At 38.0% G+C, this 72,089-nt stretch overlaps 1 protein-coding gene across 1 annotated transcript; it reads left to right on the forward strand.

The window, feature by feature from the left end:
- The first annotated feature begins 10,256 nt into the window (after nt 1-10,256).
- DUSP10 (dual specificity phosphatase 10) lies at nt 10,257-46,211 on the forward strand. Its single transcript, XM_032215649.1, has 4 exons — nt 10,257-10,543; nt 13,160-14,000; nt 38,644-39,015; nt 43,520-46,211. Exons 2-4 carry the CDS (start codon nt 13,202-13,204, stop codon nt 43,783-43,785), a joined length of 1,437 nt encoding a protein of 478 aa, XP_032071540.1. The 5' UTR covers nt 10,257-10,543; nt 13,160-13,201; the 3' UTR covers nt 43,786-46,211.
- The last annotated feature ends 25,878 nt before the right edge of the window (nt 46,212-72,089 follow it).

Consider the following 72,089-nt stretch of genomic DNA (forward strand, 5'->3'; position numbering starts at 1 on the left):
CATAGAGCCCTCTCCAATCTACCCCAGAGGGTAGGTTACACTCTCTTCCCAAGTAGTTGTTTTCTCTATAAATATGGAACAAAAGGAAACTGCAAAAATCTTATTCCCCTATTTGTCAGGAGATGATGTTTTTGCTATATTGTCTAGCCTTTCTCTAATGGTAATACTATTTTCATATAATAAAATAGGAAATTTCTTTTTAAAAATCAATAATGTTCCAAGTGCTATGATTCATAGAAGATTGTCTCATTTTAGAATAAGACAAAAAGGATATAACTACAAATAAATAGCAGTTAAGGTCAGATTGCACAGTTGTGTAATTATGTCTCAGAGAGGACAGATCCATCTTAAAGTTTATGTACTGTATATCTAAGTGTCTAGCAGGAAGTCATCAGATCAGGGTACTGCCACATGGGGTCCTCATTTCACTCAAGTATCAGTTACACTTGTGTGATCTCAGACTGTCCATGGTTGTTGAGCTGACTTGATTTTAACTCAGCTACAGTACATTGAAGACATCACCGATCTTTTGGGAGTGCTATTTTGAAATCCTGTGACTTTATAGAGTTCAGAGGGTGCTCTGATTCTTCATTTGGAAAACTGCTGTTTCTCTCTATGTTCTTGGCTCCTATATTTTATTCTAGGCTTCTGTGATCTTAGCAGATCTTTCAAAGAAAGAGGTGGCTTAACTGGTTTATTGCTCTCAATTATAGCTACAGCATACATTTTATTCTTTAATGCATTTAATCAGACAAATGCATAGAATCCAAAGTAAGAAACTGAATATAGAAACAGAGTAGCTGCAAGCAATTTATTACATTTGGAGTTGGACTGAGAGAGTTTCTGACAGTTTAGCCAAGGACATTGAATCAATGCTGTCCCCCCCTCTCCCTCCCCCCTCACCCCAGCATTCTCATATTAGTAGCATGTCGATTATGTTATTTTCCCCCCTACATAGAACATATTACAAGGAACACTTCCAGGTCTCTGATTTCGCAAACAAGATACTAACACTAAGCCCACAATGTAAAGAAGATGACTGTGTAGCACCTAGTATTTAAAGCAAAAAGTTCCTTCTGCCAATGGAGCATCTGTCTGCAACACCTTACAGCAGCCACCACTCTTCCCACAACTGTGCACCTGTCTGATGTTGGAAAAATAATGGTTTGGTTGGAGTACTCACAGCCAGATGCCATCCTAGCAGAACCTTTGAAGTATAGAGGATTGTGCAGAGAATCAAAAAGTCAGCATGGAAATTGCAAGTCCACAATCAAACTCATATTGCATTTTATTGCACTGTACATGGCATGCACGTGAAAAAAAGAGGAGGCTTTGGTCACATGAAAATGGCTACCATCTTGATTTTGTTTTTGATTCCCAGTGGACAGAATTGTAAAGATGCCATCTCATTTGAACGATCTAAACTTCCCTATGTATGAGCCTCATAGAAGCAAATCTATATTTTTTTAAAAAAAATAATGTTTCCAGTGGATCCATTTCTAAGTACTGTTTTTTGGCATTGCTTATACAAAAGAATATTTACCCTTTTAGGTAAATGAACTGATTGTGCTAACCAAAGGTCGCTTAAATTAATCATTTAAGCATCTGGCAGCTTTGTTTAGTAAAGTAATCTTTGGGCTAAGGCTTAAGTACTCTCCTAATCTATCTTCTGACTCTGAATTTCTAACCCTTCTCAGTATTTCCCTTTGCTTCCATTTCCCCATTGCCTCCTATATGTTTACTAAAGGAATTCCTTGCTAAAACTGCAAGGATTAGATAATTACTGTGGATTAAAAACATGAGCTTCGGCAAGCAAAATCACGAGCAAATTTAATCCTCAGTAGATCAAAAACTTCAAAAATAATTTAAAGAAGAAATAAAAGAACAAATTTTGTCATGTCAGGAAAGAAGTCAAAATAACCGTCTTAGAATAAACCTTTCTGATAAGTCTCATAAACAGTTTCCATTTAATTTCACCTTCTATTACTTTCTTCTTTTTGCATGTATGAATCACAGTATTGTGCATATTCAGTTTTAAGAAGGGAGATGGCCAAAGAGGAAGTCATTTTAGGAATACTGACATTCCTTTTTCTATGTAAAATAGAGTATCTTGAAATGGAACAGCTGTTAATAACAGCAAACTGATGCAACCTGATTTGGAGGGGGGGGAGAGTGAGGATGAGAAAAAAATCTTAAGACTTTGTTGCTTTATGTGACATGAATGACTGATGCAGTGAACATCCAGACAATTTGTACAATCTTTATGGTTTATACAATTCATAGCAGATGGGTTTGCCTAACTTCCCTGTGTGAACAATCTTAAGATATATTTAAGTCTGCAACAGTATTTTAAGGCCAAGGTTCTGGTGAAAAACATTATTATTGGCCAGTCAGGGTAATTCATATCACTATCGTGATTAGTATCAGAAGGTATATGCTACGGGCAATGGTGGGTTTCAATTTATTTTACTGCTGGTTCACTTGTGCGTGCATGCTCAATCACACACTCACGTGACACTTCTACACATGCACAGAATGTCGGGGTGGGTGGGCGGAGCCTTCCGCAGCCTCCACTATCGGTTTGTCTGATCTGGGTTGAACGGACAGAAACCCACCTCTGGCTAAGGAAAGATAAGCAGCAAAACATGCTTGTACTTTGTGAAGCTGTGTAAGATTGTAAGCTTTTGGGGAAAACAGACTAGTCACCTGGAAATAGAAACAATTTTTAAATCTCCTTCTGGCCACATTAAATAAGAGAAGGGGCACATACAAGTCAAAGCCTTAAGCTTATAATGCAAAATCAGAATTTGGTGTTGTGACTGAGCCAGGGCAATGTGCAAACAAGGCTACTTTGTACTGGAAATATTTATCCCTTAGTTTGCCAGTACTGCAACATGGTAATCTTCATATAAAACACTGTGGTTGTTTCACATCAACTTCCTTATAGTTGATATAAGTTAACTAAACTGATTTTGAACAACACACTAAAGTTAAAGGGTAAGTAAGCACAACACAGTAGAATAAAATGGGCTTAGCTAGTTCAGGGTCTGGTACAATAACAACTCTTGGATTCTGTATGTTTAACTTGCAACCACTGGAGAGAAAAATACAATATGCCACTTGACCCAAGAGCCAAGGTGGCGCAGTGGTTAAATGCAGCACTGCAGGCTACTGCTAGATCAGCAGGTCAGCGGTTCAAATCTCACCGGCTCAGGGTTGACTCAGCCTTCCATCCTTCCGAGGTGGGTAAAATGAGGACCCAGATTGTTGGGGGCAATATGCTGACTCTCTGTAAACCGCTTAGAGAGGCCTGAAAGGCCTATGAAGCGGTATATAAGTCTACTGCTATTGCTATTGCTATTGCTATTGACCCTCTTTTCCTAAAAATGATTCTTCCAGATGCTATTGGGCTTCCCATTATTTAGGGTGAAAATCAAGTGGAAGGGTAGACCTTCTGGTGCCCTTCATATATTTGGATTAATTCTCACATGCTCCAGGTAGGATGTCAAAGGACACCAAGTTGCCATGTTTAGATGTAGCATCTGTCTGTCTATCTGTCTGTGTGTCTGTGTGTTTGTCTAGGAAATCCTATACAGACTTCTCTAGAGTGCAGTGATCACACAGTAGTAAAAACAATAAAACTCATCCTCGACTGCAATGATTGGCTGCTTTTATCAGCCTTCTACATATATTGCAGTCCCTAAAGAAGTCTCCAATGGATTTAGAAACAATCCATTTATATATACTTAGTCTTAGATTCAAATTCCAGATCCACAAAATACTAGTTGGTTCAATGAGATGTAGCCATTATCACTTACTTGCAGCATATTTTTTTTAAAAAAGCATCAAAACAATATTTGATTGTCCCATCCATTCTTTTCATTCAGTCATGGTTTCCTGAAATTCAAAATATTATGAACATACACAAACATCTTTTCCCCTGGTTTTGGGTGCCAATTTTGAATTGCTCTCCAAATCTAGCTTTCTCAGAAGGGGTTTCTTTTGTACGTTTTGTGTTATATTTGTTCTTTATAAACTGACTTGAAATGTTGAGCTGTACAACAACATTTGTTTATTTAAAATGACTAAGCATGTAAACTATTTATATTCTTATTTCTGTAAGGGAATCCCCAACACTTGCAAAGTTCTACACCTGTTTTCTTCTGGGTTTTTTTCCTTGCAAATATAAATCATGGGCTCTTCCTTCTATTCTGTTATTAGTGGCATGTTTTATTTCAACATTGTAGGGTCCAGTCTAAGAGATTGATATTGGATTAGCTGAAGACAAAATTTAGGCTCTATTCTACTAATATGAGTGCCCAGCTACAGTTTGAAAAACCTACATGTCTGGGCATCTGTGAGCTGATGGTTTCTCTTGTGCTCAGACAACTATTTGTTCAATCTCCCCTTCCTGGCAGTAACCAATCTCTACTTTTTTTCATTATCTTTTTGTTGTCAGACTCAGAATATTCAATAAGGATCTGTTGCATGACTCATGTTGAGCATCGCTCGTGGACAATATGGATTTAAGACTGAACTTCAGATTAATTCTGGAAGAGATGTATTGAAAGGCTTGGGATCTTAAGTGCATCATCTTGTGTATGACTCATTAAAGCAGCCCCCTGTGTTTCCAAAGTCCGATGGATTCAACATAAGCCTCTCTGCAGCAGCCACACAATTTTAGAAAATGATGAGATTGTTTTAGTGAGTCAAACAGATGCTGTGTTCCCAATCCCATGTTTTCTGTTCTAGCGTGATTGGGGAAGCTGCCTTTGAGCTTGAGGAGCAACGAGAGATATGTCACTCACAATATAAGACTGCTATAGGAAGAACTATTTATCCTATTTATCAAGCTCTACCTGTTGTAAGCATTCCTTCCTTCCTGTATCAAATATCTTCTTTCCAAGTATTTATTTATTTGTAAAATTTATGTGTTCATCATTTTGCTGGAACTATTCATGAAAAGTGCTAGGCAGGATTGTTATTGAGTGCTCCCCAGCATCATCAAGAAAAATAACAGATTGGTGCATGGCATCGGGAATGTATTGTATGAATTAAACTGTCAGGACATATTAGGATGTTTTTCTGCCTCTAGCAGGGACTCATGGGTCTTGTCCCTGCCTATAATTGGCTGAAGTAAATCCATAGCTACCATAGATTAACATGGCTGTCTTCCTACAATGTCTCCAATGAGAGGCACCAGGTTCATCTGGAAGCAGTAGAAAACCATAAAACCTACCAAAGAATTGTTACTGTTACAAATAGGCTTCATTTTTATAATCAAATGAAGAAAACAGAGTCAGTTTGTTCTGGTGGTTAAATCACTAGGCTAAATACTATTGCCACCTAATGAGAAGGAAGGACTCACTGGAGAAGAGCCTAATGCTGGGGCAAAAGAAGAAGTAGAAGGACAGAGAATGAGGTGGCTGGATGGAGCCACCAAAGCAGTAGGCGTGAGCTTAAATGGACTCCAGAGGATGGTAGAGGACAGGAGGGCCTGGAGGAACATTGTCCATGGGTCAATGTTCAATGATGGGTCAGACACGACTTCGTAACTAACAACAAAAAACCTGAAGAGTATGAGTTTTAGTCTTGCCTTACACAGAAAGCTAGCTGGATGACCATGGGCAAGTCTCTCTCTCTCTCTTCCAGCTGTACTCAGCTCACAGGGTTGTTGTTGTGAGGAAAATGAGAAAAGGAAGGAATATTGGGCATGTTCACCATCTTGAGTAATTTATAAAAAAAACAATAAAAGCAGGATAAAAGCAGTCTGACATAATTCTTAAAGAAATGCAGGTGAAGAACCCTATGCAAAATCCATCTCTGTCTTTTCTTTTTTCTCTTCACATTGCACCACTTTGCAGGTCATCATTTCACACCCTGAATTATTGCAATCAAAGGGTCAGAGACTCATCAAAGCATATTTGCTGCAAAGAAAGGCTAATGTGCCGAGGAAGTTTGATTAGGAAAAAAAATTAAAGACAATTAAAAATGGAAAGCAAAGAGATATATAAAAGAATTCCTGCTGTAGAGAAAATAGACTGGTGATAAAAATGTCTTCTTTCATTGTACTTGAGTTCAGGGTCATCCAATTAAATTGGGAGAAGATTAAAGATCAACTAAAGAAAACATTCCTCTGAACAGCATAGAATTAATTCATGGTTGGCAGACATCAATTATGGTCATAGCTTAAAGACCACATTTAAAAGGGAAATTAGGCAAATAAGTGGAATAAAATTGTCAGTGATTTTCTCCAAGGTCGGTCAGTATCATAAGCATCAACCTCACTTTAACTCCTGAAAGTCTTTGCTACGGAGTACAGAGACTTATAAAACTGGCCACTAACTTCTAAGATTGAATGTAATATAATGAATTTGGAGAGAGAAAAATTATTGAAGCAGAACACGAGGAGATGAACTATTTATTATAAAGTAATCTGTATTAAATGTAAATTTAATAAAGTCAAAGTTAGTTTTTGCCTATTGGGCTACACCTATTTCTTGCTCTTTCTCAATTGTATTATTTGAAATATAGTTCCTGTGTATTTTCATCTGTAGTCCTCACCTAAAAAAGTTATTCATCCCTGACCTATATGCAAATATCAGGTTAGACACTTTGGGTAAATGATTGAAAATTGCTAGGAAGAAGCAGTAGGCAAGAGTATTGCATCAAGATCTACTTTTGAACTTTTAACAAACACATAAGTGGTCAGAATAGAAATAATGATGCTAAAGTAGTCTTAAACCACAACAGTTCATTTAGTGACTGTTCAAAATTACAGCAGCTTTGAAAAAAGTGACTTAAGACCATTTTTCATACTTATAACTGTTGTAGCATCCTCATAGTCAAATTTGGACACTTAGCAACTGACTCATACTTATGACAGTTTCAGTGTCCTGGGGTCATGGTATCCCCTTTTGTGACTTTCTGACCAGCAAAGTCAATGGGGAAGCCAGATTCTCTTAACAACGGTGTTACTCATTTAACAACTGCCGTGATTCATTTAACCACAGTTGCACGAAAGGTCGTAAAATAGGGCAAAACTTCACTTAACAAATGTTTTACTTAGCAACAAAAATTTTGGGCTCAATTGTGGTCATAAGTCAAGGACTACTTGTAATCATAAACATTAATTTGAAAAATGTGACTTGAATATAAAACCTATTAATGTGTTATCTTTCAAATATTGTCAATTTAAAATTTCATCCGGAATGTTTGCCCTATTAAAAAGGGAAGATGGACATTACAGTACACAAAAATTGGAAGGTCATCTGTCCACCATTTGAATAATAACATTTGTTTCTAAAGCAAATCATTTGGGGGAAATGATCTCAGATAGTAAAGAAAGAATTACTTTCCCCTCATAATTGTTTGACAAATGCATGTAGCTCTTTTCGGAAGCACTATAAATCCAGCCTCTTCCAAAAATTATTTTTATTTTTGGTTGTATAAAAGATGAATTAAAGCAACTGAGGAAGAAATTAAAATTATTCTTCCAAAGGATATTAAATAAAACAGACATAATTACAACATGAAAAAATAAAAAAGTTCCTGGACTGGATAGTTATTCCACTGCGTATTAAAAGATATATATTATTCTTTTCCCGGTATTATGGAGGTCCTTTTTGTATAAAATTTCCCATCCTCCATCAATGAAGCTTATATAATGGTAATTGACAGTAAAGATAAAGATCCTGCAACTGCTGACCAATATGTAAAGTATTGATACAAAAATATTGACAGTAATTCTGGAACATAGATTACAGATGATATTTAATTATCCATCCTACACAATCTGGTTCTAGAAAAGGTAATCAAATGGCTGCTTTTTTTAAAAATGCACCTTTTTGAGCATAACATACAAAATGAGAACTCCATTGAAAAATTTAAATGTTAACAGATCCAATTTTATGTCATGAAGAATAACAGCCTGATTCTTGTAGTGGTTATTTGAAATTGTACATCACTATTGGTCTTACAGAGAAGATTTCCAATATTAAGTTATGTTGTTATTTTCCCCATATCTGATAATTGAATATCTAATTACCATATATGCATTCTTTCCTTTTTTAAAATAAGTACATGAAATCCAGTCCTGTAATATAACATATTTTGGTATTCTAGCTGGAATGCTGTTGAATGTTTGAAATCATGGTACGTAATATACAATATTTGCTTTTATTGTGGTGTGTGTGTGTATACAATGTTTTATTTATGTTTATTAATTTATAATTTGTTTTTATATAAAATATATGTAAATTTATATTCAGCAATATAAGTACACACTATAATATTTGAAAGTGGTAATTATTTTATATTTACAGTATATTCAAATATAATCACAATGTATCAAAATAAGAAAATAAAATATATAGCAATCATAAAAAGCCCTCTACGCACTATAAAATCCATAAACTGCTAACCACATCTATAACCAAAATAAAATCTAACCATAACAACAGTTTAAACAGCAGTCTAACACCCTCCCTAGTACCCATAAAACAGGATTATTCTTACAGTCTCTAAAATGCCCGGAGGATGGTAGCCAAATGAACCTCAGAGAATAAATTTGGTCCAGTGTTGGCGCCATTACTGAGAAAGTTTGCTTCTGAGGCCCATTTAAATATTCCACCTTGAGATGATCACACATAATGACTAGACCCCAGATAGAAGAGATGAACCTGCAAGTAAAATGGGAATCAAGGTCACCCAGGGTTACATGCAACAAATATTCATACAATGTTATGGGTTTCATCAGTCAGGATGTATAGCTGACAGACCAGAGATGGTGGAACCTTCGCTCCCTCAAAGTGAGATTGTCTCCATCCCTATTTATTTTTCAGAAGTCCCTCCAGACATGGTTATATCATCTAATGGGATGGGGGTGGGGGCTTAGGGGAATGGTGGCGTCTTGAGGTAGCTCCCTTGCTGATCTAATCTCTTGTGTGTTTTGTGCTTTTGTAAAATTTGACTGTTTTTCGACATGTTTATTATGTTTATAATTTTTTACTATATGACATTCTGGGTCACTTCTTGTGAGATGGGAGACCATATATTTGACAGATAGACAAATAGATAAGAAAAATATATTATCAGATTTGAAATATAAGATGAGGTGCAAATATAGCTGGGGGTGCTACGTCAGACTTGACCCATTATCCTGAATTAACTTTTCATAATGATTAGTATTCCTCTGATACCTGATCTGGTAGTTCGGGACCATGCTTTTGGGGAATAACACTAGTTGTCCCAAGACAGCTGGAAGAAGTGAGGCTAGACTTGGCTGCCTTGCACTTTTTAAATGACACTCACAAGGTGGTCATCTACAGCAGGATAGCTTTGAATGGTTCCTCAGTTCAGGGCTGGTTAATAGAGCTCAAATATGATGGGAGTATTAAAATCTACTAGTCTCATCTCTTCGCTGTCTCAAAATTAAACAAATCATAGCCATCACTGAAAAACTAAGAGCACCAGTTTAATTTTAGTTGTCAGCATAGGCCTGGTGAAATCTGAGATTGCCCATTTCTCAAAACTGTTAGGTGCATTGTTATTTTGGGTTCTTTATTTAGATCTTATTAACTACCGTGTATTTATTTGCCTTTGATTGGCTCCTTTTCTTCTGTTGCACTGCCTTAAAACCTCACTGCATCCTCCTCTGTGGCAATCGCTAAGCATAAATAAAAGATTCGGAGGGGCCCCTGGTCTTCCTCTGGCTTCTTCTCCTTCAAGCAATGGTGAATAAAGATAAAAGCTTAACAAAATGATTGTTGTTTCTGCAGGGCTGTTCCAAATGAAATAGTCATTTAGCGAAGGGCTCCGGTGCGGTTATGCCCGCGTTGGATAAGAACAGTTGAGTGGTTGAGAGATTCATTCACCGATTCATTCATTCATTGAAAGAGTGGGAGAGAGGTAGATCTTAAAGGGAGAGTAGTGGACACGAGGAAGTAGTGGTGGACCTCCTGTAAGCGTAAAACAACCGTAAAGGAAAAGGAGGAGAGGGGCGAATCAGCCAGCCAAGCCACTTGAAGGAAAAGTAGTTTAAATGGCGCGATTGACAATTCTGCGCAGGAAAGGGTTAACCACATCCTCCTGGTAAAGTTTACATGTAAATAGGGAGCAGCTGCTACTGCTCCTCTCCGGCTGAGGCTGGCCCACTGGAGCTTTTGATTGGCCTTCGATGACATCACTCGCTGCGCAGGTTATAACACAGAAAGCCCGAAGCGACTGCGACCAAACCACCCCTTAAGAGATGAGAGGGCAGTCACCGACTCCGCCCACTTACTCATTCGCTCCCAATCATTGGCATCTCCGCGAGAGGCGGAAAACAAGCCTCCGGGAGAGAACGCCTATTGGGTGAAGGCCCCGTCTATCTCTTCTACCGCCTCGGCCCCTTTTCGAACCTTACATTTACTCGGTAGCAAAAGAGAAAGTAAGTATGTTGCAGCTGGAGATCAATGAAGCTAAGTGAATGGGGGCTTGATGCGTATAAATCGATCGCCACAGCCGCGCGTCAGGTGCTGGAGAATAGCCATTCATTTATGAAGTAAGTAGATGACTTTCTTTCCTTAGGAGAGAGGAGCCGTGTCTGCGTGTTTATGTACATAACTGAGAAGCTTCGAAAAGTGTTTTTTTCCTCCCTTTTAAAGACAGAAGACGGGGATAGGGATAGAGAGAGGGAGAGAGAGGGGGGAGAGAGGGAGAGAGGGAGAAAGAGAGAGAGTTTGGGTCGATAAAAGTGAGAGCGCTGCCTCTCTTCCTACCCCCCCCCGCCTATCCCCTGTCGTCGTTTGTGCGTTTCTCTCTCTAGCGGATGTTCACCGAATGAGTCGGACGAAAGCGAGCTGTTCTCGTTTGGGATTGCTGCAGTATCGTGGGGAGGGGGGAGAGATCGGGATGCATAAGAGGCATCCAGCTTCACAGCATCTCTGGCATATATCCCCGGAGGGGACGTCTTCTCTTTCCTGGGACCTGTGGAACTATGGATGAGCCCGAGGAGTAGTAGTAGTAGTAGAAGTAGTTGTTGTTGTTATTGTTGGCTGCGATTTTCTTCAATCGCAACCCTGACTTCGCGGTTTGGCTGGAACTACAAACTGCCTCTGCTGCAGAGACGCAGATCTTCCCGAATAGCTTTGCAACGGGAGAAAGAATTATCTTTGGCCTCCCAAAGAGATGTTCTTTTCAGATGTTTTTAAAAACCCTCTCACATTCCACACCTGACTCGGTTATAAAAGTTATAAAAGCTCCTGGGTTTTTAAATTTTATTTTATAAAGTCCTGTTTGTCTTTCTGTGTGTCCCTTCTCTCTCCCTCCCCCCTTCCCGTGCCTTTGCTGCCTCATTTCTTGAAGTGCCTGAGGTGCACATTTGCGCGCACCGAGATTTGTGCTTCAATAAAGGAGGAGGGAGAGAAAAAGAGGGTTAAAAAGCTGCTTCTGTATATTTCAGATTTCTTGCCTCTGCGTAGCGTTCTTGGGCTGCTTCTTTCCGCCCAGATGACAGATTATTTTGTCCTTTTTTGCGGCAGCGATTTAAATTCATCCTGCAAATACTCCCTCCCCTCTGTAGAGAGAAGAACATTACTTACCCTGACTGCTGTCTTAGGATGGGGGCCGTGCTAAGGGAAGGACAGTCGTGCTGCTGGTGGAGAGGATGCTATGATTTTAGAAGACCAATACGGAAGAATTATTCCCCCCCCCTTTTTAAAAGACCTTCTTAAATAGGGTTTAAAATCATTTTTGAGGTACAGTCCTTTGGAGCAGATGAGGACAATTGTCCTTACTTTTTGTTTGATCCTGGGCAAGCTTACTCTACACTTCAGTTCTATTGACTTAAGTGGGAATTGGTGACCCATAAGTATGCTTAGGTTTTCAAGTTCCGGAGACTCCGAAGGTGATGCAGTAACCTTTAAAAAATCGGTGACATTTTTGACCCCTTTCAATTAGACTGAGCCAGGTGCCAATGTAATTGGTCACTCCAGCAGTGCTCTAAAGCTAATATAAGATGAACTTTCAAAGTAATGGGAAGGCTTAGTTTTTTTTTTTTCTATTAAGAGAAATATTTTCATGTGTTCAGCAGTAATCAGAAGAGTTTGGGTACCTTGAGGCTTGGATGTTCCAGAGCTGTCATTAAATGATTGCATTAGCATCTGAATAAAGAACAGTTCCAAAATAGCAGTTCCACTCATAAGAGATACATGACACCTTCCCATTTTTTTTAAAAAAAATCCTCTTTCATTTCAATGATTGTTTTCATTGCTAGACAATGTATTTATGCATCCTCTGTTCTTCCTTGGCAATTTTGGAAATGTCTCCTTAAAGAAAAGTTGCAACATTTTCTTCCATGCTCAGATTTATTTTTCCTGCTTTCTGCAGATGTGATCTTCATATTGATAGTTTTTGACTCTTTCATTAATAGATTATGTAGAAGAAAGCCTTTGTGTAACCTTTCTCTCCTTTTAGAGCAGAGACAGCAACGTTTTCTTGTAGGAATTGTCTGCTACATGCTCCACAGATACTGTGGTAGATTGTCTACTAAAGTAAGACATGTTTGGTTAATTTATTTGCCAAACCTCTATTTTTTTGCTCTTTAACATGGTTACATAGATTATCCAATTAAAATAACATGATAAACAAAAAAACTTTGATTTTTCATTTTTTTCTAATGAATATGAGAGCAAGAAGCTATCATGCTGGGTTAGTTTCAAGAAAAAAATGTATCCAGTAACTCCATTGGTGTCTGGTACTTACTATTTACTCTCAGACAAATGCATTCATATTACCCTCAATGTTTAACTGTGAGATAAAGGGGATATTCTGTAGCAAATGCCACCCTTGTGCCCAAATGACCCTAGTATGAAGTCCTAATTTGCAAGGAATTACACTCTGTCACTTCCGCAGTTCCATAGAGGTTGGGCTGAAGGATTTTCTGATTCATTTACACTCCTGCTTCTAAATTAGCTAAACAGTAACACATCTTCAGTTTTCTAATTTTTCTTTGCTAATTGATTGCTACTGCTAATGGGTTTTTTCTTTGTGCTTTTACCAATTCCAAACAGGTTTTGGAATGATCATTGTTAAGGGAGACTCCCATACAAGTCTAAGAATGAAAGCTTGCCCATCAACAGATAACTTACCTTTTCTCCTTTTCTTTTGTTTTTAACAGAGAGAGCTTGAGTTCCTTTGACTTCCCATTCTCAGCCTCCTCATGCCTCCATCTCCACTAGACGACAGGGTTGTAGTGGCACTCTCCAGGCCTGTAAGACCTCAGGATCTCAATCTTTGCTTAGATTCTAGCTACCTTGAATCTGCTTCCTCTGCCAGTGAAAACCCTGTGAGTCTCCTCAGCACCGCTGTTGTGTCCATCAAGGCTGCTAATCTGACGTATATGCCCTCATCCAACGGCTCTGCCCGCTCCTTGAGTTGTGGATGCAGCAGTGCCAGTTGCTGCACTGTGGCAACGTACGACAAGGACAATCAGGCCCAAACCCAAGCCAGCACCAGCAGCATCTCTGCCAGCATAGGAACCTTGACGACTTGCTCAGCAAACCAAATGGTCAACAACAATGAGAACTCTGGCCCTTTGAGTCCATCCAGTGTTGTGGGGAGCCCAGTCTCAGGTCCAACAAAGCAACTGGCAAGCATCAAAATCATCCATCCCAATGACCTGGCAAAAAAGATGACCAAATGCAACAAAAGCCACCAAGGCCCAGTCATCATTGATTGCCGGCCTTTCATGGAGTATAACAAAAGCCACATCCAAGGGGCTGTTCATATCAACTGCTCCGATAAGATTAGTAGGAGAAGGCTTCAGCAGGGCAAGATCACTGTCTTGGACTTGATCTCTTGCAGAGAAGGCAAGGACTCCTTTAAAAGAATCTTTTCCAAAGAAATAGTTGTTTATGATGAAAATACTAATGAGCCAAGCAGAGTAATGCCTTCACAGCCATTGCACATAGTGCTGGAGTCTCTCAAGAGGGAAGGCAAGGAACCACTGGTTCTCAAAGGTATGTATAGCTGCTAATCTGCTTTTCTCTCCTCTGGATTCAATTCAGGATCTGAGCCAAGTTAAATATGACTGGGTTAGCCATTCCTACACACACGTACTGTTCCTTACTTTCTTTTAAATAAGAGTTATGTTTAAAAAGATCAACCAATCCAGAAATCTTCTAGAGTTTCTGTGTTTCATGGGAAGGGAAAATACAAACCATATAAAACTTATTTAATAGTAGTTTTCTGTGGTAGTGTTAATAGAAAGGACCATGAGCAGGATTCCATCTAAAGATCTCAAAGTACAGCTGTTTTGTTATTTCTGGATCTCCCTGTTGCTGGGAAGAGGAACTTTTGCACATGGCAGGAACAAAGGAGGAAGTTCAGGCCACTCATACTTCCCTTTGGGGCAATTTTTCCTCCTGGCTTCTGAAGGACTCATAGCATGGTTACTGGTCTAAAATAGTTTATTTTTTAACACTCTAATGTACTTTATTAAACCAGGGATTTAATGGCCTGGCATTCAAAATATATATAAATACATATAAATCCCTTACAGTTTAGTGATGTATATGCATTCCTCAAAATGATTTGAAATAAATACTTCAGACTGGAAATAAGTGCAGTTCATATCTTCTATTTATTAAAGTAGCCCAACTTTTTTCAGACCATGAACAACAACAAAAATACTGCTACTTTAAGAGTTGCATTAATTAGTTGGTTTTTTTAAACATACTGGCTCTTTTTTCTCAGATTTAGGCAGAAGCCTGAAAAAAAGAGAGCTAATAATAGCAGAGAGATGTTGCATTTATTTGAGGTCTGTGTGCACTGTACTATGTGTGTTTTTGTATACATACATACACAGGATGATTGGTTATTGACTCAGTTATGTAATAGAAAATATCTGCTGATTAGTTACTTCCATACTTATTAACTAAAAGCATAATTTTAAAAAAGTTGTATTGCTTGTTATATAACATATCTTACAGTAGCATAATACAATGCTAAGACCTCCAATATAAAATATTGGAGAATTGTACTTTATCATCATTATATCCTTTTTGTCATAAGCAATCAGAGTAGTTTCTAGACAAAAATAAAACTACAAAATATAAATCCGTCCCAAACAATATTATTAAAATTGTGTGATATTATATCTGATTGTTTCAATAATTTATTCACAATATTTATAACTTGCAACATGATAGATAAGTGTTCTTAAGAAAGTCTTTGCAAAATTTATACATCATTCATATTTTGAAATCTGATTTGAAGAAGCTTGACTTGGGAGTAATAAGGATTTCAAAAGTCTGTCTCTCGGGCTTCCACTCTTAAGTAATTACATAGGCAGAGTTGCACATAGAATCTTCAAAGCACATAGAAAGAAATGGTAGGAAATTGTGAATTACCTCTTATAGGCTGATTTGGACTAGCTAGGTCTAAGGCAGCTGCGCAACTTTGAAGTCAAACTGCAGTTTATTAGCATATTGTCATGGTTTATTGTAAATGTATTCACTTGAAAAAATACTTTTAATGAGGCAAGTTCTTCGACAGGTTGCCTTCAGACTACATCAGTTATAGTGAAGTCATTCTAAAATTAATGGGATTTACAATCTCCAAACAAATGACTATCAGAATTGTGAAATTCAGCATTTTTAATGAAATGCAGTAAACCTTCAAATAACTTAAGCAGCTTTGAAGCAGGATATTAAAGTAGAAGTTGTCCTTTGCATTATGATGAATCTTCCAAAGGCTAAAAGAAAGAAAACAAACTATGTTGTATATAAAATATAAAAAAGAAAGTAATTGTTAGCTGAAGTTTCCTAATTCACTAATGAGGAATGGCATGCTCTAAGTATGCAAAGTTTCTAATTAAACTCCATAGTAAATTGTCTTTTTGACTGAAAGACAATTTTTTTTTTTAATCAGAAAGTATGTTTTTAATATGTTGTGCCATAACACTGGGGAATTGAGATTGCAAATTCTACAGGAATTTGCTTTCCTTGAGAAACTGTATTGATAGAGGGTAATTTGAATTATCCTCCTGGAAGTTTAGAGAAAGGTTCCCGTAGTTCTCAAGATTTTTAATGCTGTCTGCCAGTGATGGGATTCAATTTTTTTTACTATTGGTTCTGTGAGCATGGCTTGATGGGCATGGTATGACTTGGTAGGCATGGCTTGGTAGGCGTAGCAAGGGAAGGATACTGTAAAATCTCCATTTCCACCCCACTCCAGGGGAAGATTACTGCAAAATCCCCATTCCTCCCAATCAGCTGGGCTCGGGAGGCAGTCAATAGATGGGGGCGGGGCCAGTCAGAGATAGTATTTACCGGTTCTCCGAACTACTCAAAATTTCCACTACCGGTTCTCCAGAACTGGTCAGAACCTCCTGAATACCACCTCTGAACTGAACCTACCATAACTAGATTCAGTTTCTCTGCCTCTGACCTCAAGATTTTCAATGCTGTCTGCCAGGGTTCTGATAAGGCAGATATCTTCTAACAAATATTGTTTTGGGGAACTTATCTAGCAAAACAGTTGTATTCCAATGGGAGGCAACTCTTTTAGTTACCACAAGTAAAATCCAATCCTGCTATTAGATCTTGCGGATTTCTCATGAGTTTACTACCGGTATATGGAAAACTACACAGCAGCATAATTCATGCAAAATATTGATTATTTCACCATTTTAATTGTGTGATTCTGCCAATAAAGGCTGCATAATGGTCATATGCATTTCATTTTCCTATTACTAAGGAAATGAATAGTTTTCCTTTTATTTTTTGCCCCTACAGAACTGGTTCCACGAGGAGGCCTTTAGGAAAGCACCTTGACTAAGCCCTGTGCACCTTGGCCAGTGGAAGATTATGCTCGTGCCTTTGTAAATAGAGCATCCCTTTGTAAACACGCATACAATTGTGGTATATTTGGGAACCATGGCTGTGATTTTACAAACAATTATATTCTAAGATTTCCACTGGTGTCAATGAACATCACTTTGTAGATGAAATGGAAAGAAAACACCTAAATATACTATGTAGTACTGTGTTTTGATGCCAAAGACTACTCTATTTCTGTGTGCTTAGGACCTTTACAATAATATTTGTGGCTAGGTTGTTTTTTTCAGTTTAGGAAGTGAACTCAAATTATTTTTAGGCAAAAAAATTAAACATCCCCCATCATTCCTGCTAATTTTCTGTTATAAACCTGCAGAGATTTACAAGCAGATCTCACTCTGTTTCCTTGTGTACAGAAATTATTTGCTAGCCTGACTTCTGAAGTGGGAGGTATTCACTAAAAGGCTTTATGGAAAATCCAGTTTAAAAATGGCTTTTACTGTGATTCATAGATTCAAACTGGGATGGACTCCCTTGTCTCCATTGGAAGGAAGGTAGCTAGTCTTTGACACGTCTTCAAACATTAATTCATCTTAAAATGGCTACGGCAAGGATTTTATATTCTCTTAAATTGGTATTTTTTTAATACAAGCTTTAAGAGAATTGATTGGGAAAAGGTTATGTGGTGTTGCAGAATAGTCAAGATGGCCACAATCCCTAGATAGTAGCCATCTCTGTATGAGCACAGGACTTCAAAGTCCTTCTACTACCTCTAGATGCTCCTGGAATGGTGAGAAAGGAAAAAGACTAACACTTTGCTGCTGTGTATCTGAGGACAGCATGGCCAAAAGTCACTTCCCCTAAACCTGGTGCCTTCCAGAGATCCCATAGTTCTCAAACATACTAACTAAGAATTTTGGAGACTGGAGTCAAAAGCAGTCAGAAAACATTAGGATGGGGAAGTCTTATCTGTAGATACAGATTGTAATCAAGAGAAAGGCACTTGGTCTTATTCAAGAATTAATTTGGGGATCTGCATAAGGGACCAAAGATTAAGGAATGTTAACATTGGTTCTTGCATTTACATATTTTTAAAACCATTTCCACTTTGAAAAAAAGGAATATAGAAAAAAAGGAACATGAAAACAGTGATTACTCCCTAAAAAGCAAATGGAGCTTATGGATTCATAATTGTGTTAGTCATAATTATTAAAACCTCATTAAATATAGTAAACTTTGAATTATTTTTATATGGAACATAAAAACCTTACTGCTGATATGCTCTTTTAATTGACAAATAATTATGACATTTTGGTAATTGGTAAAAACCTATGATTCAAACTCCGCTCTTGGTGCTTTCATGGGTCTGTATTTGCAATTTTATTGGCAATGGTAAACAAATCATTTATTGTTGCCTTCTGAGAAGTTATTCAACTTTTCAGTCGATCCCACAGTTCTGGTATTCCCAGGTGGTAGCCTATCCAGGTTACAATCCCAATCTTTCTTAGCTTCTATTTATTCCATTTCAGGGCATGGTTTCTTATTCTTGAATAATTTTGAAATCCATGAATAGTAAAAGGAAATTATAATACTTTTAAACAGACAATGTTCCATATATTCAGTCCCGATTTTTAGAAGACTGAAGTTGAGTTTACTGTGATTTCTTGGTGTGTGCATGTTTTTTGTATGAAGTCTGACAGAGAATCAGGAGTCTAAATCTTTAGAAGTAAGGACACATTGAAAAGCTAAAACACTGAAGCTTCCCAACCCCTGATTTGAGGTAAAAAGCATTGTCACATCATATCCTAGTAAAACACTGCTACGTTTGTATTCTGAAGCTGGGAATCTAAAATTAGCAAAAACATAAATCTAAAGATGCTTTAGAAAAGAGAGATTATCCCCCCCCCCCCATACACACACTCCTTTTCCAATTGCTGGTTGAATCCTTTTTGAAATTTAATGATGACAGGAAAAATACAAGCAGGAAAAAGAATGTTCCTAATTTCTCTGTATGCTGATGTCCTTTTAAAAAAAAATCTCAATTTGAAAAAATAGCAAGAGAAAGCCTTGTTTGGAAGTGGGATTTGGACCACAGATGCATATTATCACAAGGCTGTGCTTCGGCCTCTGTGCTTGCAGTGTGGTTGGAGAGGTGTTTGTTATTCAATTTCACTTGTCAGATGGAATTTTTTCCATCATGCTTCAGTAGCTCTTAATGCCCTGCGTGTGATGCCATTTTTGTTTTTAGATATTGAACTAAAACTGAAGTTGGGCTATGGAGCTGTTCTGCTTTTTATGTTGAGTGAGACTCTTTCTTGACTGCAATCCAGTCATAATTTATGGCTGGCCCATCTGATCTTCCTGGTTTATGTTTGTAAACATTGGTTGCTAACTGCCCTGTCCAAGTTTGTCTCCGCTCCCTCCCTCCTTGCCTAGGACCATGTTCTCCATGTTTGGTGCTGCCTGTCATGCAGACTGCGCTGTTGCCATTTCAGTGGTTCAGTGTCACACAGAGGAGAAACTGATCAGAGAGACTCTACTGGCCTCCCCCCTGCCTTCCCCCACCTCTCCTGATTAAGTTACAGGCTTAATTTACAGCTCTGCCTGGTGACCTCGATCAAGTATATTTTCACTCTTCTAGACGTCTGGTGCATTTTGTGGATTTTTTCTGTGTGTGTTTCAGTATAAATAAATGCTTGAGCCATATAGAAAGCCAGAATGTTATTAATAATATTAAAAATTTACCTACTGGAATGTACAGATAAAAACTTATTTAATTATATGAGCAGCGGTCCTATCCTATCTTTACTATATGAATTTTAGATGTTTATATTCTGTTTCTCCTATTTCTCTGAGCACAGTGTTTCTGTAGTATATAAACCTATGCTACTAGGGTGACATAAACTGATTGTCCCCAACCTGAGGATCTCCAGATGTGTTGGATCTTCCAAAATTGTGGGTTTTATGACCATTTTTTTCACCAGTTGCAGCTTGGTAATTGTAGTATTGTTCTATTATTATGCAACTCTGCTGAATAACTCCTAGTTCCTTCATAAAGCAGAAGTAATCTATCTTGATTACTAACTTACCTGTAGCATTGACAAATGACCTAGAGAGATGATTGGAATACAGACTAATGTTTTCCATATGCTATGTTGGCTATGGATTATGAATTGGGGGTTCAACACATTGGATTGATAGTGTCTAACTAATAATTACAGATGTTCTTATATTGTACTAAATTGATCTCTTTAAGTTGATATGTGCAAATGAACCAATGGTATGATGTAGTAGTTTGAACCTTTGACTAGGAACTTAATTTCCAGATCCAGCCTTGAAAGCTCAATGGGTTAGTTACTGACTCTGTTTCCCTGTGTTTGTTTGGATCAGCAAAGGACAGTGTGTTCTGGGAATATAAAAAGGGAAGAATTAATCCACACCTACATTTAACCCTTTAAAAACTTAGTCATGGACACTTAAATTAACTCAATTCAGTGTTATATTGAAGAATACCTACACATCAAGCTATGTAAGCCATTTTGTGCTCTAGTTGATTTGCAGAAGAATTGGTTTCAAGCCTTGGCAAAGAAGAATGCGTGTCCCAAAACAAAGACTTCAATACACAAGCCAAGGACTCAGTGTTGAAGCCTTTGTATGGGACATGACGCTTAGGACTTCCTATAAAAGGTAATAACAGATTGTTTCTTCCCCAGATGGTACTTTATCTTTTATAGGAAGTCCTAAGTGTGCCACTGACAATAGATATGTCCTTATTAGTGGACAGATGGATTGGATAGTATTGTGGCCACTATTAGTCTAGTCTACTTTATGGAATGTTATTCTAATAAATTTAGAGAAAATAATACTTAAAGGTTTGGCCCTGGGGGGCAGATGTAATCCAAACCCAATGAATAAATATAATAGTCGTTCCAATCATTGGTACTGATAATTCCAAAGTGTTATCTACATACTACATCATATCCATTAACAGTTAATAAAGAAATGTTTAACTTCAGTACATATCTCTCTATTTGAGATTTGACTGACTGGTAAGTAACACAAGCATATATAGCAACAGAAGAAATATGATAATTGAGAGTATCCCAACTAACTAGCTGTAATTTTAGTTTGATTTCATGTAGTTGTTATTTTGTTTGGTAGTGTGGTGTAGTTTTAGAGCTCCTCCTCTTTCATTTTTAGGAACCAATGGTACATCATGGGACTTTTTGAACCCAGAGAAAAAAGTTTGTTTAGTGGTTTTCTTAGTTAGAATATCATGTTTTCTTCCTACAGTTCTGTATAGAGAACTGCTTATGTGTGCTATTTGTAACATGACAGCATATTTATTCTAGCAGAACTTGCTTTCTCAACAATTTTCTGAGTTTTGTCAACTCTGAAGTGACTATTTCTGATCTTACCAAACATCGGTTGTTGACTGAGATGAAGAACACACAAGCTTTCAAGATCATACTAGTTTAAAAACCAAGTGCTATTTCACTGAAACTCAGTCATAATAGAATAATGCTGTGTTGAAACCTCTTTTGCAATTTCTTCACAATTTTCTTGCTTTGCAACAGATGGTTCTGTTTTTCTACTAATCTAGACTGTTTAAGATTTTCTTTCAGTTTTCTCTGGTTGATACATCTGAGTTGAATGTTGGTGTTCCCATCACCCCACAATCTTCCTGGCTTCCCAGTCATTCCAACTTGAAGAAACCCCTTGAAAATTTTCTCTTTGATTTTGTTGTAATGTGGTGATTCAGGCACCAGTAGATTAATAGATCATTGATTAACAATTGAATGCAGCAGCTACTGTGTAATTAAGAATGTGCAAGAAGAATACTGTACTCTACCACTAAGAATTTCTCTTCTTGGAAAGAAACATTCCAGAATGAATTCTCTTTCATCCTATTGAATGAGTACTGGTAGGAAAAGACTATGGAATCATGTTTCTGCATGACATATGAACATATTTGCTAGTTTTTTAAGTATGGCAAGTGATTGGAATGGGCTGTGTACTTCCATCTCTCGCCAGTGCAAGTCTTGCCAAAATTTTTGTTAGTGATGATTGAATGCTAGATCTTTATCATGGGTGATGCTAACTGGGCCTCCACTAGTAATTGGAATTTGAGAGAGTTTGATCAGTATTGTTAAGAATTTGTAATTTTGCCAATGTAATGCCAAAATATGCTGAAACAATATAGGAGTATTTGAACCGGAAGAGGGAAGTATAAAATTAAAAGCAATTATGTGGTGAACGCCACAAGAGACAAATGATTCTAGCAGGAGAATTAGGCAGCCTGCATCAATACTTTTGGTATGGCAAGGGACAGTAACATTTTAAAAAAGCACAAAGTTTTTTAGCCCATTTCTGAAAAACACAAGGGTTTCAGCGAGAAAGTTGGTGAGTAATTAGATGAAGTGTTGATTTAAGGCAAAGGAATTAACTACAATGAGAATGACTGGAAAGCCAGAGTGAATACAGGAACAGCTTACTTCTGTTTCCTATGCAGTATAACCAACTAATTGGAAAACCTTGTTGGTAATAGCCAGGTTTAGTAACTAAATCTTAAAACATATCTCAGGTAAATGTTCTCTTATCTTACAGTCTTATGGGACTGGAATGACCACAATTCTTAATTAATCACAAGGATTTTTTTAAAAATTATACTCCCAGCACTTCCGAAAGATATACTGTTTTGGTAAAAGCATGCTCTGAATTGTATTGTAACCCTCAGGAAAGATCATCTAATGTGAGACATACCCTACCCCTTTTTGAATAGGATAATACAGGTTGAACATTTACCCTCATGTGGAGTGTTATCAGTTATCTGTTGGTAGTTACTTTTTACTTAAGGGATCAGGGTACCTTTATTTTTATGCAAGCATTTAAGGAATGTTTATTGCCAGAACTCAGATGGTAATTTATTGTGTGATGGTGACATACCCTACCAGGATTTTCTATCCTGCATTCATCTTATTGAAATTAATGTTTAATTATTTTTTCATTTTATATGGCTGCAGTTTAGAAAGTGTTATTAAAACATGCATTCATGCTATTTTCTTTCTAAGCTCTTACTGTTACTTGATAGCTTGACATGTATTCTGATTAGTGATACAAAGGGCAGTAGCTTGTTGAGAGGGAAATACTGTGGGTTTTTCTTTCTTGGGTAAACATAATTTGTTTTGTCTGTAGTGGCAGAGTTATTATTTAGCATTATCATGTGCCTCATTGGTTCACTATCTAAACAGAATTCTTGCTTTTATTTTGTGCTTATTATGGGAAAATAGAGGATTTAGGGCAGGTTTGATCAGCTAGCCTGATGCTCCTGTTGTGGTAGGTGATATATTTTCGTCTTAAGAATGCTGATTTGAAAGTTCTTGTTTTTTTATCTATCCAAACAGAAATTGAATATGTTTGCACAGCTGACTGTTGGATGAAATTAAAAGATAATGTATTGATTCTTAAATTATATCATTGTGTTCCTTGAATTGACTCCATTTGATTTCAGAACAGCTGTAGCTTTGTTCAGATATTTCTACTTCTACATTTTCCATTGCATTGGGGGTCGGACATCATCCACCCATCATGGAAAATTAATTTGAGAAATTGCATCTCGGTTCTAACATCACTGTACATTGTAATTTTTTGAACAGGCATAAACATTGCTAAAAAGCCCAAAGGGAGTGAAGTTGTCAACTTTAGCAAAGGAGCCGTATTTACATTTCATTAAAAGTTCAATATGTTAGAAGTTCCAGATTGCTAAATACATCCAAGGGGCTTCTTGTTCTGCCCCTTTTCCAAATTTCTGAATGTTGCCCTTTGTGTTGTCTTAATGCTTGCATAATCCCCCACATGACAAGCACCAGCTGCTGATTTTTTTCCTGAACCACGGCTGCAATGAAGGGCAAACAGTGTTGAATTAGATACCAATACAGTGCTGGCTGGAAGAAGAAACAAATCAGCGATAAAAGCTCCAAATGGCTGTATTAATATTTCACACAAGTCACTTTCTATGTATGTTCCTGCTGACTAAATCTGGGCAAAATGATAGAGTGCCTTTAGCTGGAGCTAAAATAAAATGTGTGCATAAATTAATGAATTGCCTTGTGAGTGAATTCTCTGTCACTCTTTATAAAAGCAGTTGAAACTTTTCTGTATTATAAAACCATATGATATTTATTGGATTGCAATTATTTTCTCCCTTTCTCCAAGAATTAGAAAAGAACATTCTTATTGAATGTTAAAAGCTGGGAAGGAAAACAGTATGAAATTTGCATCAGTTAAACTCTTGGATGCTCCAGTTATAGAAAGAAACTCATCCATGATGTTGAAAGTCTCTGAAAGAAGGATTCAAATGATGCAAATATTCCAATGCTTCCTGCTATGTCTTTCCTAGCCCAAATGAAGGAGCATCATTTTGGGAAATTAGGTGGGAAGGGGGCCTTCAGAAATTAGTGGGTGGGGAACAGTGGTGGGATTCAATTTTTTTTTAAGACTGGTTCTGTGGGCATGGCTTGGTGGGTGTGGTATGGCTTGGTGGGCATGGCAGGGGAAGGATACAGTAAAGTCTCCATTCCCTCCCCACTTCAGGGGAATGTTATTGCAAAATCCCCATTTCCACCCAATCAGCTGGGACTTGGGAGGCAGAGAATAGATGGGGGCAGGGGCAGTCAGAGGTGGTATTTACTGGTTCTCCAAATCATTCAAAATTTCTGCTACCGGTTCTTCAGAACTGGTCAGAACCTGCTGAATACTACCTCTGGTGGAAAAGAGTAAAGTCAGAGGGCTGCTGATTCTAGGTAGAATTTACTTGCCTCATTACAGTAGCTCACAAAGTGAGCTTACGTATATAGTTTGATACTCATATATTTGATTTTACCTAATGCTCAACTCAGTGGTAGCATCTAGCTGGGTTTGGCTGATCTCCAAAAGCTAAGCAAGGTAACATCAATGGGAGACCACTATAGCATGCGCTGGATGCAGAGCAGTTGGGGAAAAAAAGAAACAGAAAATGGTATTGGCAAATAATGTCTCTGTGGTTGCCAAAAAACCAGGAACTGAGCTTGAGTCAAAGGAGAGTTGATTTGTAAGAGTAAGATCTAAGCAGATTGGAGAGAATAATAGACTGAGATCCAGCTGAAGTTAAAACAGGAAAGAATCTGGGACTGCTGGAGTATTGCTTTCATACCTTGCTGGCTACTAAATTGTTGGTCACTGAAGAAATAAGATTCCAGACTATATAGATTGGAGAATCAATCTGGGATTTGTCAATGTGTTGGTTCTCAAGTCCCTTTAGATGTAAATAGGTTTTAGGGTACTTTTGTTATTATTGGTTCAAGTACATCTATGCTATGCAAAGCTTCCTGGGGAAAAATGGGTTTGAGAAGAACTTTGAAGACTATAAGTCAGGGATCTCCAACCTGGTCTGTGGACCAGCACTGGGCCGCATGCCAGAATCCGGGCCATCTGAAGCCCCATCCAATGGATGCAGGCAGCACGTGAAACCACACTACCTCCGGTCTGCAGAAAAACCTCTCTCCACAGAATTGGTCTCTGGTGCCCAAAAGGTTGGAGGCCCTTCCTGCAAGGAGTTTCAGTATGTAAAGGAACTTGGAGGCATTGACAGGTTATAATATAACCGTTGATTGTGTGGATAATGAATTCCTGGAGTCTGTCAAATTGGGTAAGGGTAAAGATAGTTTAAAGAGTTAAGCAAAGTTCAATTTAATATTACATAACTTGAAAAAATGGGAGGAAGTCCCAAGCTGCTCTTTGGAAAAAAAGTCACATTTTAAAAAATTGCATATATTTTTTCCACCTGATCATAATTACATTCCATTTGGCTGGATTTTGGTCCTGAGTGATTGAATGGATTGAGGCAACTGTTGTTTGAATTAGAATATTTTTTTTCTTTCAAAAAATAAACAGCACAAGAGATGCCTCTAGTTTTACAATTTCATATTATTTCTGTTTGCAGTATTTCCACAGGTATGATCTATCCAAATATTTTTTTCCCTCCTGAACAGCTACTCTCTCACTCTCTCCATATTCCCACTGCTAATACTTTGAAAACTCAAGGGCATGCCCTGTTAGATTAATTGCTTAAGTATGAGCATAAAATTTGCAAGTGCTGACTTCAAATACAGTGTCCTTTGTATGTGGTCAGAAGGTAATCCAATCCTAAAATTGTTGTGGCTAATGTGAACCATCCAATATAACTGCCAGCTCATATATAGCCAACTGATATAAAAAAAAGTTGAAAACAGAAAGCAGGTGAATAATGTCTGGTATGGAGATCTGTAAAATCTTTTATACAAGAAGATTGAAAGCTTTCTCTGCAAAATACTTCATCTGAATTCTATGAAGGGATTTTGCATTTTCTTCAAATAGTTTTAAAAACACTACTTTAGATAAAAGTTTCTCAAATTACATTAGGTGGTTGGCCATGTTTAGTAAGGCTGGATTATCAAACAGTCTAAGAAAATTCTGATTTAAGATCTGTGATTATATGGTGCTGCCTTCAAGGTCACATTTCAAATTCTGAGTAATATCAAGATTGCAATCATAAAATTACTTTGCAGTGTCATAAAGATTAATAGCTCAGAACTTTCTTCATTCTAATAGTATTTTGTTTAATTTGGTGCTAGAATTTTTAGCTAATACAGATGACTGTCTTCATTACAATTGAGTATTTTTACTTCTTTTTCCCCATCACCTAGAATGATGCATTTGCTTATTGATATTTAAAAAGAGATGGTTTTAATTGCTGTTTCTTATACAATGTTACAAACTCCCATCCATAGTTCTTCAGGCACATTATCTACCAGATCTAATATGCTAAATATATTCAGCATTGCCACTTTTTATTCATAAGTAATGTGATTCATACCTCTAAGATCTGGCTCCACATTCATAGCATTCTGCAATTTTTACCAGTTAGTAAAAAATAAAAGGAAATGCATTATGAGGTGGATTTAAAGAAAAGATCCTTCATTCAACACCATCATAATTTCAAATGGTTGCTGAAAGAACAGTTGTAAGTTGAGGACTATTTATATATACAACTTAGTATTACTATGTGGTATACATTCCTGTATGTATGTATATGTGTATATATATCTTTCTTACATTTAGATAGATAGATAGATAGATAGATAGATAGATAGATAGATAGATAGACAGACAGACAGACAGACAGACAGACAGACGGACGGACAGACAGATAATATACAGGTAATCCCCATTTAGTGACCACAATTAGAACCAGAAATTAAAGAAAGAAGTTGCTAAGTGAAATATCTTGATTTTATTATCTTACTTCAGCTTTCTCTTGCCTTACAGAAGTGCAAAGATAATAAATGTGAGGACTGGTCACAGTGTTACTCTTTCCACACCATTGTGAATTGCTAAACAAGGCAGTCACTAAAGGGCTGCTTTGTAGAACATTCCCTGATTATTAGGAATTTATTAATTTTGCTTTTGTCCATTTTCTCAGTTCCTCAGCTTTAAATTTGTTTTGTTTCTGCACAGTACACAAATACTGCTCACCCCAGCTCAATTTTAAGAGGCATGTGTCTTCATGTTTTGACTAAGGTCTGGATGAGAATGTGGATGCTTTTGATCTTAGTTATATTCAAAATCCATTGCTTCCTGGCTTTGACAATGGGAACTTTTTTTCACTTCTCCCAGGATGTAATGGAAAGTAGAAGGATCGGACTGGTATCCTTACCAGCTCAGTGGCATTCAGGGAGGTTGAGAAACTGAGTATAGTAGTTTGGATCATTTCCTTGTCCTGAATTTACTTCTATTTTATTTCCAATTTTTAACAGCTGCCTGTTGCTCAAGGGTCAGCCATTAGCTACTTCAAGAATCAGAAAGGGCTGCAATTCAATTTAGATTGCTCATGAACTAATTTAGGATGTAGCTTCTTTATAAATTGGCTTCTACAGGTAATAAGTATATGCGGGATAAAAGGAGAATGATCTTGCATATTTATAGAATGCTCAGGATTTAGTTATTGTACAGTAGTACAAATGAGTCAGGGACATGGTGGTTCAGCGGCTAACACACTGAGCTTGTTTATCAGAAAGGTTGGCAGTTCGGCGGTTTGAATCCCTAGTGCCGCATAATGGAGTGAGTTCCCGTTACTTGTCCCAGCTTCTGCCAACCTAGCAGTTCGAAAGCATGTAAAAATGCAAGTAGAAAAATAGGGATCACTCCCAAGATAACAGTGTTCCGTGCGCCTTTGATGTTTAGTCATGCTGGCCACATGACCACAGAGACATCTTCGGACAGCGCTGGCTCTTTGGCTTTGAAACGGAGACGAGCACCGCCTCCTAGGGTTGGTAATGACTAGCTCATATGTATGAGGGGAACCTTTGTCTTTTTACAAATGCGTCATCCTGGAAGATTCTTTTGGGAGTAGGTAAATGGGAGGAGTTGGTTTGTGAAAGTTCCTATAGTGAAAACAATTTGATTACAAATCTGATAATTACAAAAACAAAGGACAGATGGAAACAGGTCAGCCATTCAAAAGAGAAGGGCTAAATAGTGCATGAGATGGAGCAGGAAGAAAAACAAAAAACAAGAGGGCATGATTATTGTTTCTATATATAGGGCTTGATCTTGAATCACAGAAGTACCTCTTTTTTTGGTTCTGGCTTCCTATTTTCTCCATGTTGTAATTCTTGATTCAGTCCTACCTGTGGGTTAAAGCTTGATCCACAATTTCAGCAACTGTTTACTTCTACCGTAAAGGTGCTTGCTTCAAGTTCCTAGAGCTGGACCATGGTGACCAGTTCTTTTGCCATGCTACAGTTAATGCCTTCTTTTGTATAAGGATCAAATGGATCTGCTAGAGTGACTCATGTAGATTTGTAGATTAACCAGTCGACCCAAACAATTAGACCACATGGCAGATGGGGAAAAGTCCAGGAACTACCAGTTGCTTCACAGTTTTATGGTACCTTGTTACCTTGCTCTGCATCGAATATCAGAGAGATTTAAGACGTTCATCACTTAGCTATAAATTATACATTTGCTTAAGACAGGTAGAATTCCTCTCTAAGTATTCTAACAAAGAATTTGTACTTGGATTATAAATAAGAGGAGCAGGTATATGAGCAGTTTTACATCTGGAAAATCACAATCCTGTCCAGGAGAGTATCCTAATTTTATGATCATACTGTAAGCTGCCTTAGACAACATTGCTGGAAGAGTGATAGCTAGCCATGAAATGAACAGTTTGCCACAAGTTAATTGCCAAGTATAGGCATATAATCATGGCCTGCTATATAATCGCTTGATTAATAAATAAATATTATTGATTTGAGATATGGACTGGAATGAAATGGCTTAAGCTAATTAACTAAAGGAAGTCCTATCTGGTGATCTGGAAGAGAAACTGTTTCATAGGTTGCTCAAATTCTTAAGAAGGATTATTTCAGTGTATAACTGTAGTTGGAAGAACTGAAGGACAATGGCATACTATGCATGGAAAAAAGGCAAAATTACCACTATTATCTCTCTGTGTCCTCCCTCTTCTGATCAGATTTTTCAAATGCAATTTGAAGCCAATGGACCTCACTGAGGACTGTAGAAAAGTAATGCAAATATATGCAAGGACTTTGCTTATATTATGGCGTTTGGGAGTATTTGTACTAGTTTTCTAGAATGAAATTTCCTATCTTGAATTGCTGTCATAGCTGTAGCTTCAAGGTTTATTTTCCAACTAAGTATTCTATTCACATGAAGCCTACTTTGGTAGAAAATGACACAGTTCTTTGTGGAGTGTCAGGAGCAGGGGACACCCAGCAATTTAAGGGACCTTAGACATACAGTGTTTTATATTGCCTATTGCTGTTCACTCTCAATTATTTATATAATAAATCTGAAGTCCTGATTGATTCAGGAGCCACAACCAATTTCATAGGTTCTTCTATTGCATGCAGATATGTCTTGTCTAGTCAGTCAGACATCAGGGTGGAAATTACTGATTGCTGATTTCTATACCTGAGGATTGGTTTCTGGACATAGAGCCATCTTCAACTCACAATTTTAATCACCAAAATACACTGCAACCATGTTTGATTTCTTTACATATCCCTATAGTTTTGGGATGGGTTGGCTCCATATCAGTGGTAGGATTCAAATAATTTAACAAGCAGTTCTCTGCCCTAATGACCACCTGAGTAGGCGTGGCTTGGTGATCATGTGACTGGGTGGGTGTGGCCAATTCAACATTACTCACATTGATGGGCGCTTCACCTGAGCTGTTACAATGTAGTAAAGGTTAACCCGAGAGGTAGTTTCTATAAGCAGGGCAATAAAGATTAGTCTAGAAACAACACCAGAATGTTTCCTTCTGGCCTTCCTTGCAGGATTAGCCCTGTAAAGTGGGGGGGGGGGGGAACATCAAAATGAGATTTCTTCCAACAACTGGTTCTTTAAACTGCTTAGAAAGTTAACAACCAGTTCCCCCAATAGATACGAATTGGCTGAATCCCACCACTGCTTCATATCCACAGCTGAGAGCTTTAAATAAGATCTGTCACCTTGTGCCATTTTATTATGCAGTTATACAACTGCAACAGTGGAGAAATAAAGACAGAGAACAATAACACAAGCTCCTATTTTTCCCAGAGAGAACATGTATGCATTCCCATTGCTTCTGGAATGTGGATCCTAACAGATTTAAGTTAAGATAGTATAGACTAGTTTAGGCATAAACATCCTTTAAAGACTGCTGAATCTGCTGTGGCCCCCTCACTGTGGAATCTCTTTTTTCCCTTCCCACAAGTTAAAGATGGCCCCATCACTTCTAAATTTATGAAGTTTCCTCAAGATATGGTTATGCCAGCAAGCCTGGGGACCACAGACGATGGTTGAACAAGTGAAGTGACTCCATTACTATTAACATCTTCTGATCTATTATTCTTGTTTAATTATTTTCATAGTTTCAAAATGTTTTTAATATTTGTTAATGATAATGATTTTAGATACTTATTGTTTTAGCTTTGTTGTATGCCACTTATTGTACATCACCAGAGTCACTTGCTTATGTGATGGGCAGCTCTATAAGATGGATGGATAGATGGATGGATGGACGGACGGACGGACGGGCAGGCAGGCATTCTTTAGCACATTTTGGTTAAGAAATGTGGTTGGTCAATTGCTATGCATTTTTCTAATAACGAAAGGATTTCTCCTAACAATCTCTGGAGTGAGACTTCGTCTTAATTGTGACAAGAGCATTGCTACAAAGTAAGCACAGAGGGGAAGAGTTTTCTCCCTGATGACTTAATTAAATTAAAAGATGACTCAATTAAATCCCTGATGAGATTTAATTGAAACAAGAGGAATCACGAGGTTTCAGAAATGTACAGTAAAAGATATACCATTTATGTACCTACGGTATATATATTTTGGCTGCCATAAGAGTTCTCCAAAATTTTCTTCCTCTATGGAAGAATATCTAATACGAATTCTCTTAAGAATTGTAACTTTGAATCAGTATTTTAGTAACTGGGCAGTTAAACCCAATTCTTACCAGTCTTCTGTCTCAGAATACTGTCTTCTATGCTGCACTGACTGAGAGCTGCTTCTGGAGATAATCTAAGTGAAAGCTTTTGTGAATAAACTATCATGTTCAATAGCAATTGCTGGAGGAAATCTGACTTTATAAGGCTACCAACACCAATTATGTAAGTTTTTTGTCTGTTTCAATTGCAGGAAGGTAGTTGAGAACTCTTCAGTCTAAAAGTCCTCCTTCAGGCATTTCCAACAGACCAGAATTTTAAATCTCCATTATCTTTTAAAAATAGCTTTTTGTTATCTTCCACATTAGCTTCAAAGGATGATGTCAAGAATGTATGTGGTCCCAAAAATGACCTATAAATACCAGAGGTGATATTGGAGAATGCTTAATATACACCAAGCTGATGATATCTTATCCAAATCCTGCTATTGTTTACTAAAGTGGGCCATCTCTTTGCTTATATTCTAAAACTTTATAGCTGAAGTGGTAGAAAGCCCAAATGTATTCCTGAGTGGTTCATTAAACCCTTTGAGTTAAATGAATTGGTGCAACTGTAAAATGTCACATAGGGCATAGCCCATGATTTTTAGCAACGGTCTGACCTAAAAAGACAAAGTTCATCTATAGGAGCTTTCTGGAATATCCAGATAGACCAGTGCTTGTTTTTTAGCCTGGAAGCCAATGACAAATGCCAGAAATTTAATTGTTTATAAGGTGGGTAACGGAGATGGATTGTTGCGGGTCCGGTCCAGTATGGGCGTACCTGTAGTGGCCTGGAGCAGCTGAGAGCATACCGTTACAGTGGCTCTTTTGGCCCACTCGCCCCACTCTATACCTGTTTTTATGGGAACGGCAAAGTGTGCATGTGCACACAGCGTGATGTGCCTGTGCGAGCCCCAACAATCAGCTGGTTGTTGCAGGGGCGGTGGATTGTGCACATGCATACAGCGCAAGTCAGGTGTGTGCATGAACAGAATGCGGGAGCACGTGATCAGTGTACCAGTAGTGACAGTAAGAGAAACCCCCCACTGGTGGGTACTATTTTGTTATGTAACATCACTGACAACTGAAAAGTAAATGGGGATTTGTTTTGATTTCTTATATTGCTATGTTCAAGCATCTGTGCCTGTGAACTGACTTGCTTGTTATAAAATACAGGTAACTGATACTGAAATAATTCTCATTCACTGTCTGGCTAATAACACATTGCCAAAGATTGTGTGAAAATCGTGTTTTCATTACATCTATTGTACCTTCCAATTTTCTTTTGTCAATGTGGCTGTCAACTTAAAGCCCATATCTTCTAAATTAATCAGATTTCATTATTCAAAAGGCTTTCCTTCCTGGGTGGAGTCTATCTGCTTTTCCAAGATGATTTATAAAACATTGGCCATCTTATAGGACTTCATGATTGTCGCTGACATCCTTGACTAAATGTTTGAAATAGGTATATTTCTGAAAGTTTTATAATAAGGAGCAGACACTGAAATCTCTACCATTTTTCCACTCTTGTCTTTCGATTAAAATAAAAGCAATAATTTTAGAATTTGAATATTGCTAATCTAATTGTTTTACCCTAGCCCAAATGGCTCTATTGTTTGATGTTGTGTGTATTTGTGTATGGGTTATTTATAGACTGATTAGATCATTGGCCCCCAACCTTTTGGGAGCCAGGGACCCCCTCCATGGAGAGAGGGTTTTCTGTGGACCGGAGAGGGTGTGGTTTCGTGTGCTGCCTGCATTCCATAGATAGGGTTTTGCTTGCTTGCATGGCCTGGTTTCTGGCATGCCACGGACAGGTGCCAATCCACAGAATGGGGGTTGAGGACCCCTGAACTAGAAGTTCAAACATTTTCTAGACCAGTCTTATCCACATACTGCTGATCAAATGATTTAGACTGTAATAAGTATTGTCCCTGGTTAGCGGCCATGTCAGTGGTCTTGATAGCACATGATTCAATGCATTTGAAGAGTACCACACCAGAAAATCATGAAATACACTATTGTTTTGCACACCTTTTTACACACGAAGATCTTACTGATGTTGCTTGACACTGATTGGTCAAATAAAGGGAAATTAATTAATTTCATTTCCCACCCCCCTCAGATTATGTGACATGTGTATAATATATACATTTACATAACTGAATTATAGAGACTCTCTATGCTTTTAAAAAAATGAAAACCTATCTAAACATCAGCCAAAAATGTTGCATATGGTTTTTAACCAGAGATTTCCTTCTCTGTTGCACTTCCGGAATTTCTGAGATGCTAATGCAGGATTTTGTTCTGGGGATTATAGCCATCTGCTCTCCCACAGAATAATAGACTGAGATTTTCCTGCTTATTATCACTTTCTTCCTTTAGAATTAGAAGTATTTACAACAGTGCATTTGCATGTGCACGTGCACAAGTAGGTGGTTTGCACTTTAATGTTTCCTGTACTGGCAGCAATTTCTGTTATCACTTCAGGAGAGTAATATTATTTATTGCTGATTAAATATGAGTATTTCTTGTGAAAAATAATTGAGGAACAGCAGAAAGCTGTCACCTCTTTCCATCTTTCTCTGTTCCTCTGAGATTTATTTTGTTTGATTTATAAGCCATCAAATCTGAAAACTGGAGGCAGTGTGCATTGTTTAAAATAATGTAAAAATACAATATAAAAGTACATAAACAAATAGAATGCAATGAAGAGAAAGACGCCCCTATCAACTATATTCTGGTATCAGCATCACAAATCACACCGGCATCAAGTCTCAAAAGGCAAGTTTTCATAGTTTTTTCCACTGGCATTAAGGTTGTGGCCAGGCAACCTCCAGACAACAATATTCTAGAGAATGGGATTGATGGTAGAGAAAGGATGGCTCCAGGATCTTTCAAGATAAGATGTTTCATCTTATGGGAGGAGTAGACATAATTGGAGAAAGATGGTCCCATGGTTATTTGTGAGCTATTTTTCTCCAATCAAGAGGAAGTCCAGGTAGGGCATTACAGGTGACAACCAGCATCTTGAATTTCACTATGAAATTCCACCTCATTTACTAACTGTTGGCTGGCTGCAAATACCATCTTGCTTCCCGTAGATATTCTGCTTGGACATTGAATCCTCCTTCCTTCCTGAGAGGAGCATGGCTCAAAGTGATCTTGCCAGTTAGGTGTAGATTGCCTCTTCTTCACATTTTTAGCCTTTTGTAAATGGGAATATATATAGGCCCAAGTAATATATGCTCTTTGAGAAAGAAATAACAGGATTCCACTACCGAGTATAGGTATTAGACAGCAATACTAAACAGGGCAAAGCAGAAATAAGCCTGAGAACAGCACAGCGATTGCAATTTGCCAAATAAGTTTTCACTATGTATTTGATGCCTGAAATGACCTTTTATTTAAAACAGCCAGAGAACCAAGTACTGTGCTATGTTTTTTATATATCCTGAAATGAACCTCTTGGATACGATCTTTCCCCCCAATATTGGATGCCATATTTTTCTTATCAGCAGTTATTGTATAAATAAAATTAGTAATGAATGGATATGTTGGTCGCTGACAAAAGCCTGACCTCCATAATTACACAAAAGAACGTGTGTTTTATAGTTCTCATGAACTCGTCACCAGATAAGGTTTTCTTGCACAACACTTTTCTAAAGTTATTGCCTGCTATGCTTATTCTGCTGTCCAAATACACACACATGTACACATATATGCATAGCTTTATTGATAATTTTTATGGGTTATATTTTTAACCCAGTCCTATTTTATATATTGAGTAAGGAATGCTTCAATTCTAGATGTGTAGGGATATTTTTAAACCATAAACCATTTTAAACAGGAAATATTTCCTGTATATTGGCAGGAAATGCTTGTAAGTAGAAGGATGTAAAAGGTATCAGAGATGCTTTAGTAGATACTGCGGTGAACAGAAGGGTTGGATTAGACCGCAAAGATACTTTGCAAATCTTCTGATACTATGAAAAGCTAGGGCTGGAGTCTTCTCCCAAAGCCCCAGCCTTTTTCTGGACATTTGCATGATGCAATGGATATCGAAGTGTGTCTGCAAACAGTGATACTTCCATTCTCAACCCAACTCCTGCATATACAGTATAATGTGGTATGGAAATATACTTATTTACCTACTTTTAAAACTAAAACACAATGGTTCTGGGAGTTTCGTTATGTTCTCTTTCTATTCATCTCCTGTGCTCCACAACCATTAGAAGTACAAGTGTGATGAATGTGAAAGTTAACTATTATTAAAGATTTTCATTCCCTTAAGAAAAAAAAGGCTGTGATCAAGTAGAAAAGCACAAAATAACTAGGATCCTGGAGATCAAACTGGGAATTAAAAATCTCATTTCAAAGAATTTTAAAGCAAGGAGAGTGCGTTAATTCTGAAACAGACACCAGCCCTTCAAAGATAGGGCCATCATTCTTAGCGCCAGCCTTAGGAATTGTTGAAGGACCCCTTTTCCTTCTAGTATTTTGTCAGTCGGGAAGTATGGATTGGGTCAGAGCCAGGGTGAGAGAAAAGAATTATAGTTGTTGTCAACTTATATCCACCTGCCTGCCTGATCTATCAATCTTCCCAACATTTTCCTCTCCCCCTTAGCTACTGCACATCACTCACCCATTCTTCCTTCTCAGCCGTATTCTTGTAACTCCATTACTGCCTCGGAGTGTTGTCCATTTCTCTGACCATCTTCCTAATGCCTTCCCTTCCTCCCCCTCCTCTTGTCAGAAATTCAAATATGAAATATGAATACCTGGTCTTCCTAGTACTTATAATCTATCATCCACCTTCCAGGTTATTGTATCAGAGATCAGTTATACTAAGAGTTTGCTTTAACCATGTCTAAAATGTGGTTTGAGATGAGGAGACTATAATCTTGTGGATACCAGTAGCTACAAGACTCACCAGAGCTTTGCATTTACATTAGTTATATCTGAAATCTTTTACAGGGAGAATCTGCGGACTCTCATATGTCGTTGAACCACAACATATAGCATCTCCAAAAAACTTGGCCAATGATGAAGATAGATTGTTTTTCTAGATCGTATCTAGAAAAAGCTATAGATTTTCCAGCCATGTTTTCTTAAGTAGCATGGAAGATTTTCTTAAGTTGGCACCAGAGTTTTGTTCATTTTGCTCATTTTGGAGAGGAAACCCTGCCTTTTACTCCAGGCCCAACAACAACAACAACAGCAGTAGCAGCAGCAAAAACCATTTCAGTGCACTAGGAGGCAGGTATAGCTTTCCATTTGATTATGCAAGTAGAAAAGTGTACTCTGGTTGCATTTTCTCACCAAGCCGTTATTAGGAACACAGCTTTTTGGTGGAAAAACTCCTACTGCTACCTAAGAACTAGAGCACATAATTTTTGTTTTTTTTAAAAAAGAAGAATATTCATGATAGGGAGGGAAAAAAACATTTCCTCTGGCTAAACCAAAGCTGTATTTGGTGCTTCTGACCTCTCTTTTGAAATGTTTTAAGATTTCTCCCATTATTCTCTCCAGACTGAAAGGAAGAAGCCTTTAAGGGCTCAAACAGAATTCAGACCAAAAGAATCTGATCTTTCTGAGATGCCTTTGTCGATTTACTGTAGATTTTGATCATAATGTTTCTCTGTTGGCTAACAAAATAGCAAAACCCCTCAAGGGGTACAGGGAGGAGGTCTTCAAATGAATTGAGCAAACTACTAACTTATTAGAAAAATCAAACTCTTGACTTCTCACTACATCCTCACTACATCCTCACCTATATCCTAGTACTTAATGTTCATCTTTTAAATACAAACTATTTTTTTTTTGTAAAGACTAGCATATTTAATATTTTTCTTCGAGAACTTAGTTTAGGAATGTCTAAACTTTTAAAAGTTATTTTGGCACAGAAGAGCAACAATAGATGAAATAATGGGAGCACAATTGCCTTTAAGTTACCACTTCTTGATTCTCAATATGCGTATAAAGAATGAGATTTTCTGTTAAGCTGACTTTGCTTTAAGCAAAATATACTGCAATTTTCCAAAGTCTGCTTGCCCAGTTTGCCAAAGGAAGCATTTCTCTTTAATTAAAGACAAAGTTTCTCTGTTGTTAGTAGCTGCCTCACCTATAATCTCCTACACATTCAGAAGGGGCATAACTGTATTTTTCTCCTCCTCCTCCCCCTCCTCCTGAAGCAAAAGCTTGTCCAACCACCTGTTAGCATTACATCATGGGCTCTGAAACACCCAGTTGTACCAAAAGCCCTTAAACAAAGTGGTGCTTCTTACATTGTTTGCACTCAAAGAGCTGATGTCATGCCAAGCTGATGTCATTCTATGTCTTTGTGTCAATGCCATGGCAACCAGGCAGGTGGGGAGTCTCCACTAAAGTCATTTGGATTGAAGGAAGGAAAGTTTTCACATTTTTACTTTTCTGAATCGGTGTCCCAACTGAGAGAGAACAGAAGGCAATCCTGAATGCCTGCTCAGGCATTGGGGGGTGGGGAGTTAAGTCTTGTGGGTGCCCTGTCTTTTAACAATTCACTTTTTGAGTAATCTGTTCTGAAGAGTAATTCTTGTGAAGCAGAATTTTATTAGGAGGAAAATTGGATTTTGAAATCCAAATGGTTTGATTCAGAAGTTTATTTATCAAATTTATGTAGCCACCATCTCATCAAAGGTGACTTTGGGCAGCATGCAATAATGAAAAAAAAACAACACTGTAGGAAAAGCCGCAGATATAAAATGTAAAAAACAAACAAACATCATAATAAACACCATAAAACTGAAAGCTACAAACACTATTCTTTTGAATGAAAAAGAAAGCAAAAGGTTTCAAATGAATGATAGTTTCCATTTCTTGTGACACACAAACCAGAGTTATTCATCCTTTCGATTTTGATTTGAACTTTGGTACTGGATTCAACTCCTGTGAACTAAGAGACATTGGGAAAAGTGATTAAGCTGCAGAAAAGTACATATAAACCCAGGGGTAACTTAAAATATATAAAATGAGTACAAGTATTACTGCAACTTGGAGGAATCTTGTCTGTTTTTTGAGACCACTAACAAACCAATGAAAGAAGTAGTAAGTAAATATATTCCTGGGCTTTGTGATCCATGATACTTTGCTTTGTCAAGCAGCTTTGATTTGACTTTCTATCACATGGCAGAAAATTAAAATTATAGCTTCAGAAACAGGATGGAGCTCTGACTTTGCTTGGTAGATTAAGAATGTCAGAACTGAGCTCTCACCTCTCCTTCCATTTTCTCGCATTAAAAACTCAACTCTTATCTCTTGCAGGTGGACTCAGCAGTTTTAAGCAGAACCACGAAAACCTCTGTGATAATTCCCTCCAACTTCAGGAGTGTCCTGAAAGCGGAGGTGGAGGTGCCGCAGTAACCTGTACACTACCTCAGTCCATTGCTACCACTCCAGACATTGAGAATGCCGAGCTCACCCCTATCTTGCCCTTCCTCTTTCTCGGCAATGAACATGATGCTCAGGACTTGGAGAAGATCCAGAGGTTGAACATAGGCTACGTAATCAATGTCACCACTCACCTCCCTCTCTACCATTATGAGAAAGGTTTGTTCAGCTACAAACGTCTCCCTGCCACGGATAGCAACAAGCAGAACCTCAGACAGTATTTCGAAGAGGCTTTTGAATTCATTGGTAACTATTCTTGTTTCCAGTTTGACTAGATTGCTCTAAATAAATGCTGCTCTTGTGACTTTAGCTCTGGGTTGGAAAATATAAAGCAGATTTACTTTGGTTCAGAGGGTTGGTTGGATGATTGAAGTTACTTTGGTTGGGCATTTTAACAGTGGAAGCTTTTTATTTATCCCTGGGTCCATTTCTAAAATAATCAATCACTTGTAGAATTCACCTTTTTTTCCTGCAGGTTTCTATTATTAGGATAGAGATACTTTTTTGGGTAAAACATAGGCTTGATAGGGAATTGTGACCTATCTTTATTAATGCCATACTAACACCATGCTGCAGATGTTTGTTAATATCCCTTCTCTGTATTGTCACACTCTCAAAGGAATAACACATCTGTTTATGAGAGACTCATAGGGATATTGACAGGTTATCAATTGACAGGTTATCTCAGAAACAACAATCCAGTGCAGGTGATTAGAGATCTGGGAAAAGAACACCTCAGATGAACTTTGCCTTCATAAACTCCATATTATAGAAGCTGGGAAATTGTAGTCACAATATTAAAAGAATAGTGCTTGGTTAAATTGTTGAATCTGGTTCACAGATTATGGCCACAGATTCCCAGCAGGGTTGATACACATTCATGGAGAATAGAAGTCTCAGTGGCTAAATGCAATAGGGTTTTATTACTTCCAAGATGAAAAGCAGCATGTTACAAGAATACCAGCTGCTAAAAAGCAATTCTGAACAAACATTTGAGGATTATGGGCATTTAGATGCTGGGCTGGATGGGTGCTTCTTTGGTCTTCCTTTGATCGCACCTTTTTGAGGTTAGCCAGTTTACCCAACAATGCTATGAGAACTTCTTGTCCTTTATTACATATGTCTTCTGGTGACATTCCCCCAGAATACAGTTCAAGAAAGAAGGATAATTTTGCAGAACGCAAAGCTTTATGCTATTTGATCTGCACACATCTCTCAAAAGATATGATTTTGCATAGGAGGCTTGCGGGAAGAGGCTGGCAAAAAATAGGACAGAGTTAAACATGACTAGGAATGATTATGAAGGGAGAGTTGCAGCAAAGCTTCCTAACATGCAAAGGATTGTATGTATGTATGTTGTTCAAGGTAATACTTTTCTTTTTATTGTATCTGGCATGATGCATTTTGGCTTTTGGGTTTGGACAGAATGTTAAAAGGTAAAATGATCTGCTTTCAGAATTTCAAATAATATTCAGCTAAAATACTTGGAGCTATTTTATCTGTGGCAATAGAAACATACATTTTTTCCCCTAGGTAAGTTGAGACAGTGTTTTCCAGATGTGTTAGTCATCAACTTCCTCATCCTTCAGCTAGCATGAACATTGGCCATGCTAGCTGAAGACTATGTCAGTTGAAGCCCTATACACTCAGACAGCCACAGACACAAGATTGGGGAAAAATGATTAAATCTTCCAGCTTACTTCACTGCTTCCTTGTGAGGTTTAATTTGGGGCATAAAGATAGAATTGATGGGAATACTAAATGCACATAGATTTAATCTTTCTGTAAATATGCCATTTTTGGTAGTTTTCTCTCAGAAGATTCTTTGTGGGTCTAAGTTGCACAGTTCTTGTTTAGCAGCTTAATAGTCCTATTGCTAAATAAAACTAGTCTATTCCCTTTGTGCTGGCAACAGAATGAGACTTCTTGCATCAGCTGAAGATTTGTTGCGCTTCAAGGCCAAATCCATTTTTCCAGAGCCCATATAGCAAAATAAGAACTTTGACCTTATCTAACCATCCAAACCTTGCCCCATTTGCACTGGACTATTATGACAAAGCAACTTAAATGTACTATAACTGTTTGTTGCAGAGGAAAAGGAAACTAGTAGCAAATTTCTAGCTTTAGGAAACTAAACATGCCAACAGATTATTTATTCTTTAACTGGCAGATAAAGACTTTGAGAGCCATAAAATAGATTGCCCCTCTTTTTTTTCTAACTAGCAAACTCTGTATTGTTTATTGCACTGTTCAACTTGCAAGGGCATACCAGGATTTAACTTTGTGACCACAAAAGTTGGCTGGCATGTGTGTGTGTGTGGCCACCCATCTCACAAAACAAAATAACTCTGGGTGACATACAATAAATATATTAAAGAATAAACATAAAACGTTGTTGAGAAATAACAGATCTCCCTGTTCATCCTCCCTGCCTAGTTGATAATTTGTGTTTTTATAGTGTTTTATTTTTACTAAATACACGTTTTTGTATATAACATTGTAAAAGGAGTCACCTCAAGGTGAAATGGACAGCAAACAAATTTAATGATAAATCAGTGAATAAAAAACAGACATTGTTTTTAAAAAGTTTTAAAAATGATAAAGCCCACAACAGAATAGAGATTAACTGCCATAATGGAGCTAACCTCCAGATTTTAACAATCTCCTGGGACTACCAAACCTGATGGCATAGCCAAGTATTCAGGGATTTCCAGAAAATAAGTAAAGATGGCAATGTCCCAAAGGTTTTTTTCCAAGAGGCAACTGGTCTTTCTGGTTTTCCTTCGAAGACATTTAGCTTCTCATTCAAGAACTTTCTTCAGCTGAAGAAGCTTCTTGGATGAGAAGCAAAACATCTTCAAAGAAAAATCAGAAAGTCCAGTTGCCTCTTGAAAAAGAACCTTTCGGTCAACCATAACCTGGATGTCTGAGAATCTCCATAGGTATTAAGGATGGAGATGATATCACTTTGTGATGGTGGGGGATGGGAATTGTTCCATAAGGCAGAGAAAGTCGGCCTCCTGGGATCAAGTGTAGTTCCCTAAAACAGGACTTTCAGCATGATTCTTCTACCAGATCTGATAATGTGGAGAAATGTAATTTATTAATCACATTAATTACTACTTGCAGAACAGTAACATTTCCTAAAGCCTATCAGTGTTGTTTTCTGAATTAGCCAAAGCTGGAGACAATCCTGGTCTGTTCCCCCTTCCCTTGTTTTGTTGGTAAATTTCTTTAGGATAGTTTTGAATAGTGCAAGGAATTGCCATATTGAATTTATGTGTCTTTTACAAGATACGTGGAGAGCCAAATCTTGCCAAGAAAAGATCCAGTTGTAAATATTGAAATTGCTTCTCTCTTAGAAATGCACTCTGAGATAGAAGAAAAAGTGTTGTAAGAAGATATGAGAATATATTCAATCTCAAAAACACTCCCCCCAATAGTGTACAGTATAACTTCCTTTATATTAACTTACATGAAACCACTGAAATAGTAGCAAGCAGAGATTTTTCTTTCAGTAATCAAAATATACATATGCTGTATGAGGGTAGTGACCTTCACTGTTTATCTAAGTTTTACATAATACTTTTTGATTTCAAGTTTGCTTCTGACACTAACATTAGAATTAGAAAATAATTACAGTGACAAGTTGGAAATAAATAAATCATGGTTTCAGAGTTTGCCTTGGACTCTTTATTCTTTTAATGCTTAAATAAATTTTCCCTACTATGTTGGACATGAGTCTGGCAATTACATAACTCAGCATTTCAGACAGTGACCATTTTACCAATGCTTTGCATTGCTGGCCTGTGCATATTCAAGTGTGTAGGGTAATTTTATGCATGTGATTCATATGAAGGCTGTGAAAATAATAAAAGAAAGGTGGAGAACTTTTAGCTTTTCAAATGCTGTTGCGCTAGTGTTTCTGACATCATGAAGCAACACAGCCAGTGATAAAATATCCTGAGAAGTGTGTCCCAACTTAAGGTTCCCAATTCCTTTCTTAAAAGTTGGCTGAATTCTGTCAAGATACAATACACGGAACTATCGGGCCCTGAGAAAAACAGGCAAAACAATCTATTTCTTTTCAGTATATATAACACCACCTGCCATTCATTTATCAACAAGACTCTAATGAATTTTCATGGGAGGTTTTAATGACAGAAATGTTGTGAAACAAGGAGTGCTGGAGAAATGAGAAGCAAATGGATTCTTCTAGGCTATTTTTCCAACAAAGCTTACTGTGAACAAAGAGTAGCAAAGCATACATTTCTCAAAAGTTTATGAACTTTGGACTGTTTGGATACTTCATAAGCAGCAGTGCTGATTCATATAAATGCAATTTCTGTGTTGATTACACTCTCTGAACATGAGCTTGGGGCTTCCATTTCTGCTCTCCAGTTCTCCTCTCTGTACAATGAAGAAAAATAGTTCTGTCAAGTTGATTCTGGACTTCTCTAACTTCTCAGTTGTTGCTGAAATATTAAATGTTCTTCCTAGCTATCCTTTGAGTGTATTTGTCCCTGTATTGATTTGTACATTAGCAAAAACAAATCAGGTATGGGAAGGGCAAAGTGAAGCTGAACAATGCCTAATTCTTCTTCCTCTCCCCTTTCCTTCTCCTTCCCAAGATGAAATTGGGCCAGTGAATGTTAAGCTGTGAATTGCATTATGAAGTTATGTCTTGATCTCTTTCAATAACCTTTTCTCTATTAAAGTCAATATCTCCCTTTGTTTCTGATATTTTCAGAGGAAGCTCATCAATGCGGGAAGGGCCTTCTTATCCACTGCCAGGCTGGGGTGTCTCGTTCCGCCACCATTGTCATTGCATACCTTATGAAGCACACAAGGATGACTATGACCGATGCCTATAAGTTTGTCAAAGGCAAGCGACCAATCATTTCTCCCAATCTTAATTTCATGGGGCAGTTATTGGAGTTTGAAGAAGATCTGAACAATGGAGTCACACCACGAATTCTTACGCCAAAGCTGATTGGGGTTGAGACTGTTGTGTGACATCAAAGAAACACAGGACAGGTTTTTTTTTCCCCTAAACTTTCCACAAACTGGGAAGTGTGGGTGATTCTTTTCTTTTCAGCTTTACTAGGAAAAGCTTTTTTTTAAAAAAAAACCTTTTTTTTTTAAAGTCGTCACAGATTTTGCACAGAATGCCATTGCAAATCAATTCTCAAAGGAATGGAGGAAGGAGAAAGGCTTAGAAAGAAACCAGCTTTTAAAAATGGATGTTCGGGAGAAAAAAAAAACCTCTCTGGATATTATTTAGGGTTTTTGTTTTTTGAGGGGGTGGGTGGTTCAGCTACTTGTAGAGATCATGACTAAGTAGTCTGTGCAGGTTCATAGACTGAGAAAAGCTATATTATTTTTTAAAAAAAATAATGACACAACCAGCCAAAATAATAGCAAAAAGATTAGATCCACAGGCCTTGAGTTTGCAAAGACTTTATTAAAGAAAACCTAATGAAAATGCTTGCTGGTGTAAAGATGATCAGAGCAGCTTAAATTATTTGCAAATCACATCTCACCCTTCTGGCTAGAGAACACCTTTTTATTTCCTTTTGTGTTTCATCTTCTGGTACTATTTTTCTATTTGGGTTGTGGGTAGGAGGGGTAGGACATTAAACACCAAGAGACTTGACCATTTCATGCCATATGCCTTTATTGGCTTCTTGTGCAATAATAGTTTTGGGGGATGGAAAGCATTTTTATTTTGAGTGTTCAAACCAATTATTGCAGGCTACCCAGTAATAATACTATTTTTTTAAGAAATAGTGCAAAGATTACTGGCTTGATATAGAAGCTGGAATATAACAAAAGCAATTATTCCTCCCTCCCCCTTTTCTGGTTCTAGTAATGGTGCCATAAACCTTGTTACATATGTATATCAGAATGTACAAAGATTAAGAATAAGCAAAGTTTATTTAAAATATTTTTTCGCACAAAATACTGGCGTGTTTCTGTTTATGTAAAGAAAAATATTGATGATAAAATGAAGTGTTTTAGAATTGTGAGTGTGTGTGTGTCCTTTTTATTATTTTCTTCATAAAATCACTTAGCTAGTTTAGCTTTCAACTTTCAACTTCCAGGTATGGAAGAGCATGGGAAGTTGGAATGGACTGCATATATTTTGCCCAGATAACTTATCCATGATGTATCAGGTGGTTCCTATCTCACTTATAGCAGCTTTGTTCAAACACAATGATCTTGTCCTAGTTTAAACATAGCATATTTAACTAAAATAGCAGCCTCCGTGCTGATTTCTTTTTTCAACACTTTCTCAATTCCATATTTCTGGATTCATCTGAGATATCCTCAGATGTATTCACAAAAGAGAAAAAATGAAGCCAAAAAGGAAAACCTGTACATTCTTGGCTTGATCAAGATGACATCTGACAACTGGTCAGTGTGCCTGCAGCATCAACACACAGAAGTGGTGTTGGACCAGCTTGCCATTGACACAATAATTCACAACAATGCATGTGTGGCCCGGTACATACAGAACAAATATCAAAAGACAATGGCATCTATAGGACCTTCAGATGGGGTTTTTATCAAGAGCGCTCATCAGTCTGAAGTGCACTTTGTTCTCTCATTTCTTCTCTCTTCACTTTTCCATTGAAAAGGTATTTTGCAAGTTTTCAACTGAAGTATTTCTCAGGGAGTTTCACTTTATCTTTCTGAAGTGAAAATGCGAAGTGGAGAAAAGAAAAGTAATAATGGAGAAAAATATTGTCATTTCAGAGAATGCATAGGTGTAAATGCCTTTGTTTCTAAGGGTCTTTTTCTTGCCAGTTTTTAATTCACGTGAGTTAATAACTCTCACACTAACAGAATGGGTGCACTGATTCCTTGGGGGCTACACAAAAGGTGGGAGAATCATAAACCAGATAAAAAAATGGACATTTTCAGAAACTTCATGTCATTTTTTCTTTATTTGGCATCCAGTTAAGTAGTTAAATGGTAGCATATGAAGTTGTAGTGCAGACATATCATTTAAGTAATTTAATTTCATTTTGCATCATAAGATCTATTTAAATATCAAAAAGAGCCAAGATTCAATTGTATTTATGTAATTCCTAAATGGGGAACTGTAAAGGCAGAAATAAAATGGAGATATGTCTCATGGGGTTATGATTCATTTTCAGAAAATCATTTAAATCTTTCTTTGCCTATTATTTTATTGTCTACAAACTCAATACCCATATTCAGAATAGTAACTTTTTGAATCTTCTTGGGGGAAATCATTTTGTCCCTTTCATTTTCGAATAATATTATATGTCAATTGTGAAATCAGACATTGTAAATTTTGCAGTGCTCGTGTCTCTTAAACAGTCATCTATAAGGGCTCGCATTATCCTGCTACTGGTTGATGGGAAGCTTTGGCAGAATAAAAGTTGAATAAAGTACAAGTGCCATTCAAATGAGTCTTTTTGTGCCTCTTTCATTCATTTCAACTGAGTGCACAGAAAACCTGATGGTAAGTTGTGCCTTTTAATAAGATTAGTTTGGAAGGAATAGAAAATGTCTACTGTTTGTAAAATTGTTTCATAGAAGCATCAGAGTTGCTATATATAGTTGCTATATATAGTTGCTATATATATGGTGGTGTGGTGGAAGACGTATGTATGTATATAACTGTACTTTTGAAAACAGAGTTATTTAACATATATATTTTCTCAATATTTGATGCAGTTTATTAAAATACTTTTCTACAAGAATTGATTATATATTTTGCCTTTTTCTGAACAATGGTAGTTTTTTTCTTTCCCAATTTCCTCCTTCTCTCAAAGAGGAATGTCCTCTATAATAAAAGACAAGAATGATCAGGTCCTGATTTGTATGAAAATAGTTGCTTTATGAAAATATAGTGAATTTGCATATACTACTTAAATTATAGAAAGTCTCCTCGACTAACCCTCTACTTGGTTTATGGACAAATTTTAGCCAAAGATGATCTTATGAATACTGGAAGACATAATTTTTAAATTTATTTATTTTCCCGATGCAGAAGTAGGAAACTTGTGACTTGAAAGGTGTTTGTTTCTAATTTCCAATATTCTCAAACGGGAGGGAAAATGAAGCAATTACAGTCTCACTGTCTTGTATGATAAGATTTTTAGATATAGCACTAGCAACTATCCTGTGATGGAGGCTAGAAATTTGATGGTGAGAATATGGACCAGCCAATTTCTAAATATTTTGATACCTTTTTGATCCTACTGACTAGGATATACTTCTGGATGCCCGATAAACAAAATCCTAGAACAGTGTTTCTCAACCTTGGCAACTTGAAGATGTCCGGACTTCAACTCCCAGAATTCCCCAGCCAGCGAATGCTGGGAGTTAAGTCCAGACATCTTCAAGTTGCCAAGGTTGAGAAACACTGCCCTAGAAGAAACAGTGGTTCCAGTACCTCTTGTCAGGCCATGTTCTGAAGGTGATGTTAGGGAACAGTTGTTCAACCTATGGCATCTCTGGAGCTTCCTCTAATTCTACATGCTGTTCAACATCTACCCGAAACTATTGAGGAAGATCAAAGTTTTGAAGTAACTTTATTACTCCTTACAGTCAATTCCAGGAAATTTATTGATAGGAATAATTTAAAGAAAAGTAGGGAAGTCGGTGTACCTGGAAAATTGTCATAAGAAGAATATCTCTAAAGCACCATCCCAAGCATTTGTAATTGGTGCACCTTCATTCAGATGCTGTGCCTTCCATTTTATATGTATTAAAATGGCTGAAATCACCTGACAAGATTTTTCTAACTCATGTAAGTTTGGCATCATCAACAAGAGATTTGGGGTGATAAGATGAAGGAGATGGGTGGTTTAGAAATAGGAAATAAAAATAAACAACTCTCAGAATATTTGGAGATCTCATCAATCTTTACTGGTAGCACTTACAATGTCTTTCACCAATTTCATTGTCTTTCTTTATCATATTTGTATTCACACTTCTTAAGCCTCACTGGTAAGAGTTAAACAATAATACTTGAACTTGCATCATTGTTTTCTGCAAAACCATTACATCCAGAATCTAGCCTTCCCTAACCTGATTGCCCTTTTCTTGAAGAATCCAATTGAGGACCATGAATTGGAAAAAGGCTTCTGGACAATATTGGTTATTTTGATAAATCTCTTCCTTGACACAAACATTGCAAGCATGTACAAGCACCTCCAATCATAAATTTCTGCTAATAAGACCTGTAAAAAAAAGGTACATCCCTTTCCTTGGCATCCCCCCTCCCCCATTTTTTGAAGTTCTTGGTGCAGCACTTCCTAGATTAGATCTTCTTGTTCCCCATAGCAGTCAAAATAACAGCTGCAACCTGAACTGATATTAATAATGCAAGCTCCCCCGGCCCCAATTCCTGCTGAATCTGTTCCCTAAACCTGTCCTCTTTGAAAATGCCTGTGTGCCAGTTAATACATAGCCCATTTGCCTTCCAAAAGAACATCCACCACTTTAGTGCTTGTCCCTGGCTTTATCATCCTATATTTTTACATCATCCCTCATTTTACATGGAGCCTTACAAGTAGCTGGGTTCTGATTAGCTGTTGTTGAGCTTCTTGCCATCAAAATAGCCCCAGAATAGTTTGAGTGTTGTTTCTAATTGCAACGAATGAGCCGACCAGCTCATTAATCCTTTCCTATCAGCAGGACATAACTTGTCTACCCCAGAATAGCCCTGATCTCAGCAATCCTGTATTCAGGTCCTTGGGCTTATGTGCTCATCGTATTTGGAAAAGGTAAGTTTCCATTGCAGACCCAAAGGGCCTGAGCTGGCTTTATATGAGAGAGGCTGTGCTGTATATGCCCTGCTGAGATTTATTGACATTTTGGCATTGAGGTTTATGGATATTAAAGGTATTTAAAAAGTTGTTAGAACACATATTGAACTATACCGTTTGAACCTATGACAATCTCTTGCTGTTTATATGCTGAATAGGAAGAAAAAGTTAGAGTTTCTGAGTAGTTTCTATTTAAATATATAGGGATATAACCATCCCAGTGCCTGCAATTTTACATAATAGCATTGCATTTGTGTCAATTTTTCCAAAATATATTGCTACAGGTTCTAGGATGATGTTACCTAATGGGAAACTATTCATTTTATGCAGTTCAGGGTTAAGTGAAATGCAGAACAGGAATCAGAGGCTGTGTTCACTCATGGCACACTGCTGGGAATGCCCTAAGACATCATTAAATCCCTAGTGAGGCTCTCACAAAAGTCACCACCCAATTATAAAAGCAAAATACTAAATACATGGCAGAATGGGACATCTCCCCATGACCAACTTGCCACAACTGGCTCACCGTAGCCAAATTGCCACAGCCAATTTGCCATGGTCAACTCACTGTGAGAGAACTTGCTGTGGGACAATTCAATTTCATTATTTAAAATATTTTAAATAATACTGGAATGTTGCAGCAGGGACAGAATGGGGTGAAAATAATTCCATCTCACCTTTTTCTTTTACTTCGGCTATTAACTTTATTGTTTTATAAGAGCCAAGAGTGGCGCAGTGGTTAAATGCAGCACTGCAGGCTACTGCTAGATCAGCAGGTCAGCGGTTCAAATCTCACCGGCTCAGGGTTGACTCAGCCTTCCATCCTTCCGAGGTGGGTAAAATGAGGACCCAGATTGTTGGGGGCAATATGCTGACTCTCTGTAAACCGCTTAGAGAGGCCTGAAAGGCCTATGAAGCGGTATATAAGTCTACTGCTATTGCTATTGTTTTGTGGACAATAATGGAGGTAGTCCAATCAACCAAAACATCACATTTTAAAACATATAATCAGATTTCATGTTCAACAAGTCCACTTTTTAAACTTCATGCTTATTGGTTTAAAAAATATTCTGCTTTTAAGTAGACCATTGGCTCTAATTTACTCTGTAGTGTTTTTTTTTCCAAATCAAGTTCATAGAAATTAACAAAAACATACTGATGTCTTTCCAAGGATTCTGAGTAAAGAGTCTGTCCTTCTCCTGAGTCTGGTGCTCACTCCAGATACCTCAACCTTTGCCCATCCTCTTCCAATCTGATGCTATCCACATACATTGGATTATAACCAGGAGTGAAATCCCACAGGTTCTGACAGGTTCTGGAGAATCGGTAGCAGAAATTTTGAGTAGCTTGGAGAACCGGCAAATGCCACCAAATAATGTCTGTGTCTGTGGCTGGCCCCAAAGTGGGGTGGGAATGGAGATTTTGCAGTATCCTTTCCCTGCCATACCCACCAAGCCACACCCACCAAGCCACACCCACCAAGGCACACCCACCAAGACACACCCATCAAGGCACACCCACAGAACCAGTAGTAAAAAAAATTGAATTTCACCACTGATTATAACTCTCCTAATTCCCAGTCAACATGGAATTATTCAAATTCTGTCCTGGAGGGGAATAGGTTAGGAGAGGTTGCTCTAACTGGAAATGTTAGGAACCAAACATAGGATTGCCTACAGTTTCAAGCACTAACTGTATATATCCCAAAACAGACATTAAAATGCCCTGGATGTATAATGTATATGCTAAAGATTTTATGACAATCAGATCCAAAATCTTGCCTCTAATCTGGTTTTTTGACAACATTGCTGCTTTCTTTGAAGTCGAAAGAAGGGTGATCAAAGCAGGAAAAGCTACTGATTCCAACTGAGATGTAGGTCAGCTCAACCTGAGTGCATTCAATGTTTCAGTGGCACCTTTATTTTAACTGTCTCATCAGCAGGATAGCCTGTCCTCCTATGGAGCAGTGAAAGTACAGACTGTTTTTGCCTGCTAGGATGATAAAATACTATATTGTTTATTCTTGAATACATAAATTTCAGGGGATGAAGGGAAGATTTGAAAGAAGCGATCCGTCCTGTGGGATATCCCATATGACAACCAGAAATAGGTTGAAATTAACATTCTTTTTGACCTGATCTGGAATTAAAAAGGAACTTGTCATATATATTGTCATTTGTTTAAATGACCAAATAATTGTGTCAAGCAGAAATTTTTCTCATGCGCTTTTAAAATGGGAATGTCAAAGTTTCCACTTGAGAGCTTCATCTTACAATCAGGCCCCAATAAAAAACTAATCTCAAACATTGCATTGATAACCACGGAGAATTCTAGCCAGGATAGATACATAAACTCTTTTGTAGTTAGAATGTGAGAACTGTAATTCACAGCCCACCATGGAGCTTGCAATAATCAAAGACAGCCAGATTAGAGACAGCAGAGATTCTGAAGCTGGCAACATCAAATATTTAAGAACCCTTCCTTTTTAGGGAATAAATAAATAATAGACTGCACAGTTGAATTATGAAAAGAATTACTTACTGCTAACACTCCACGTATTTGGAGATGGCCGTGAAAACATAAGAACCTGATGTTTGGAACATAGAATAGAACATAGAATCTGAAGTTTGCTGGGTTTTTTTTTAAGAGAGCCAGAATGCCAGGAACACCAGGAAGGTGTTGATTAGTTTATTTAGCCTCAGAGTCCAAAGCAATCAGGCACAGAAGACTGAATTCACATAAGGACATAAGGATTCAGTGTTATTGGAGGATTTTAGAAATATTAAATGAAATGCCAGTATGTGGTTATGTATTAAATCTTGGTATATTTTACGATGAAGGACGTTTAAATAATTATAGTCAAATAAAAATGGAGGTATAAGGATAACATGTATAAATATTTGAGTTAAAATATTTGAGTTAATATGAATTATGCTTGACGACTGTGGAAGAGATGCACGAAAACCTTTTGTAACCAACTGATACACTTTCTACAGTATGTAAAGAAGGAAGATTTTATGTGTTGTGTTTGTTTTGAAAATAAAAATACATTCTATTTAAAAAAAAAGAAGACTGAATTCACAGCCCAAATTTTAGCAGTTTAAGAAAGAGCAAAGTTTTCTACCCCCAATAATTGCTGATTTATTGGGGGGGTTAGAAATATTTAAGGAGAGTTCACCATCTCACAAGATTAAGACTGTTCTATTGTTGAACAGCTTTTACCATTAGATTTCCAACTGAAATCTACTTTCTTTTCATTTAAATTCTTTCTTGTCCTACCTTCAAGAACATTTTTGAACAATTCTGCCCTCTCTGCTCCATGATGGGCCTTGAAAACAATGATCATAGGGGTGAGTTGCTTCTGGTTTTACTATGGGTTTGCAACCCACACGCAAACGTGTCTGTGCACGCTGTTCAATGTAAATTAATCTTCGTGCATGTGCAGAACAATTTATAGTGAACTGTGTATGCACAGTCACTAAAAACCAAAATGAGGGCAGCCCAGCAGTGGTGAGGGAACTGATTCGAGGGCATGCCAGACCTGGGTTACTGCCGGTTCTGCAACCCAGGCCTGAATTCCACTACCGGTTCAGCTGAACCGGGCCGAACTGGGATCAACCCACCTATGATCATTTCTGTCTACCATCTTATTTTCCCCAAACCAATGCATAACCATCCCTTCCTCATAAAGTAATTACCAGACTATTTTTTAATATCTTCCTGACTGTTTTCTTCTGGGCACATTGAAGTTTATCAATCCCGACAAAATACTCTCGGCCTACAGCTTGAACTCATCGTTCCTCGTGCATCACCTTTTTGTACACATTGGCTCTATTGTGAAATTATTGTAAGGATCCTTTGTTCAATGTGCAACCAGTATATGAAAAATAAAGGCCATGAACTGTATGAGACAATGTTTTGATTTTTTAAAAGTTGTTTTAATAGGCCTCACGAAAATAACACTCTTCTTCCTTGCAGAGTGCATAGGTTTTTATCTTTACCGCTCCATTCATCATTCATGAGCCCTCTTGATCAAGATTATGATGCTTTGGGTAAATATATTTTTGCCCATCTGGAGGAGATCTCCTACCAGTAACACAGTAGCCAGATCATTCGAACCATGGCCTCAGAAAGCATTTCCTCCCTTTCAACACCATTTCACCTGCAGTATTTTCTCCCCACTTCCCATTTTCCTCCTTAGAATAGAATGGCGCCCAAGCTCTTTCTGTTTACATTTTTCATTATACAGTAGGTGCCAGGTCTTTTGGGCACTGCTTTCAATGCTTTGTTTTTCTACTTATAATTCTGCATAATTTTCTCTTTTAAATCTTCGTTTATTAAATCTGTTTATTGGCTGTTTCAGTGTTGGCCTTTATTTGTTCTGTTGTTGTTACTTCTTCTATCATTTCTATAGTTCATATTAGCTTCTTTATTTTTTCAATTGTTGTTATCACAATTTTTTTCTACTATTCCACTATTATTTTTAGTTCTCACATTTTCACATGTTTTTCTAATCTCTTCCAGTTCTGCACCCCTGGATATTTTATTTCTGGTAATTAATCTCCTTTGGTCTGCTAATCAATGTTCAATGATATTTGAGTATAGATAAATTATTTTCCAATGTTCAAACATTTGTATTATTATTATTGTTCTCTCTTCACAACAATGTGAAGTCACAGATGCCAGTTCTTTAGCTGATATTCACTTTCATACAGATCAAGTTCTTCCCAAGAATCTATGATGTCATAATGTATTGGCATAGTATATTGCGGATCCAAGCAGTCTAACTTATTTTAATTATTATTTTAAATTTATTGGTCAGCCAATTCCCGCAGACTCTCCTTTTTCATGGTTCATGGTTTCATGGCTGTGGTAGTGCAGTGATTAGAGTGCAGTACTGCAGGCTACTTTTGCTGACTGCCGACTGGCTGCAATTTAGCACTTCAAATCCCACCAGGCTCAAGGTTGATTCAGCCTTCCATCCTTTTGAGGTCGGTCAAATGAGGACCAGATTGTTGGTGGCAGTATGCTGACTCTATAAACCACTATTGCTATTGTTCTGTGGAAAGGATGGATAGATTTCCTGTTATCTAAAAGAAGGGGAAACTGCCAGAATAATGCTTAGCATAAGGTGACCTGCTCAGGGTTTTGTATTTAGTTCTTTATATGATAACTGCTTTTCATCCTGAAATCAAGAGCCTCTATGATCAGGTGGGGTGCTTTATGACTCAGTGAAGCAAGGCAGCTAAACAGCTACATGGCTGGAGCAGAGGTGGTATTCAGCAGGTTCTGACCAGTTCTGGAGAACTGGTAGTGGACATTTTGACTAGTTCAGAGAACCGATAAATACGACCTCTGACTGGCCCCACCCCCATCTGCCTCCTGAGTCCAGCTGATTGGAAGGAAATGGAGATTTTGCAGTAACCTTCCACTGGAGTTAGGAGAGAATGGAGATGTGGCAGTATCCTTCCCCTGGGGTGGGGAGGGAATGGAGATTTTACAGTATCCTTCCCCTGCCACACCCACCAAGCCATGCCACTCCCACCAAGCCATGCCCACACAACCGGTAGTAAAAAAAATTGAATCCCACCACTGGGCCATTGATATGTTACAAGCTTTCTACAAGCAGTGGATTATTGCCCAAGTACTCTGTGATTAGGGCAAATAAGGCCCAGCTCATCAGAAAGAGACCAATTGTGGCTGCCTGATTTTAAGCAAATAGTTGGGAAGTGTCCTCCTCACAAGCCTTAAAATTGCTTTCCATGAAATACCACAAAACACCACACAACATAAAGCAGTTATGCAACAAAGCTTTTCTACAGGCTATCAGCACCACCGGTGACCTGCTGAAGTAAAAAAAGGAAACTTCTGCCAGAATCCTAATTGCTGCGCTAAATATTGCCATTTTATTGCAATTCTTCAATTCGAGATAAAAGAAATCAAGCTTTGGATAGTTGTACGCTGTGGAGAAAAAGTAAATGATATGGCTGAGTTGTGGCCTCTAGCATTCTTCATGAAGAAGTTGTTGAGAAGTTTGTATACATGTCATGCTTTTCATTCTACAACTGAGAGTTATACAATGAGAGAAAATAATAACACCCTATATGGCTTTGCAAAAATCAGATACATTCAGAAATTGAAAGACATTGAAAAGTACCTTGAAAATTACATACTGAGAAATTAACTTTTAAGAAATTGAAGACAGATTTTACACAAAGCAGTTGCTATACAGGCAGAGTGTACAATAGCAACTTGTGCAAGTGATTTGACATAATGAAGTATGGCTATGGCTCATAATCAGAAGAAGGTGTTTTTGTGACCGAGAATGATCGTTGGGATCTGGGAGAATTGGAAGATCAGATTGCTCTTATTATAAAATTCCCTGGCTTCAGATTGGTATTACAGCTCTTATAGATTGCAAATATATGGTGGTTTCTGTAGAATGACTATTTGTTTGATCTACACTGGAATATTAACAAGATGATAAATGAAGGAGTCACTTTTGGTTTTGAACAACCTCATTTTTATTGCAAATTTACTGCAAAATAGCTTTTTTCTCTGCCTCATTACTGTGAACAAAGTATATATATAATCTTACATAGAGTTCTATAATCTTGTGTACAGCTAAAACAGCCTGGGATACATCTCTAATAAATCATAACTTTTAGCAAAGTGGTGGCTGTGCTTTGTTTGAAGTAGACAACCATATTATGATGTCAGATGCTCTGTTATTTTTCCTAGCCTATTTTTAATCACTGCCATAAACATTATGTTTAACAGAAGTTAAACAAACAATTTAACTTCTCATCTCACCAGAATGTATCAACAATTCTCACAATCCAATTGTGTGGGGTTTTATATCACTGGATGAAAATACATCTTTTCTATTATATACAAAATATTTGGCAAAAGTATCATCCTATATTTATCCTTTATTAGAATCAGTTTGGTTCAGCCTAGACACTAGGCTAGCAAGCAGGAGACCATGAGTTCTAGTCCTGCCTTTGCCATGAAAGCCAACTGGGTGTCCATGGGCCAGCCACTCTTTCTTAGCACAACTCACCTCACATGATGGTTGTGGGGAAAATAGGAGGAGGAAGATGCATTGGATATGTTTGCTGCCTTGAATTATTTGTAAAAATAATAAAGACAGGATACAAACAAATACATAAAATAACACCATTAACAAAGCTTAAGGGCAGAGGCCATCCAAGGAGACATGAACCTAATAAAGTAATTTCATTTCATTTTTATCCTTGTATCTATATGCAGCAAAGGAAAACTAAGGCAGCAACCAGTGTAAAGGTCAAAAAAAGATTCAGAATTATGAACATTAAGATAGGTATGTAATAATGTGGAGAAGTGGTATACATACAAACTTGATGGCTTTCATTTTTAGCTTAATTTCAATACTGGATCAAGGTCTGCCTTAGGCATACACTGCTTGTTTTTTTTTAAATTAAGTAAACATTTATTTCTATTTTGAGAGTGCTGAAGCTCTATCAGCAATGTACAAGGGAATTAAAAACATAAAATACAGGAGTAGCAGCAAGGACAAAAATAGCATGTAGTACAACCAAATAAAACTAGCCACTGGTTTTTAAAAAAGCACAGGATAACAATAACATTAAAGTAATATCCAGAGCAAAATAAAACAGGATAATTTAAAAGTATTCTGCCAGCTGTGACTATGTGAAGAAAGGTCTGCATTTCCTCTTGGCTGATTACCAGAGCAGACACTGAGGAAACATCTAGGAAAGCAAAGGAAAGACAAGGAGTCTACAGAGGAGGGAATAAACCTAAAGGGGAAAAGGTAGACACTGTAGACCAGTCCACATGGGAACCAGCCAATATAACTTGCTTTCTTTGTAGGGATGGGAAAGGCAAGAATCAGAGGAAAAACTAATCTGGTTTTCTGGGGCCTGAGTCCAGATTAAGTGTCACCGTGGCCTGGCCCCATTACCAACCCACTGCAATTGGAATTAGGGTTTCTAAAGTTGATTTAAGAAATGGCTGGGGCAGGGGTGGGTTCTGGCAGTCACTACTGCTGGTTTCCTCATGGGTGCACTGCACGTGTGAGCTTGATAAACATTGTTCTGCGCATGCGCAGAAGCAAAAGACAAAGCTGTAAGTGCCACTAGGAGAACCGGTTCAGGGGCATAGCAGGCCTGGGTTGCTGCCGGTTCCAGCGACCCAGGCTGCCAAACCACTACTGGTTTGGCCATACTGGTCTGAACCGGTAGGAACCCACCAATGGGCTAGGGGTAGATGGAAGACAAGGAGACAATTAAAACAGCAATAGATATTTCGTGAGAATTAAGCTTATTTCAACATCTCTGCTGCAGTCAGTGAGAATATGATGCTCCATCCTTCCATTACTAGAAAGGACCATGTGGTACAAATGCATCTGAGAGGACTTATACATAAGGACCCTTTTACACCCCACACTCCCAATATGACATAGTTCCTTCAGCTGTTCCATAATAATGGAAGCCCAATGAACCATGCCACTTTGTCTTCAGCAAGAAGGGTGATTGGCAGAGGATCTAGAAGGAAGAACAAGATAAGCAATCTTCTTGGTAGGAAACTGTGTGCTGGGTAGCTCAGGAATGAATGCAGCAGAACTGTTCTCACAACATTTAGCTATACCACAGTTGATCCAGAAGTTCAGTACAATTGCAGAAAAACTATAGAAGTCCCACAAGGAACATGGGAATATAAGATGTCACCAATACTGTATGAAGAAGCCTTTGTAGGAACCATTTTTAATCATTGCTAGAACTTTCTATACAATAGTAGAAAACTTTGGCAGAATGTACTCTTCAGGTGAATTAATTTATTTTGCATAATTTTCCCCCAAAAAACAAAACCCCAAGGTCATGGTTTTCTTCTGGCTTACACAACAGATTTAGGGATCATCATGGGATCTGGTTTCATTTGACCTAAATGTCTGTAATAATCCCTAATCATCAGAGAAAAGATTTATCTTTAGTGTTTCTTCTCAGTACCTTTCATTGGATACTGAAGCATCAGTTCAGGAGCACCCATGAGGACATATGCTTAGTAAAATAATATTTCTGCTTTTAGATCCCTACTAATTTGTTTGTTTTTCTCGCTGACTCCTTGAAAGCAAGCTGCAGCTGCGTAGCAAGGTCAGCCAGGCATCCACTATCAGTCACACCAATCAGGGCCATGCACTTCATAAATGTCTTCCATTTGCAACTTATAAGTTAGCCAGGTTATGTGGTTTGGAGTCTATTTTTAACTCAACAATCTGTCATTGGGGCTTTATGGAGGTCTTACATATCTCAAGGTTTGTAATACAATAGCTGAGAATATTATAGGATTTCCTCTACGGCTTTTTAGAAACAACAGGTGCGATGTCAGCCATCTGAGTTGATAACAAAATACAGCTATCTTCAGAAATACATTGCATAACCCGCTTAACCTTGGAGGTATTTGCTTTGTCAAATGATCAACAAATACCTTTTGTTTATGCTAACAATTGCCTGCTAATGGAAAGGTAGCCATCATGGGGGCAGGGATATTTTTTTTTTCACTACTGTTGTGATTATTACTTTTCATTGTTGATAATTTAAGAAACTTGTCAGGAGCTGTTGGTATCAGTGATCAACTTCTCAAAAGAGCAAGCTACTGAAATGCTGATGGCAGCTTCATTGTGAAGTACAGAATGTCTGGGTTGTGTAAGGGTTCTGTTCCATGGACTCTTGTAGAAGCTGGTTTTTGTGCACATTTGATTGCCCACCACTGATATGAACCAATGTTGGTGTCTTATGGATGGGAGGAATAATAATCTACATTCTAGCTGAGTCTTTATTAAATGAAAAGATTTTCTTGAGCAATAATGTGTACTTGATTGCTCCAGATCTGATATTTAACATCCATTTCCACATGTCGTCTTTATTGTTCTCTTGCATATTTAAACATATGTCTGCATTCTAATTTTATATGACATGTTATATGATAATATAAAGTTATATAGTGCTAAAGGAAGAGTTTACTAGAATCCTAGTAAAATATAAGTCAAAATAGTGAAAAGAGATTATTCAATGTTCTGAACCATTTATATGTCTAGTTCTTCAAGCTTTTTATATAAGTTTAATTGGTTGCATATAAAACACCAAAGATAGAGTTACCAACAAGGGTGATTAGCCTGCCATAACTTGGTGGCTTTTGCTAAAGAGATGATCACTCTATTAGTCCAGTACAGCATCTTCAAGTGGTTTCCCACTGCATTTGGGATCAGCAGTCCTCCCTACACATTTGGAGAGTAGTAGGCTGGGAAAGACCACTCGGCTTATGATGGAACAGACCAATTGTCATGAAATCAGTTGTTATTGCACCAGCTAAATGGAGCATGATATGGTAGTTCTTAACTCACCACCTTCTCCTTTGAATTTACATCTACTACAAAACTGCAAAAGTTTTTGTTCATATTTATTTCTTCAATTTCTATAGTCAGCCAATTCAACCCAATGTTTCTGGGCAGCTTACCATTCTAAAATTATAGAACAATTTAAACAATTAAAAAAATTAAAACAATAAAAGCATCCACAAAATAAATAAGTACCAACAGCAGCCTTGATGATAACTCAACTAATTGTAAAGCCAATTAGCTGGACTCTTCACACATTCCGAGCCCCAGGCCTTGATACATAGCCATTTTTTTTAAAGTTTTGTGGAAAGTCAACAGGGTTGGGACCATTCTAATCTCCAGCGGGCATGCATTCCATAAGGCAGGGGCTACAACAGAAAAAGCCGATCTATTCTCACAAATTGACACTCTTTGGCTGATGGGATATGCAGCCTGCCCAAACTGTTGGATCATATTGGACAGGTAGAAGCTCTTGAAAAAAGAGAGCCATTCGGGTAACCCAGTCCTGAGTCATGCAGGGCTTTAAAGGCTGAATTGTACCCGGAATTACACTGGCAGCTAGTGCAGCTCATGGAGTAATGATGTTATATGTATGTATAACTATATTGCAGTACTGATATGATAGTAGTAAACTGAGTTTGGGAATTCTGTTTTGCTGTTTGAGTTCTAACTCAACTACTAATAGCTAATGATACATTGAATGCTTTGGGTAACAGAATATTTTCATGTCCCAGAAATTATTAAGAAGAAATGAAACAGTGCATGACTCATTTCCTCACTTCAGATCCTTTCAAATATTCAAAAGCTGCTTTTGAGAGCCTTTGGAAAATCTTGTATGCGGTGTGTGTGTGGTGTGTGTGTGTGTGTGTGTGAGAGAGAGAGAGAGAGAGAGAGACAGAGAGACAGAGAGACAGAGAGACAGAGAGACAGAGAGACAGAGACTGAGAGACAAAGAGACACACACACAGAGACAGAGACGTATCTTAGCAGATGCTACTTCTGATGCTACCTTGATGTTGGGCAGTGTGGGCCCCCCAATAGTTTCTTTGGGGTATGTCTTTACTATTTGCCAACAAAATGCTATAGTAGCAAACTGTTTAGAGATAATTTCTAGTCTTCTTAATGGATAATGGTTAGCATTGGGGGGGGAGATAAAATTGACGAATGATGAATAAAATGAATAAAAATATCTAGGATGTTATGGATTTAAGACTAAAAAAAGAATATTATCATGTAAAATGTTATTTTGGAACTGATTTTTTCATCTTTTGAAATATACTTATTTCTTCTTTTCAAGTGCTCTGAATGTTGACAAAATACTCTCTCTCCCCCTCCCTCCCTTCCAGACAATGGCTGAGTTCCATAAGATGCTTACTTATTACATCGACTAATTCATCTTAGAGCAGTATGTTATGTGACTTAAGTTACTATCATAAGTCCTCTCCAGTAGATCTCCCCCAGATATATAAAGGCCTCAACTCAGCTCACTTTATGAAAGCTTTTAAAACCTGATTGTTCTCCCAGCATAAGGGGCCAATGGAGTAAGAGTCCATTGTTGGCTGTTTTGTATGTGCTTGGTCACCATTTTAGATTCAGTGAGGGTTTTTTTGTTTATTTTTTTGTTTTATTTTTTATGTTGTACATTGCTAAGAGTCACATTATTTGAGGTGGTTGCCTTATAAATCTTAAAAATAAATACATTGCATCTTTATTTATTTGCATATGCTTGAGTACAGTGCTGTGTGCCAAAAAAGCTACATTTTTTACAGCAAAGTACCTGTTCATGGCTTTGAGAACTGCAATATCACAGAAATAAATTTTGATAAATCAGGAAGAAATAAAGAATAATTGAACTTTGATTGTACCCTCCAACATTACTGTAATATTCCCTGACCTTCTGAAAGGACTTCACTGAGAAACTTAGTCAATCAATTAATATCAAGCTGCAACTAAATAGTCATTGATGATAATAATAAGCACAAAGAATTTTGCTCAAGCTATATTTACCCAACAGGGATAAATATACTAAAATTAAATTGAAGTCTAGAATACAGGAAACAGTATATTTTAATCCCTATTTTTCCTTGCCTACCCGCCCACAGAAACACTGCCTTAATAAACCCTCAAGCAAATAACTGTCATATCTAAACTAGACTGCATAGTTTTCTAAAACCCTACAAAACAACCTTATTTTAACTCAGGGGAATTTTTATCCAGGGTATCATGCAATCAGCTGTTCACTTCTCAATGAAGCAACTTCTAGGAAAACACATATCTAGACACACAACAAGCAGACAAAAGATGATGGGAAGCAAAATTATAGCCAGTCTTCCTTTTCTGTGTGTACTGTAGATAGTCAGATATTTGGACTTTCACTTATCTTGGGTATTTATTGCACTGACCTCCTACTTATCCTTCAAGAGTTCCAAGTATGCTGTAGTCTCCCAGCTATGCCCTTCAGGATTCTGCATGGGACAAATAGGCCAAATTGTGCAAAAGAATTAATGTCTACAAATTTAATATAGGGACTCAAACAAAGACAAAGATAATGTCATAGTGCATTGCAATCTCCAGTCCATTACAGTTCTCAAAGTAGCCATTTGGGTGGATGGGGGGGGGACTTATCTAGCATAATTGAGAAAGAAATTGTTGAACTCATATATACCAAACAATCTCAGACAATCTCAGAAGCTCCCAACATACAAAGTTTTTTTTTAAACATATTGATAATTGATCAGATATTTATTCTCTGTCTCTTTGTTGTCTGCATCTTGCTCTACCTCATCCCTCTTTAAATCCCACACCCACTTAATTATCTGTGCATCTGATAAAGTTAGTTATAGCTAGAAAATAAGTTCTAGGGCCTGGAGACCTCCTAAAATTAAAAGGAGGTATGTATATAGACATCTAAAATGCAGAGCTCCATGCATTTAATTTCCAGTAGAAGGGTTTGAATACCATTAAATAATACCTGTGCCTAATAAGTCCCAACAGAAAAAAAAGGTTATTTAATGCCTCCTGTGCCCATGTGACTATAGCACACAAAATTGTGTTTCTTTTAATAAAATTTGTTAATCTGAAAAGGAGTCTACTTGACTTCTGATTTTGGGCCACTATAAATTATCATGACTTTTCTACAAAATGGCGTATGCTTTCCCAGTATTTGTTTCTCATAATATATCTATGATAGAGATTGGACTAAATTGAAAAAAAATGATGTCAGTTTGAATAGTCAATATGGTTCTGAGGTCAGTTTTCCAACCACAACAGAGAAACATTTTGGTTCACATTTGGAATATTGGCCATTTCTGAGTTAGAACATTTGGAGCTTGAAAACATTTCATTGATTAAAACCTTGGTCCCTATCACACAGATCTTCAAATCTGTCAGAAGCAAAGTTTACTTCCAGACAAAGCAGTTATCTATGTTCTAAACTCACCAATAACTAACAAATTGTATGATCAAAATAGAGCTGGAAAACTGTCTGTGTGTATTTATCTGTTACAGAGTACATGGGCATGGTAAGAAAAAGACAGTCAAATTGGGATTGGAGTTTTAACCTTTAATGTCAAACCCTGCTGCCAAATTTTAAAAAGCCAGCATAAAAATCTATTGTCTTTTTATTCTTTACTATTTCTGGAAGAGATTCTGAAAAACATAAATATGTTAATCGGGAAAAGATAAATTAATATGAATCATATTTCTAATGGGGGATACACTTTGAACAAATAGAAACTACCCAGTGTCAGGCTTCAAGTATTCATCAACTCCTTAGCTGTTTTATATCAGGGTTATATTGGATCCTTAGCCACTTTACATCAGAGTTATGTTGGGTCCTCAGCCACTTTATGTCAGGGTCCTGAAAAACAAAAGGCTGACTATCATTTTAAAAGTTCCCTGGCTATGCTGAATTCTCCACAGCATTGCAGGGAGTCTAAACATCTAAATCTCAAAGAGGTGCATGGACCCAGAACAATTATATCTTCTGTGCAAGGCCAAGAAAATACTTGTGCCAGAAACTCAGGTTCTGGGATAGGAAGCTCCTGAGAACTAGAGGGATAACAGCTCATCATTCTTTGAGATGTTTTACATATATTTCCCATCGGTTTAATTGTCTATGTGTGCTCCCTTATGATGGAAGAGATAAATTTGAAGCCATAAATGTGTAACCCTTGGTCACTAGGCTGTCTGACACTTTTAAAAATGCCATTGGCAAACTCAAAACATTAATAGCACTAGCAATAGCCCTTAGACTTATAAAATGCTACACAGTGCTTTAAGCCCTCTCTAAACAGTTTATCGAGTCAGTGTATTGCCCACAACAATCTGTGTCCTCATTTTTCCGACCTTGGAAGTATGCAAGGCTGAGTCAACCTTAAGCAGGGGAAACTCAAACTGCTGGCAGTCAGCAGAATTAGCCTGCAGTACTGCAGTACTGCAGTTTAACCACTGCACCACCACAGCTCTTAACTTTTAGAATACTTCTGAATGTCCAAAATCTGACTACACCCCCAAATTACTGACATTTCAGTGATCTTGCACAAGTGCATTGATATCTCACTTCAGGTCTCACAGGACTATATCATTTTCTCATGAAATCTTGCATGGACTTGGAGTAGATTCACATGAAACAGCTGCCAAATTCTGTTTGAGAGACTGGCAATTCACTTTTAATTTAAAAATGCAAAACATCTGCCCAGTCACACATGATAAATCTTTATAGCCCTCGTGTGAAATAAATGTGTATCCAGAGGCATATCTTTATCCTTTCTTTTTTAATAAATAAAATTGCTTCCACATGCAGGCTCTGGACAACAATTTCCAGCTCACATGATTTCATACAAAAGCAATGTTCCTCATTTCAAACAATCTGAATTTTATACAATATGACTCTTCCTGCCTATGGAATACAACATCACTTTTCTTTAGTTTCAGGAATAGGCACTGACAGTGTCATAATTTAGGGGAGTTTAAAATATAATCTTCCAGATATAACTGCCTGCGTATATATTACTTTTGTCTATATATCTTTTTTAAATAGTTACAGTATAACTTTCTCCTTAAATGGAACTCTTAACTTTACATATACTTACAGAAACCTTTATGTAGAGCCGCCGCCTCCTCTTCCAACAGCACCACCACATTTGCTGCCCGGTGCTGCAGCTGAGGTGAAGCCAAAGCTCCCGCTGGTGCCCCTGCCCATGGCAGCGGCGGCGGTGCCTCCCCCTCCGCTCAGAACACCTCAGCTGGGCAGGGGTGCTGGCGGGAGCTTTGGCAGCTTCACCTCAGCCGCAGCGTTGGGCGGCAAACCCGGCAGTGCTGTTGGAGGAGGAGGAGGCGGCAGCAGATATTCCAGTGGCGGCAGGGGCTTTACTTCAGCCGCAGCGCTGGGCGCAAGCGGCTAGGATTGGCCGCCCACAAAGGACCTCCCCGAGCTTGCTTTGCTGAACACAGGGGCGACTGGCGCTAGTTTGAGCGGCCGCGGCCGGCACAAACTACTGTCAGTCGCTCTGTGCTCATCAAAACAAGTCTGGGGAGGTCCTTTGTGGGCGGCCAGTTCTAGCCACCTGCAAAGGACTTCCCCACGTTTGTTTTGCTACCGACGGCGACCGACGATAATGAGCGGCGCAGCCGGCACCTAGGTCCTAGGAGACCAGCTATGCCGCCCCATAAGCTCCTGCCGCCGTCCCCGCACCCGTGCTAACCCTAGATTTTCTGATCTTTTGCTTGAAGAAAGCCAATTTCTTTGTGTGGGTCACTTTAAGTTCAGTATTCTCTTCCTATTAGTATTTATGAGCCCTGCACGGCAGTTAGAAACTGCTGCGTGGGGTTTTCTAATCTTGCCACGGGGGGGAGCTAGACCGCGGCGGCTACTGCCAGCCCGCGGCCTCCCTAGGGAAGGTTTTCGCAAGGGAAGGCCTTCCCTTGCAAAGCTAGGCCGCCGCTGCCCACCCGAAGCCTCCTGATTCCCTCCGCTGGAGTTGCTTACCTGAAGCAGAAAAGGCGAAGGCGAAATGGAGACTCGAGTCAGCAGCGTGCTTAAACTTTTCCATCCCCAGCCCGCTCACTGATTGGCTGGAGTCCAGGCCCAATCAGTGAGCGGCAGGCTGGGCTGCCTTAGACTTAGTGTGGATGGGCGGGGGAGGAGCGACAGCAGATGGGAGGGGGAGCGAGCAAGCTGTAAAAGCGGGACTTTTTGAAAACTGCCCGGGACGTGGGACAAATTGTAGAAAAGTGTGCTTGTCCCGCTGAAAGCGGTACGTCTGGTTACCTTATTCTAGTCCCACTTTAGCCATGAAAGCAAGCTGAATGACTTTGGGACAGTCATTTTCTTTCAGCCCACAACATCAGGGTTGCACAACTAAGCTAGTTAGTCAATTCTTGTCGCAACAAATGTATCAACCACTGATTGAGTTGGAAAAAAATTGGATCCTGCACTTTTAGTAGATTTTATGCCTTTTCTCTCAAGCGCAAACAACTGGACCCAGAGTTTGAGCTAACTGCTTCATTGTGTTTTGTCCAGAGGTGGGTTCCTACCGGTTCAGATTGCTTCGGACAAACTGGTAGTAACTTGGCGGCCTGGGTCGCTAGAACCGGCAATGACCCAAGCCTGCCATGCCCATGAACCAGTTCTCCTAGGTGGCCGCCATCTTGTTTTTTGGTTCTGTGCATGCGTAGAACAATTTTCAGTGCAATTTTTTTTATTTCATAAGGTTTTGAGCATATGCAGACCTTTTTATTTGCAAATGAGCACATTCGCTTAGCATGCAACTAGCGTATACACAAGTGAAGCGAGTGCATGCGCACAAAACCTTTGAGGCACAAAATCAGCAGTAATGCCAGCAGCAACCACCCTTGGTCCTGCCTATAATACAGAAATCTCCCTGACTGGCAGCCTACTCCTGGGAACAATTAGATAAGACTCCAAGGAACTTTGCTGGGGACGGGGAGCGGCAATCCATTCAGGGTCTTTTGTGGTTGTCCAGGCTAATTCTACCCTTGAACCTGCCTTCTACCTGCCTGGGTGTTCCCTACTCTGAAAAGGTAATTTATTATTTTAATTTTTCAAAACATGGTGAAGAACTATAACCTTATTCTTTCCTTCATGTCATATATGGACTGTATGTAAAGGAGTTTGTGCTTGTGGCAAAAGAAATAAGAAAAGAAGTTAATAAGTAATAAATAAGCGGGAAATGCTCATAAAAAGGCCTCCATCTCATCATATTTGAATGTAATTGCTTTTATTTTCCTACATTAACACTTGCTCCTCTTGATTTCTCCTCTTCTCTTCCTTCAAGCTGACAGAATCAAGAAGTGCCTGCGCACATACCCATGAAGTTAGGAACCCATCAACAGAATAGCACTTATCAATCACTTGAAGCCTTAACAGATGTTTTTTCTCTGGGATCTGCCAGCTAGCAGCAGATATTTTTCCATGTCTTTGTCCCAGGAGCCAGGCATCAATTTGCTTTGCCATAGCTCGCTGCCCACTTCAAAAGACGTCTTTTGCAACTACAAACATGAAGCATGTTCCTTCTTTTTTGAGGGCTAACTTGAAAATATCAATTCCATGTCATTTCCAGAGAAATGAAAAGCCTGAGAAATAGCAACAAGCCTATAAGAAAAAGCATTATTTTTCATTGTCAAAGACATTGCCCCACAGCAAACACAAGCGCAACTCCCAGAGAACAGTACATTTGCTTCCTTTAGAAACAGCCACTACTTCCAAGATTTACAGTATTGTGTGCACGTCTCTCATATTCTGAATAGAATGCTTCGAATTTTGTTTTTTTGCTAATAGGAAAAAAAAACTGCAAAGAGCAAGCAGCAGATCAGGAACTGTTATGAGAACATAAGCTTTTCATTAAAAAATAGGCTACACCATCGCTCTTGATCAGTATTTCAGCTTTTCTGCTTTTGGAGACACAAGGGTTTTGAATAGACAAAAAATGTGCCTCTGTAATTCCATCATTGACTGCTGCATTTTATGTTTATATTAGTGGTGGGATTCAAATTTTTTTACTACTGGTTCTGTGGGCACGGGTTGGTGGGCAGGCAGAGGAAGGATACAGTAAAATCGCCATTCCCTCCCTGCTCCAGGGGAAGGTTATTGCAAAATTCCCATTTCTCCTCCATCATCTGGGACTCGTGAGGCAGAGAATAGATGGGGGAGGCGCCACTCCGAGATGGTATTTACCGCTTCTCCGAACTACTCAAAATTTCTGCTACTCCAGAACTGGTCAGAACCCGCTGAATACCACTTCTGGTTTATATGCCATTAAAGGATATAAGAATAATAATAGCAATAACGATTCACCCACAAACCAAGAATTGGTGGATTCACAATATTAAAAAAAACTCAAGGTGCATTTTCAAAAGGGAATTGGACTTATGTGGTTTTTTCTTTGAATGTGTTTCATTTCTCATCCAAGAAGATTCTTCAGTTCCGAAAATGATACATTTTCAAAGAAAAAACCAAGAAAGTCTGGTTGCTTTTTGGAAAAGCACCTTTGGGACAACCATGACCTGGATGATTGAGACTCTCCATAGGCACAATATTGAAAGGCACCCAGAACTCAGAGGTTGAGATTCTTAGAACTTCCAAATACAAGCTGATAAATGTTTACTCCATAGTAAGCCAGACATTATTCTACTATAGTTACAAAGAAGTAAGTACCAGGTGTATAATTGACATGGAAAGAGATGGAGATGGAAAGAACTAGGAAAACTCCTTGAAGTCTTTGGCATAGAGATTGAATGACTGTGGAAGATGAAAGTAGTAGAGGTGACAATAGTAATTGGTGCACTTGATGTCATACCAGAAGATCTGGAAAATCACTTGGTACAATAGGAATGGACAAAATTTCAATAGGAATGGACAAAATCTCAATTACCAAAAATTACATTATTTGGAATAGTACACTGATTATGATAACATCTTTAACTATCTTAGATCCTTGGGAAAGATTCAATAATCAAATGTAACAAACCCAGTAAAAGCCATCTTGTAGACTATGTGTAAAAAACAATAACGATTACTGGTACTTGGAAAACAGAAAGCATCCAATGTTACATTCTTACTTCTCACCTCTTTCATACTATAGGCCTTTGTGAACCACTAAACTGGTAGTCTTTGATTTACAACCATCATTTCTGTTTAGCTAATATAAATATTGGTTAAGTGAACTTTGCCCTTTCTTGCCATAGTTCTTAAGTGAATCATTGCAGTTGTTAAGTTAGTACCATGATTGTTAAATCAATCTGGCTTCCCCATTGACTTTGCTTGTAAGAGGGTCACAAAAGGTGATGAGACATGATACTGGGACTGCAACTGTCATAAATATGGGTCAGCTGCCAAGTGTCTGAATTTTGATCACATGACCATGGGCATGCTGCAATAGTCATAAATGTGAAAAATGATCATGTCACTTTTTTGAGTGCCGTTTTATATTGAACAGTCACTAAATAAACAGTTGTAAGTTGAGGACTACCTGTATATGCTTCAGATGACCGAAGAATCCCCAGGAATATATTTTGAAGGCATGTTGAAGATGCAGTGCAGTGCTTAAGGTGTTGGACTAGGAGTAGGGAAACTCAGGTACTAGACCACCCTCAGCCATGGAGCTCATTGAGTGACTTTGGGCCAGTCACTCACTCTCAATCCAATCTATTTCTCCAGCTGGTTGTGGGCAGCAAGAAAAAGAATGGCAAAGTTCAGTGCCCCCCCCCACCAATTTTAGATTCTGTTACGTCTGACAAGATAAAGACCACATCTACCATGTGACCTTTCAGGTGGCCATTGGGCTCTCAGTAAATTGGACCAGAACTATGATCCTCATAGTGGCCATGAAATCCTGAGCTGTTTCCAGGTGCAGGTTCAAGGGAAAGAGCTCCTTGCAGCAAGAACAAGGAAAGGCCCATAGACGTCCCTCAGTATTAACCAGGGAAATTATGCTATCAGCCCAGCAATCAGGTCAAGCAGCCCTGGCAGAGATAAACCTGTACAGTTGAGACAACAATGCACAAGCAACCTGCCCTCCTTCAACTTAGTCACACAAATAAGATCTTACATTCACTGGGTAAGCACCTCATGATGCTAATAGATGACAAATGACCATAGCCATGCCTCCTGACACTTTGGCCAGCGCTGCCATTTTCTCTTGGATGGTCTAGTGGCCAAATTATGCAGTCTCCATCTGTTGCTAGAACTGTATTCTATTCTGCTGACTTAAAAATCTTCCGGAATCTTCCCATTCTGCCTGGATAATAGGAATAAAAAAGTCTGCATTGGCCCTCCAAGCCACATATCAGTATTGAAAAGGATTTCAGCTCAGTGGAATGCAACCGGATTGGCTTCCAGTTGAAATGAGATGTGAAAAAGAGGAATTTTTTTTTTCTGGTTATGTTCCAGCAGCATGTCTCATTCTGGAATTGCTGTTTCCCTTTCCAAAGCAAATACAAAAATAGAGATTGTATGTATGCAGATGCTAATAAATTAAGCTTATAACCCCTAGGCGAAAAGACTGAACTGCAACATAAAGGTCATTTATAAGGCATGTGGCATGAGGGGAGTTGTCACCTTTTTCCAAAAGGGACAGTGCAAAGGATGTTATTTTTTAGCACAAACTTTAGCCAATCTTTACTTCAACATTAGGATGTTTATTTGATATGTGTATATATCAAAGCATAGTGCAAGATAGTACCAATAGGGACCCTTTTCTTGTTTTCTATTAAGTCATTCTCTGTGTTCCATTGCTTTTATCTTTCCTTCCCTCTTCTCCCATTTTTGCCTTTCAACTCATTTTCTTCCATTTGCTTTTATCTTTCTGTAACCCAAGCAGCCAGATGAGATGGTCTGAAGTCATACACCCCTGGCTCAACCTGAAGAAGTGCATGCAAGTAGCCATTTCTTGTCAAGGAATCTACTTACTTTTAAAAAAAGTAAGACCCTAACTGGAGGTATGATGATGGTAACATATATAAACATTGGAGTTAAAATACTTGAGTTAATATGAGCTATACTTGATGACGGTGGAAGAGACACACGAAAGCTTTTTGTAACCAACTGAAATGCTTTCTACAGTTTGTAAAGAAAGAAGATTTTATGTGTTATGTTTGTTTTGAAAATAAAAAATAAAAAATTATTTTTTAAAAAAAGTAAGACCCTGTCTTATTTTTAGGGAAACACGGTATGTTTGGTGTTCTTTTCCAACCCTTAAAGTACAGTATATCTTTCTTGTTTTAAAACCAGATTATCAACATTACATAAGGCATTCTAAATCTAATCTCACAATATGTTTGAATGGAGCCACTAAAATAATAATTCTATTTTTAATTCCTCATATACAATGTGGAATTTTTGCTGGTAGCCTTTGCCCTGCAAAATACTGTTTTTTACATATGGCATCTTCAGAAAGACACAGTAATTATGGTGACAGTGATAGGATTTCCATGGGAAAATTGGCATGTGACCTTAAAGTAGATAAAAAGTATGAATGACTCTGCTTAAGTGCTGCTGAATGCTTTAATTTAATGTGAACTAATAATCTGTTTAAAATGGCCTATTCAGTTTTATTACAAAACTGACTAATCTGAACATGAAATATCTCACCCAAATGATTGCAACTTTTTAGAGGTCCAAGCAAAGCATTTTTCCTGACTTTTATTAAGATCTTGATATGGTGAGGTTTGACATTGACCTGTCCTTAAGAACCTATTATCTCAAGTACTCAAGAATCAGTAGAAAACAAGGCCTTTTTGGTGATAGAATGAAAACAAGAGTAACCCTGATTGCTTTTTCTTGTGTTCCTAATTCCATATGACTAGGAATGATAGTAATTAAAGTGACAATTCTTTTTAAGATGCAGGAATACAGCCTGCTGGTGATTATACAATTTGAAGTCACTCATAGTACAGTATGTTGATGATGAATGACCTACATTCTCATTCTCTCTCTTCTTCCCTCCCTCCCTCTCTCCCGCTCTCCCCCCTCTCTCTTTTGGAGCCCTAGTCTCCAAAGAAACAAATAAAATAACCATCTGTTCCAAATGTACTTTATATCTTCTGGATGGAAATCTCAGTAATTTTTGCCCTGATTCACAATGACAACTGAGAACAAGTGACCCATTTTCAGGTCAACTGAATTTATGCCAGTGAGCAGATTGCCCAACAAAACTTATGCAAAAACGAGATAACAATTTTGCTATACAGTATAAAACAAAGCATGGCTGAACTATCTGATAGCAGGAATGGATAACTGAGAAAAAATGACAAAGAGCAACTTGTCCATAGTTTTTATTGTCCAAACCTTAAAATCATTCTCAAAATGATTCCCAACTATTCATCAGTAAGTGAAATGCCAAGACCTCTGGAAGCTTTCTTTCCAAGCTGTGAAAATAGTCTTTTCACAACCAAAGCCTCCTCCCATCCTTAGCTCAAGTTCTGTTTGTTTCCTGATAGCTTTTTACAGTTAGTGCTCAACTTATGACCACAACTGAGTCCAAAATTTCTGTGGCTAAGTGAGACATTTGTTGAGGTTTCCCTCCATTTTATGATCTTTCTTGCTACATTTGTTAAGTGAATCACTGCAGTTGTTAAGCTAGTAACATTGTTGTTAAATGAATCCGGCTTCCCGACTTTGAAAATCATAAGGTTGCAAAAAGTGATCACATGATCCTGGGACATTGTTGCCATCACAAACATGAGTCAGTTGCCAAAGCATCTGAATTTTGACCACATGACCTTGGGGCTGCTGTAACAGTCATATGTGTGAAAAATGATCATAAATCACTTTTTTCAGTATCATTGCAATTTCAACCGGTCACCAAATAAACTGTTGTAAGTTGAGGTCTACATATATGTGTGTGAGTGAGTGTGTCAGTGTGTCTGTGTTTGCGTATGAATGTTGGGAGAGAGGGTGCTAAGCTGCTGTTTTCCTCAGCTAGAAAGACAGAAAGTACCTTGGTACATACATATTTTTCAGACTATAAGATGCACCGGAGTATAAGGTGCACCAAGATTTTGAACAGAAAAATAAGGGGGGAAAGTTTTTCATTTCCCCAGCTCTCAGGAGCACTCTGCAGACCTCCCAAAGCCTCTGCATGCCCCATTTTTGG

This window comes from Thamnophis elegans, chromosome 4 (genome assembly GCF_009769535.1).
Source record: "Thamnophis elegans isolate rThaEle1 chromosome 4, rThaEle1.pri, whole genome shotgun sequence".
Taxonomy (NCBI): domain Eukaryota; kingdom Metazoa; phylum Chordata; class Lepidosauria; order Squamata; family Colubridae; genus Thamnophis; species Thamnophis elegans.

Bases quoted from the DNA above. Each gene is read 5' to 3' on its own strand.
- DUSP10 (XM_032215649.1), top strand. From the start codon at position 13,202: ATGCCTCCATCTCCACTAGACGACAGGGTTGTAGTGGCACTCTCCAGG. The intron at 14,001-38,643 runs GTATGTATAGCT...TATCTCTTGCAG, and splicing joins GGAACCACTGGTTCTCAAAG to GTGGACTCAGCAGTTTTAAG. The intron at 39,016-43,519 runs GTAACTATTCTT...TGATATTTTCAG, and splicing joins AGAGGCTTTTGAATTCATTG to AGGAAGCTCATCAATGCGGG.